The sequence below is a fragment of the Phalacrocorax aristotelis genome, chromosome 3 (assembly GCF_949628215.1).
Source record: "Phalacrocorax aristotelis chromosome 3, bGulAri2.1, whole genome shotgun sequence".
Lineage (NCBI taxonomy): Eukaryota > Metazoa > Chordata > Aves > Suliformes > Phalacrocoracidae > Phalacrocorax > Phalacrocorax aristotelis.
Window position 1 is genome coordinate 110495451 of NC_134278.1, and position 71357 is coordinate 110566807.

At 46.6% G+C, this 71357-nt stretch overlaps 1 protein-coding gene and 2 long non-coding RNA genes across 5 annotated transcripts; 1 reads left to right on the top strand and 2 right to left on the bottom strand.

Annotated features, from left to right (window-relative positions):
- Positions 1-15947: 15947 nt before the first annotated feature.
- LOC142055818 (uncharacterized) lies at positions 15948-30224 on the bottom strand. Its single transcript, XR_012660070.1, has 3 exons — positions 30065-30224; positions 20610-20713; positions 15948-18395 (listed from the first exon to the last, which is right to left on the bottom strand). It is a non-coding gene; the product is annotated as an uncharacterized LOC142055818 (long non-coding RNA).
- A 3249-nt stretch (positions 30225-33473) lies between these two features.
- Positions 33474-38231, bottom strand: SIX2 (SIX homeobox 2). Of its 3 annotated transcripts, XR_012659888.1 has the most exons (3): positions 37291-38231; positions 34876-34981; positions 34704-34721 (listed from the first exon to the last, which is right to left on the bottom strand). XR_012659888.1 is itself a non-coding variant. In XM_075089078.1 (2 exons), exons 1-2 carry the CDS (start codon positions 37848-37850, stop codon positions 34418-34420), a joined length of 729 nt encoding a protein of 242 aa, XP_074945179.1. In that variant the 5' UTR covers positions 37851-38229; the 3' UTR covers positions 33474-34417. The 3 variants fall into 3 exon arrangements, 2 of the variants coding, with proteins under 2 accessions (XP_074945179.1, XP_074945178.1); XM_075089078.1 differs by lacking the exon at positions 34876-34981 and having other exon boundaries at positions 33474-34721; positions 37426-38229; XM_075089077.1 differs by lacking the exon at positions 34876-34981 and having other exon boundaries at positions 33474-34721; positions 37291-38226.
- On the top strand, positions 37731-42694 carry LOC142055297 (uncharacterized). Its single transcript, XR_012659889.1, has 3 exons — positions 37731-37851; positions 40691-40797; positions 42581-42694. It is a non-coding gene; the product is annotated as an uncharacterized LOC142055297 (long non-coding RNA).
- The last annotated feature ends 28663 nt before the right edge of the window (positions 42695-71357 follow it).

The window sequence follows — 71357 nt, forward strand, 5'->3', positions numbered from 1 at the left end:
CAGTGTGTGCTGTTCTGCATAGATTATTTCTTTTCCATGTTAAAGAGTTTTTTGCTCTTGAGGTCTTATTAATGTGTTGCTTCCTGACACACATGCACACACATATACTCATACACACACAAAACCCCAACAAAGAATGCAAACCAAATTCCTCCTATGACAAAGCCCAAAATGAATATGAAAGTAACTTTACTTTTATTGGAAAATGTAGAGGGATGTAATATAACAGATCAGGTGACAGCATGTGAGACAAATGGCCTAATTAATAGCTCATCATTCCAGGGATTGTGTCAGCAGACAGTTATTTTTTGTGGCATTTATTAAGGAATTTGCTGGTGGCATCCATCTTGAACAATGAACATTTTACTTTTTGACTGAATTCTTACACAGAACTTAAAGGCAGATACCAAAGGGAGACACCTAGACTTAGGCAGAATTGAGTTTCAGAGGAGAGCAAATGCAACCCTGAAAGTCAGGCCATTTCCTTATGGACCATAGTTATGAAATAGGGCCCTTAATGTGCGTGAACTCTGGAGGAGAGAGTTGCCCTCTCTGTCTTTCCCCACCCAAGGAGCTGTGGTCATGCCCAAGCATTCTTCAGCATAGGAGGATTTTAAGGGTGTATTCTCTCCATCTGGTTCTTGTTAACATCATTGTTTCTCTTCCTGCCTCTCTCCATGGAGAGAAGACTGTGGCTGAGCACTGTCCAGCCAGGGTGAAAGAATAGTCATTTGGGAATGTACAGGGTTCTTAATGAAGGGGGGCCTAATATAGAGTTAACAGGCTATTACTAGGGTATCCAGTAAGGGTCATACCCAGCTCCCATTATATTTTAAGGATAAATGTGTACAGAATTCCATTTAGCCTCCTTTATAACACAGTCAAAACCAACGAGGTCTGAGTATATCCCACCACAAATAATTTGTATTCCTACTCCTTATAAGGGCAGAGGATGCACAGGAATGAGGAAGGATAGAGTTTCTTCAGTTTTCTGGAGCTTAAAGATGTAGATTCAGTTTCTCATGTGAAATGAAAGACAACTAGGTGCACCAGTGTTTTTGAAAATCTTTCTGCAGCCCCAATTCTCAAAACCACACGTATATCTAATTTCACGGGAGTTGAGCATCAGTCTGAAGATCTAAACTTTAGGAGGATTTTCAAAAGTGTTTGAGGTACCAATTTCCTGTTAAAAATGAATACACCTAGTCTGACTTCCACAGAACAGAACACAGTGTTTGCCATCTACTGCCACGAAACACAGTCATTGATTCATTTGACCCAGGCTGAATACATCTACTAAACCCCCATTCTCAAGCTGTGTCTTCCACTTGTTATCAGTGTGCCTAATTCAGCACTTACAAATTCTCCCCCTGAAGTTACCAAGTGTGTTTATATCTGAGTGTGAAAGTGCTCATGGAAACAGGAGGGACCTATCACAAGTTTTTCCAGGTGTTACCATTCCAGCTTCAAAAAGCTGGTAGCAATGTCAGTCACAAGGTGACCCAGGTTCTTTTTTTTTAAGCACTGGGACCCTAAAGGACTATAGTCAGCACTGAACTCAGGAAACTTACTTCTGACATGAATACTAGCACAAAGAGATGAAAAACTAGTTCAACATCAGCCTTAAATAAAGGAACATGACTAAACAGGAATACATTCTTATTAGCAACCAGTTGTCTGTCCTACAGAAGGCAGAACATGCTAATATATGTAACTATAAAGACAGACTCCAAAATATTTAAGTTTGTGAGCAGAGGTGTTGACAGTTAAATTGAACTTCTGGCAGGCATTTCCAGCTTGTGAGGGAGCGAACACCAACTCTTCAGCTTTCAAAACATTTACCAAAAAAAATAATTACAAAGCCACATAGTTTCAGAATGACTTTCATTTGTCAGGACAGTTAACAGCAGTAGGGAGAAAAGCCAAATGCTAGCAGGAAAATACTGACAAATCACTTGATGTAAAGCTGAGCCTTGTATTACAGGAGAGCACAGGACCTGTCATCTAGCCCCAGCAGGCCCATACTGAATCTGCTACAGTTGTCTGACCTGGGGAGGAACTGGGCTGCGTTGGGGTTGTACCACGGAGTGTGGAGCCCTGGGGCACAATTTCTAGTCTGGCAGTGTCTCTTTCCTCCTTCATCCCTTTCCAAGTCTGAGTGGATATGGGTGGGACTGCATCATTGCCCCAGCCAACAGACTCAGAACATGTGCTTCATGATGCCAGGGAAAAGGGGAGAGAGGAAGGAAGGATCTAGGAGTCGACAACAGGGATAACCACCCCTGTGCGAAAGGAAGTGTCTGGGATATTATCCCCTTCTGCTTGATGGGAGCGGGAAGTGTACTGGCCAGTGGGTTTGTTCCATCTCTTGCTTTGGCACCCAGCTCCAGCCTCCTTCTCCTGCCACCTTCGCTCCTGCCCTCTCCGGCCATCCCTCTGGCCTTATTTCTTCTATTCTGCAGCAAAAGTGAGTGTTGGCAACCAGCTATCCAGAGCCAGCACACCTCTTAACTGGCCTTTTATCTGGTTCCCACTGGAGCTTGCTGAATTCAGCACAGGCTCAACAAGCCACCTCGCTCTGCGGGTGTGTTTGCAAAAGCTGAACTTATACTACCAGCTCTGGGCTGTCCAAATTTGGGATGCTGGTTGAGTCGTAAATGTTTTGCAAAGAGCTATCACTTATTGCCTCTATTAATTCCTGTGCAAAATAAACATTGTAGCTAAATGGGGAAGGAAGTGAATGAACTGATTGGGGTTAAATAACCCTAGCAAACCAAACTAGTTCCAGATAAAATTTAGGCTGCTTGTTGAGTTTTGTTTTTCAGATCTTTGCTTTTTACCTCAGCTAACCCAGAGCAGTGTTGGTGCTCTTCTGCTTTCTGTCTTGGAACAGATCCAGAAATAACAAAATACATTGCAGAAGAAGCTGTTTACAGAGGAGGTCTGGGAGTACAGAAGCAGGAGAAAGAGAAATTTTATGAGTGAGTCTTTTCATATTAATTGTCTGTCCTGATTATGCAGATTAAGGATGTATTGGGTTTGGTTGGAATAGAGTTAATTTTCTTCACAGTACCTAACATGGGCTGTGTTTTGGATTTGTGCTCAAAACGGTGTTGATAACACAGGGATGTTTTAGTTATTGCTGAGCAGCGCTTACACAGAGTCAAGGCCTTCTCTGCCTCTCACCCCACCCCACCAGTGAGCAGGCTGACAGGGCACAAGAAGCTGGGAGGGGACACGGCTGGGACATCTGATCCCAACTGACCAAAGGGATATCCCACACCATATGACATCATGCTCAGCATATAAAGCTGGGGGAAGAAGAAGGAACTGGGGGACCTTTGGAGTGATGGTGTTCGTCTTCCCAAGTTAACCGTGACGAGTGATGGAGCCCTGCTTTCCTGGACATGGCAGAACACCTGCCTGCTGATGGGAAGCAGTGAATGAATTCCTTGTTTTGCTTTGCTTGCACACATGGATTTTCCTTTACCTTTTAAACTGTCTTTATCTCAACCCACGAGTTTTCTCAATTCTACTCTTCCAATTCTCTCCCCCATCCCACTGTGGCAGGGGAGTGAGTGAGTGGCTGTGTGGTGCTCAGTTGCTGGCTGGGGTTAAACCACAACAGAATGTTTCAATAAGCCTGTATTATTTGCAGTGCAGAAAGAAGACGGCCAGCATGCAGGCCCCCTTGAGCTCTGTCTATCCACATATAAACAACACAGACTATCCACAGTTGTTACTCTTGGAAGTAACTCAAAGCTGTAGCAGCTGCCACCAACTACAGTAGCTGCTCAGCTGGGGAGACTTCCATAATGTTGACCTTTATAACAGCAAAGGATATACCTTTGTTGCTTAACACGCAGCTCAGAAAACAGAATGTAAAAATCTTCTGGTATTGCAGTCAAGCCACAGACTATTTCCAATCCATCTTAGCAGACCCAGTGTGAGGACAAAACTCCCAACAGATATTTTCATCCGATGCTCCTCATGTGGATGAGCTGCAAACAGAGATTTCCAAGTACTGGCAGAGTGTAGCAGCTTGTGTAACATACTACAGCCTGGCCATGATTTGGCAATATCAGCAGAAGGATGTTGAGGTGTTACCACAGTACTTCCCTTTTCACACTTCAGTAAGTTAAAAGGAATATTAAACTGTCCAATCTCCATGCTGTTATTCCTTTCTAATACTTCTGGAAGTGACTACTACAGACAGATGATACCAGTGTTGTGCTGGAGTGAGGTAGAAACTCTTCTGGTTACTGCCTGTCCTTAGAAAAAAAGGTTGCAGCTTGCAGAGAATACCTGGCTTCACAGCAAGTAAATATAAAGTTGGAAACTTGTTTCATTGAACAGATGTTAAGAAATGTCAGGCAATTACAGCTCCTTTCACTCAGCCTTTTTGTGGTGAAAGCATTGTGGCATCTGTAGAATTATTTTTTGTGGACTTCTGTGGGTGCAACGCAGTATATGCTGCTGCTGGTGCTTCTCCTGTGAAATGCCATCATAAGTACATGTAGGCAGACAGATGAACACATCAGATATGATCAGAACAGCTCTTCTAGGGTAGTTCCTAAATCTGAGACATTTTCTAAGACCTTGCCATTCAGGAGTCCTGTGTTTCTGAAGGGTTTCATAGATCTTATTTTATCCACAGGAGGCCAGAGTTATGAACAGTCAAACCTGTAGTGCCTTCAGGAAAGAAGAAGAAAGAGACTAAACCCCATTTCTCCCCCAGTCATGTATTCCTGGATGTGCACCAAGGCCCTTGATGGTTCTGGGACTAGTCAAAGGTGGTGCTACCAATGTTGACCACTTTCTGGAAAAACAAACTTTCATTTGTGATGGGGACTTGAGGAGATTATCTGTTCTATCAGATAGATGTGTCCTTTCAGACTCATTATATTGTTTGAGGCAGGTAATAGCCATCAACATCGTTGGTCCATGTCAGCAAAATGAGTATTTTTCTGTAGCCTATCATCGACCAGATGAGTTTGGACCAAAGTCCGAAGAGATTGACTGAAAGCCGGAGCACTTTTTGGAGTTTACTATGTTTAACCATTACTTTAGTTTTACTTTGTGTAGACCTTTTGCAAATTGAGGTGAGCATATCTGGACAAAAAGAAGGGGATGCAAGCTCTGCACACCAAAAAACCTGTGCTTGGCACAGCATGGAAAGATGCATTTTAGATACTGTACTCAGTCACATCTTCCACATATTCATATTGCTTCTATCGGTTCCCACAGTGACGGCTCCCCCTCCTTAACTAGCCTCACCAAGGTCTTACCTTTGGGGCTAATCCTGCTCTCTTCACTCACCCAGATAGTAATAACCCAGCACTGCATGATCAGCCATCTCCCAGCCTCACTCACAGAGAACCTGTGGCTTTCTCTCCTGCAGTAGGAGATAATGGGGTTTAGGGCATACAAGTGACCATCCAGGCAACTTCCATACAGGCGGTGCTCAGGGAGCCAGGTCCCCCTCTGTACATGGGTTGGGAGGACCAGTGCCAGATGTGCTCAATAGGGCACATTCGAGCTGCATCTGAGCTTCCTTTCACGGTTTTGCTGTCTGCGTGGCTGATGTGCTTTGGAGCTGCCCTTAGCACACAGTGGGGATCCACCCTCTGGGCTTGGAGATCCTTCTCTTCTAATTATTTCTACAGAATTATTCAGATGAAGTGTACAGACGTGATTAGTCTTACCATGGATTTAAAGGGTACTTATGTGTTATATGGTTCAGAGTAAACTTCAGCTGTGGGAAACTACATTCTGCTCAAAATATGTGCAGGAGGAATGGATCCTTTCTTTATAGGGATCTAAAAACACCCCCTATTGCTATAACCTAGTTGTGTAAACCCTCTGCATGTGGGATGAGAGGACTGTACATATGGAAGGCTAAGGACTAGGATTGCCAAGGTCTTACAGTGGCCATAATATATGACCTATGAATTATATTTGTTGTCCCACATGACAGTAACAATGCATTAAAAGTATTTTGCCCCTTCCTCTCTTTCCCTTTCTCCCTTAATTCTCACATCATCCTGGTGTCTCCATACATGAAGGCTGGAATGGTTTTTCTTTTTAACTTCATATCAGGATGACATTGGGATTGGGACTCTACAGGCTCACACTGGAATAATTGATGCCATTTGCATTTCACATTCAAACAGCTTCATAACAAGATCTCTGTAGAATTGCACTGAAATTGTTTTCCCACTGAAGTCTTACAACACAGCAGCAATATAATGACATTTTAATGGGATCCCTATAGACTTGCCATGAAATTGTCAAGAGAAAATAGTGGTGATGTTAATTGAATTGGGAGCTAACATTGTTAAAATCAAATGTGAAAAGTAATTGCTCTGTGAGAAGAAACGCACGAATTTAGGTGCTGATCTTGTGAAGATATATGCGAGTAATTTTGCTCATAGAAGCAATCCCCTTGAAATCTACTTCTCTGGGGAACAAAGTTAGGACCTAGAAGAAACCAATTCATTTTATCTTCTACACTCATATACAAAATGGTTAGCCCAAATGCAACAATCAAAGGCTGTGCCTCAACTGTGACATTTCCTATGCATGTCTTTGCAGATGCTAAGCAGAAATTACCTGGAAAAGCTTGGCACTTGACACCATGAATCCTCTAACTATACAAAAATAGAGCAACAGTTGCTTAGCTGGTAAAGCCCTAGGGTAAAACCATATTAATAAAGAAGTTGCTGGGAACAGTGTCACTGACTATAGCAGAGGTAGCTTGCCATTCCCAGTATTGTCTTCCTGAGGATCCCAAAAGCTCACACACACACCTGTTTTGGAGGCTAAACCTAGAGAGAGAAGGGCTGTTCTTTTTAATCCTTGTGTTTTCTGAGACACAAGAATGTGTTTGAGTGAAGATTTTCACTTTTATTTCTAGTGTAATGAGAGAGAGAAAGTTGCTTTAAAAATAAACCTTGCAATTCTTGTGTCATCATGTGAGTGCCAGATTTTGGAGTTCAGTTGTTTCAAAAGAGACTGCTGGAGTGGCCAATGTCACCTGACTGTGGAAAACAGGGCAAATGCTCTGACCTTACTCCCTTGCCTAAAGCATTGTATGTAAGAATTACACTAACATATACTGATAGTTTTTCAGTTAGTCATAAAACTGTCATAGCACTGCCAAAAATAATCCCACCTGATCAGAAGGACCTAAAACTGTTACGTCCAACATACTGAGTTCTGTCCAGAAATAAAGTGGTCATAAACTCTGCTCATAACCAGAGCTGCATGTCAGAGGGAGGTAAGAAGATCGATACAGAAAACAAACCATTAGCAATGATAATTATTCTCTTTCTTGCAAGAGAAGCCTAGAGTAATTGATCTGCCATGGCACCCGTGCAGACCTACTCCTCAGATGAACAAAAAGCTGAACAATAGAGTCCTGATAGGTGGCCTGATAACTCAGGAAATTAGTGCAGGGCTGCTGGGTGAGCTCTGGGCCAGGGCTTCAACCTGCCTTCATGGAAACCAAATCAGAACTTTCACCATCAACTTCAGCAGAAACAGGAGGCATTCTTATGTCAAGTAAAACCAAAACTAGGAACTGAGTTATTAGGGAAAGAATACAGAGACAACCAAGCAACAAGTATAATTATGTCTGAGTTTGAATTCACAATTCATCTGCATCTCAAATATTGCACGCATTTCTTCGTACCAAAAAAGGGTGTTATCAAAAAAAAAGATAGAGGGTTAAAAGGCTGATGAGAAGTAGGAAATGGCTTTTGTTTAAGGAGAAATTGAAAAGGCCCTTAGTTTGCAGAACTATATAAGGGTGGAGAGCATAAAGCAGGTGAAAAGTGTATGTGTAGTCATTATTTCTAACTTCACAGGGATATGGAGACACCCAATGAAAATAATTGCCAGATATAAAACCAAATGAAGGAAGCCCTTTCTTTCATACACCACATAGCTACACTGTGGAACTAATTGTTGCAGTATATGGTAGATGGTAAAGCCCCAAAGGAAGTCTGAAAAAGATGATATGCCCTCATGGAGGGTAGGTCGACTGACAGGTTTTAAAAATGATGATCTGGATGCAACACTGAGCTCACAAATTCCCTTAATCAGAGGTGGGTAGATGTACAAGGGAGAAGAGCAACATGTACCTGCTCCAACTCCTATGCCCTTAAACATTGATTGGAGTTCACTGTCACGGGTCTTAACTAGATGCGCTTGGCTGTGGTGGGACTGAGTGCAGCTGATCTCAAGTCTTACGGAATGTTGTGTAAAATAAGTCAGCGTTCTCTCAGCACTGGACAAGTTGTCTCCTTGTCAAACCACCGCTCCAACCAGTACCTCTGCACCTGTCAATTCTACCTGAATAGTGAGGACTGCAGAAAGCAGGAAGCCTCGACTGACATCATGCTCCTACATAAGGACTCTTCAGATGTGGCAGAGAGATGCCCCCTATGACATTTGTTCTGTGACCAAAGAAAGAGTTTCAAGCAGAAGGTTTATCAGTTCATTACTCTTTCCCAGTCACTATGTTCCTCACAGACTAGATATTCAAGTGCACAGTGCCAGCGCTTACCTAATGGATTCTGAATTGTCATTTTAATTTTTAGAAATCTAAATAGTATTTAGGAAGCTATTTGCCTTTTGGCTTTGCTTTACAGCTAGGAACAAAACCAGACAACGAAGCCAGCCATGACTCCCCTCAAACTGCTCCTGAAATGCTTAAAAATGAGCACATCCAACTAGCTCAGCTGTGTTGGAACTCATGGCCAAAGAGACCTGTTTATTATAGGATGTGATTGTCAGGTTATTTATTTTTGTGGCTCCACTGCTGCAGTGCAGAAATCCTGGGTGGTCCTCAAGGCCATCACGAGTGCTCTGTACCCAGGGCTGCAGAAAGTATTAAGAAGTAAAGTGTACACATGGCTGGCTTGGTGGACTGTGACTGGTTGGTCGAAAGTTGTGGGAACCACTGAGCAAGCTATAATCCTTGAGAGGCCAGGGTCCATTCTCATGTATTCAGAGAGAGACCCATAATTATTCCAGCTGAAACCAGATCAGGCACCAGAGCTGGACATGGGACAAAACATTAAGTTGTTTCATTTCATTCTGACCTCTTTTTATGGCAATAACTGCTAAAAGGAAAACAAATGTTCTTAGGGATCTGCTTTGTTCTGCTTTTACATGTGGAGCACACAAGGGGCCTTTTCATGCAGAAAAATGCATAAATCACTCCCCTAGTTTTACTTACGGGAATGCAGAATTTTCATGTTAGAGAAATACAGCCTGTAACGAGATGCACAGACATCTGACAAAGAGTAGGAATTTCAGGGAAAAAAAAAGGTGGAGATGATTTAGGTATTAGCCAAAATGAAGGATGAACCTCATGAGAAAATGTGCTTACAGGAATTATGCAGAGAAGGTATTTAATGTATATATACAGGGCCAGATTCTCAGCAGCTCTAAGTAGATGTAGCTTTTACTCACTCACTTTCAGAGAGAATACTACAAAAAGCCAGTTCTGTGATCATCTTGGGATCATTTAATTACTGGCTGCTTCTTTGCCTCTCTTCCTCCTTTTTGTGCTAGTTTTACTGGTTATGAAAATATACTCAACAGAAAAATAATTTTTAAATTGTTTTTTACAGGGTCTGTTTCATTTTGATCAGTGAACCATCAGACAGGCTGGGTGAAGCAAAAACAGTAATGCTGATGCAGGGAGGTAGGTGGAACACCTGGAAAGGGTGAGAGAGAAGGTGGAAGCAGCCCACAATTGACTCAGGTCAATAATATAAGGGCCTTTCAGTATTCACCAGCTCGAGACACAGTGCTATGAATACAGCAGTTTGTGCAAGAAAACAGACACAGTAAGAGATCAAGCCAAATGATCTTAAGGTACAACCAAAGTAGCATGATAACGCCACATTTCTGTATCATCCCAATGAAGAGAACTAGATGTTTGTTTCTGATCAGACATCAGCTATGTCAGCCATTGTAGGACTGCAGTGAATGACAGCAGAGCAAATCTTTATGTATATGATTTTTATTCTGAATACTGTGAAAGCAGTTTTATCACACTTATAGTTGATCAAAACATAAAACTTATTTTAACAGAAGTAAGATATGCTTATTTTAAAGTGGGATTAGATATTTTTTTCAGAATCAGTTAGTGAAATACCTGCCTGTTAGAAAGAACAAAGTTTGTAATAAGTTTCAAAAGCAGTCTTGTTAAAATAAAAAAGATTATATAGTGAGAAAGTATATATAATGTGAAGCTGTAGAAAAAATGGCTTTTAAACCAGCTCGTGTTTCACTGAACAGTTGCTAGAAATGCTAGACTTGCTAGAAACAGTTCCAGCTTCACTAGTCAATGAGGAGGCTTAAAAAATGCTAATTTCTGGTAGATTGCACCCACTATGGTTGTTTCACAGCACTTCCTTGTCTACAGTCTGTAACCTCTGACTATTTCTTGTAAACCTTTTGGGAAGGAAATATAGCTTTGTTTTACATTTGTAGCTCATCTGAACAGCACAGTCCAGATCTATGATAAGGATTCTTTAAAGCTACTGTGCTATTAATGGCAACAGAACTGCAACCATGATACCTTAAGAGAGGAGTTATAAATGAGTCACAAAATAATCTTACATATTTTGTTCACAGGATGATGTTTTCCCTCACTAAGGCTCATGCAGCACATAGGGCAGAAAATGAGAGAAGCATTCTCAGAAAAAAGATGGCAGATTCATCATATGTGGTAAAATGCTTGTAAGAACCAAATTTTGATATGGACATCTTCATCACAGAAAATGACTGGGAAAACTTTTCAGGGGCATTTGTGCATGCCCTTGCTCCAAAGGGCTAAGCATCTAGGTCCTACCTGTTCTACACCTTCTTCCTAGTTGATGGTAAGTCTGAGTTGCAATATGTTATGTGCTCATAAACTACACAGTTAAGACTCATGAAATAAGTACACCAGACAGTCACAGTTTGCCTCTTCCAAAGACCTGAAGTGGTACTTTGATGACTTCCCTTAGGCAGGCTGTAACACTTATTTCCTCAAGTGGAAGAATCTACTCACTATGTCCTTCTGTAGACATTTTGACTGGCCCTTCAGTGCTCTAGCTCTCCTAGATGCAGTTAAACATCCAAGATGAAATTTTTTTTATAAATTGTGTGTACAGATATCCTCTGGGAGAGAGTACAAAGGGAGCTCTCCAGATTTCCCCAGAAGGCTCTGATACCAATGTGGCAAGGGAGCAGAGCAGCGTAGACTCACCTTCTGGTAGTTTACTTTGTTGTGCTGTGAAAAAGATCAGTGCATGAAAACATAGATGACATCCTTGCCCATGCCACTGAACCTTTAAATGAACCGTGTAGCTACAGGGGATATGTATGCTCTATGCGCAGTAGAGCTACTGTGCAGTCCCACAAACATCTTGAAGACCGTATGGCTCCCAAGACCTAACTTCATATCCATATAGTTTCTCTACAGACACAGGTGCCTTTACATTCTTTCTGCCCCCTAGATAGGTACCAGAGGGGTCTCTTTGGGGAATGCTAACTTTCTTTGTCTGTCCATGTCTACCACTTAACATTTCCAAAAGGCCTAGGAGGTGGCCAGACCAATCTCTCTTGAGTTTGCAGGGCCAACCCATGCTGCAAATTAGGCCATGTTTAACTATTCCTTAGGGGAGAACGGGCTATTACTTTCAAGAGAAAGGATTTAAGTTTCACATAAGTTGCTCATAAACCCTACCTGCTCCTGAGAACAAACCGTGTAGATGGGCTGCTTATCTGATCAGAAGCCCTGCCTGAACACCACTTGGAAGGCAGTGTAAACATACTCAAGGTGGTTGTTGTGTGAGGAAGGCTATGGTCTGGCCCTAATTTTGTTGGAAATGGGACATATGTGACTGCAATTAATTGACTAGGAAATCTTGTGGTCTGAGTGGGCCCTAAAAATAAACCAAACATATTGCACATGCACAGAGGAGGAGAGGAAAGCATTGCCACCTCATAATGGCAGTCCTGAAGATTTAGAATAAGTTTACCATCAAATAATACACCAAAGCTTTAATGCAAACCTGTATTTGATTCAAATTACTCATGCTGTGGTAGTTTAAACATACATCCTTCTTTATATAGCCTTGATCAAAACTGGCAGGCAAAATACAAAGAGCAGTGTCAATTAAACTCTATGGGTGGAGAGGAATGTATGCAACATAAACGAGAAGTAGCAGTATGACAGGGATTCTTGCCGTCTTTTGTTTAGCAGCAGTTGATGCGTAGTTCAGACGGACACTTCATCCATGAAGTGATGCTATAATCAGATTCACACAGGAAATGCATCATTTTCAGGCATCATGTGTCAGCTCTCCCTCAGGATAAAGCACGCTGGGAAAGCATGGTTTAAATAATGATGGATGTCACCCACTGAAGATAAATCTCACTATTTGCAGCCTTCTCCGTTCCTAGGAAATGAAAATCACTGCAGGTGTCACAGGCAGATACCTCAGTGTGGAAAATGCTGTGATTTTAATGCAATCTACAGGAATGTTTACTCACCATATCTGAGCTCATTTTGGCTAGAAGCTGTAACTCAGTTTTTTCTTGCAGTTACCTGTGGGGTGGAAGAAAGGTGTCATCTGGAAAGCCATTCACATGTGTCTTCAAATCGTCTTTGAACATGTGAGTAGGGAGATCCCTACCCATTCAGTTTGGAGCCAAGTACCCAGTGCCACTGTTGTAGTAGAGGTAAATCACTGTTCTCCAACAGATGTCGGGGGCTCTGACTCTCTAGGGAGACTCGTTCAGGCTTCCTGTGCAATAAAAAATAGCACCCATGCATTTTCCTGAATAAGGGATTAAGTGCTGCAGACTTCAATACATGAAAAATGTTTGTGCACAAATATATATATTTGAATGTTTATATATATATGCATACACATATGTTTTCCTACTAGTAAAACAACCGACTGCTTTAATAAACTGCTTTCATTCTGAGATCATAATCACTCTTGCATGCATATGTGCACACACACAAAGGGATGGAGACAACTGGATCTCTAAATAGAAACGTACACATTCTGGCTTGTTTTGACTTTGCTTTTCTCTCCAAGCCTCCCAGGCAAATGGCAGAAAGGCTCTGAATCTTTCCAAGCGAGCCTCCTGAGGCTTGTTTGCCTGAGTTCAGGCCTCTCACAGGGAGCACACTGAGCTGAGCTACCTAAAAATCTGCCCTGCATCCATTCTGGCATCCGTGTTGGGTATGTGAACAAGATTATATTACCTTCTTGAGGTAGGCTTAAGAGTTATGTCATGTATTTAAGAGATATCAATAGTGCATGTGAAGTGTGCGCACTCCTGAAAGCAAAAGGATTGCATTGTGACATGCAAAGTGATAGGAACAACCAGCCTCAGGTTTCCTCAGCCCCAGTGAGCAGTTTAATAAGGCTTCATGATGCATGTCACCTCTCCTGCCATGCCCATAGGAAACGCTGCATGTCTTTATTCCTTGTGCATGCTATACCGCTTCGTCTGTAATTATAAATATATGTTTACTGTCACTTCAAAGCTTCCCCTTGACAGGGGTGTTCCCTTTTCAGGGATTTTGGATCTCTGACATTCCTTCTTCAGAAACTCCGGAGGAGGGTGTGATAGCTTCCTGCTGACAGTTACCTTTGTTCAAAGGGACTGCCAGAGAAAACCCATTGCAATGTAAAGGGAGAATTTACTTTTGTGTCACCCATTGGACATGCATTGGCTTTTAAAACAGGAGGCCATTTTCTATGCTCAGCTGAAGTTTTTTTACCTGGACGATATTTAATGATGGGTACAGAGAGCAGATTTGTAAGACATAGAAAGGTTAGCAGTAGTTTAGACTTTCTATCAGGTAGGTCTGTTGAAAAAAAAAACCTACTCCTTGCATTTATTTTATACAGTCCAGCCATGGGACCTGGAACTTGTCTAACAGAGTTATTCCTTTTGTGGCATTTTCCTGTGAACTGGCCATTTTTTTAGAAGTATCCATCTGTCAGTTTATCATATTATTATATTACAGTACCATCTAGAGGTCCCAAATGGGATCAGGGCTCTACATAGCAGGTGTAAAATCCAGTTGTCTTCTAGGCAATAAAGTGTACAACCTGAGTAGATGACAGAAAAGAAAGATCATTGTGCCTATTTTATACATTTCAGAACTGTCTCTATTTTATAAATTATGCATACCATCAGACAAGGAATACAGACTAGGTCTGTAATTTTGGATAGGACTATAGTGCTTTTAAAGATAGCCCACTGCCTTACATAGATTCCACGAGGAATCTGCTGGATTTCTGGCTATCTGGCAGCTATCAAGAGCTCCCAGACAAAAAGGCTGTTGTGTGGATCAGCACATCTCAGACACATCCAGTAACTTCCTTTGGACTAGCTGAGAGGTATAGAAATAAGAGACAGCTCTGGGATGGGAACAATGACTGCTGAGTGTTGATCACAAGGCTCTCCTGCCACCTTACTGTTCATTGGTCATAGTCACCCAAAAATGAGTAAAACATTGTCTGGCAAAGTTTCATCTTCTTTGTAAGGGGCTCATATTTCTGAAAGTCTTTACATCATGCAGGATTTATGAATATATTTCTGAGAGGGTGAGTTTCCAGACCTCTACCCCTTGACCTAAAGAAAGTGTTTTCATAGACTTCCTATGAAAAGCCCACAGTGTAATGTCATTGAAGACGGCAGTACTACAAACTTGAATCCATGGCAACTTTGGGCCATGATTTAGAACTACTAAAGTGACCTAGAACCCATAAGCAGTTTGAAATATCTTTACTTAGATAGGTTGAGCATTATCCTCCAATAAGGCGGCAAGGCAGTAGTTGATCCCAATGGAGGTAAACTAATACAATAAGTTTGTACAAATGACCAGATCCAAATTGCCTAATTTAGGTAGAGCAGCACTTAACTACAAGTCACTTTAGCCCCAGGAAGATGACCCGTTGCATCTAAATGAGTCAGATAGACCAAATGTACAGTTAATAGAGGGAGGTAGGAGTCTCTGAATGACAATCCAGAAAGCTGGTGAGTTGGGTGGGAACTGTGAAAAACTAAATTACAAAATATGCTACATGCACAGGGGGGAAATATCTGAAAACTTTACCTGCTTCAGGACCTCAGATGCTTTCATTAACCTGGGGACGAGAATGCTTTTCTGAGATTATTGGTGAAGAGGGATATCAGCACCAAAAAAAGAGGGTAGAGAAAATGTTAGATCTTAATGTTAGGGCATTTGTATAGAAAGCAAAACATCCCCAGGACATTACCAAGTTGAAGAGGTGTTACTCTACATCCCAGAATCTACCTCCAGTCTATTAGGCATTCATATCAACATCATATTCTTCCCTCCTGCTCAAGCTGGCTTGCTGCATGGCTGGGAATGCAAAATCACAAGGCCAGGAAGGATGGCAAGAGCAACGGCAGCCCCGCACTACAGGCAGAATGCTCAGCTGGGAGGGCAGAGCCCTAGCCTGCCGTTCGCTCCCACCTGTCCCTTTCTTTCTTGCCCTTTTTCTGCTCCGTTAGCATATACAGAGCCTGACAGGGTGCTTTGAAGCGCAGCACAGAGGTGCCCTGAGGGTCTAGTGGTGCTGAAAAGCAGGCAGCCTGGGCTTTCTTCTGGAACTTAAATACATTCCTGAGCCAGGTTATCAGGATCTAGTTCAAAGAATCTAGACTGGCAATTTTTTTAAGTAGTCAGTGTAACAAAGTATTTATACTGCTGTAGGGTTTAGCTGTCCTGTGCCTTAGGTCTTCTGAACTCCCTCTCAGCTCCACGTGACTGTCCATAGTGTTGTCACCTGATACCTTCATCTTGGACTTAGACTGGCATTGAGTTACAAAGCTCACACCATCTCATAGTCAAATGCTTCACTAATTAATGCGTCATGTTATACAGGCCTCAGGTCTAAAAAGGCTCATCCTCCCAGCTTTATTGAAGATACAAAACTGTTGGCCACATGATAGAAGGAAAAACACTGAGTACTGAAAGGGAGACAGCAAATATTTACTTCAGTCTGTACCTCTGTTTGGGCTTTGACAGTGTGCAGGATAAAGTGTGTCTTGGATGCATTAATTCTACCAGGAAACCTGGTCTTTCTTTTGGTCTTGTGGCAAGAGAGGTCCAAGATTTTGCAGTCCAGCATCCTATGTTGACATCAGTTGAGACTGCAACATTTCTGAAGTTTCACATTATGACACTTTGTCTTACCTGCTCTTATCTGAACCTAGCAAGAACTGTGAATGTTCAGCTCTTCTGCTACCGCACGCTTACATAGCCAACCCCCCTGAACTGTGTCTTTACCAATGGACTGTATTGTCTGCATTTTTTTGTAAATGTGGAGGGGGTTTTGTGACCTGGGATCTACTATAGTTTCTTTGGTTACATTTAATCTCATTTCTGTACACCTACTAATCGGGTGTTCAAGACCTCTTACGTGTTTTTGATAAGCCCTTATTAATCTGTTAAGGGTACAAAGTCAAACTTCAAGCATGAAGAGGAAATCTGTTCCTTCTGTCATTGCATGTCAGGGTATTTGGGGCCATCTGCTAACACTGACTATGTTGGCATATATTTAAGGAATGTCACATAGCTACATGAACACTCTTCCCTGCGGACTGGGGTGGGATCAAAGTGCGTGGGGTGAGGAGTGCGGCGGATGCCAGCATGAGAGATGAGAAAGGACACCAGATCCTCCGTGCTGGACCCAACTCTGGTCTCATAAGAACTACGCAAAGCTTAGGTGGGCTTTGTTGTGAGAAACTTGTTTTTCTAAAAAGAGGGCAGCGGAACTCATACCCGGAGGTGAAATCTCATATAGGACCCTGGCAATTTAGGCTGTAGAAAAGGAACTATGAACCAAGAAAATTAGATGTTACAATTAATTTTTAATAGGAAACAGGACTGATCTTGAAGAAAGTTCCTATGGACCAACACGACAGATACTGTATTTTGTGGTATCTGGCATTAAAGAAAGATGGCTTGTGCTAGACACTAGACACCCTTGTAACTGTGGACCTAAGGGCCTAAGACTTCTGGATAGTTGGGCTACAGGTCACTCAGCTCTATACAAATTGCCTGTAAAAGCACACTCTGGTGGCTGGCTTCGTGCCATTGTACCTGTCCCAGTGGAGGCTAAATGCTGTGTTGTATGACTGACCTACATATCACTACATAAGAAGAGAAATGTTCCCTGCTACAGTTTCTGCCAAGTGCTATAGAGCTCTGATTGGACAGATGACTGATGGCAAATGTACTCCTAATAAAGCCAATGCCATTAAGTTAGAAAATGAGGCTGCTGTCATGTATGAGTGGTGGCAGAAGCATTTCTAGCTTAACAAGGTCTGACAAGACCTCCTCAACATGCTCAAATGAAATCATTGTCAACACCTAATCAGTTAAGAAGGTAATGGATTATTTAAAAGAATTTAAACCATAGCTGCATTAGCTTATTTGGAAAGAAGGAACATGTGACTCTTACAGACAATGTAAAATATTTTAACAGTTGTCACATTTGCCAGGTTTGAGGAGAAGCTGCTTTAACCTGAACAGCTGAGATGTGTACTGCAGCATGGCGGCATAATGTAGGGCATGTCATGAATCTATGGACAAAGGAATTTGCAAGCTTTATCAGTCACTGCCTGGGTGTGCATAACAGGTTGGCTCGATGAAATATACATGAACAGCATCTGTTTCTGCTTTTAAGACCACAGTGTGCAATGTGAACCATCACCCACTGGATAGGAACTGGGTGATAGGGTGAGAATCCAGCACTTTAGTGAGCAACAGGGAAAGTATTTGCTGTCATTGCTGGGAAGATAGTGAAACAGGCTGAAAGGACTGTGGACAAATGGCCTGAACTCAAGTTTTCTTAGTCTCTCATGGGTAAACTAGAGAAGCTAGAACCGTATCTAACAATCTCAGATAGGGAGTGGATAGCGCTATAGCTCTTCTGTACATACACAGTCACTCTAATGGATTAGAATAAATCCCTTGCCTTGGGGCGTAGTCACTGCCTAACTCGTGAAAATGAGGCAGATATTTGCAGGGTGCTGACACAAGAGGGTTCTTGCGCCTCTCACTGCAGCATCTGCAATGAGTCAGTGCGGACCAGGCAGATGCTGTGTCTGACACCGTGTGCCTATTCACAGAATCACAGGATGGTAGGGGTTGGAAGGGACCTCTGGAGATCATCTTGTCCAACCCCCCTGCTTGAGCAGGCACACCTAAAGCAGGGGGCACAGGAACACATCCAGGCGGGTTTTGAATGTCTCCAGGGAAGGAGACTCCACAGCCTCCCTGGGCAGCCTGTTCCACTGCTGTTACCCTCACAGAGGGTATTCCTGTGTTCCTGCAAAAAAAAAAGCACTTTAGAAAACAACTCTGGGTGCCACCACCTAGCTAGGTTGGAGGTGCTGACCCTTCTCACCTGAGAAAACAGGCAGCGTACTGCACTGAACTGCACTGGCTTCCCAACTGCTCCTTCCATCCCCATCCCAAGGCCACCCCTGTGTCTTCCCACTCCAGCCCCCAGTGTCGGCAACAAGTCCTTTTCCCCAGCACTCCCTGCCCCCTCTGTTATAACAGGCTCACGCCTCGCCACTGGAGCAGAAGACCTGCGAGGCCAGCTTTGCCTTCACAATGGTTTACATGAGGAGTGACTCCACTGAAGTTGTTTCAGTCAACAACCACAGAACTGGAGGAGGCCAAATAAGAACCGGGGCCCTCTAATCTTTTTTTTTGCTTCTCACTTCTGCTACTGAGAACCACCTGAAACATGTCGGGTGTGCGCAGCGTGCAAGCCTGAGGCCTTCACGTCTGAGACCCCCTGCAGTTATTAACGTACTGCATCTAAGTAACACAGGGCCCGAGTGTTTTGAATGTAACACCTTCACTACATTTTAATGGGTCTTCAAGTGTCATAAAGTATCATTCTGTCATAAAAGATGGCAATTTCTAACAGACAAGGAGAATGGGAATCACGAAGTTTTTCTTCTTTAAAATACTGCTAATAATTAGTTCCCAGCCACGGCTCTCTAAAAGTGAGAAGCTCTAATTAGCTTATTAGTGCGTCTAATAGAGCTTGGAAATAGAAAGGCTTGTCTCTCTCCCGTAGGCTCCAAAGCAGTGTCAAACGTTCAGCGACGTCTCCAGTCCCCTGCTACGGCTCCTCTCGCCGAGATGTTCGGAGGGCCGCGGGACCGCACGGGAGCGCCCCCGCCCCCCGCCGCCGCCGCGCCGCCGCCGCCGCGCCAGCAGGTGGCGCCCCGCCCTCAGCCTGGGCCGCCGGCGGCGCGCCCGACCGGGGCCGCCCGCAGGTGCCCGCCCGGGGCGGGGCGATGGCGGCGGGGCCGCTGAGCTGCCCGGCCGGAGGGGCTCGCCGCTCCCCGCCCCGGAGAGCGCCCACCGCCCGCGGTCCCCGGGCCGTCCCGCCCGGGCGGGGGCTGCTGCGGGACCGGCCGCGGGAGGCGGGCGGCGGGCGGCGGCAGGAGGGGAGGGCGGCGGGTGCGATTGCCGAGCTAGCTGGGAGCCAGGGAGGTGTGACGGCGTGGGTTGCACCATGAAGTCTGGGGAACGGGTGGATTACGAGAGGGGGGCTTCACGGGAGCGGGTGGGTGACGCGAGAAACAGTTGCATTATTTATTTTCTAAGAATACTCTTCACGCCCACGTGCGTTACTTCAAGTTAAATCACGCATCAATCACCTTTCATGTGAAAGCGGTTGTTAAAAGGAACTGAAGAGGAAGCAGAACATCATAACATGGACACATCTCCTGGAGAAGACAGCGCTAAATCTCCTGTGCTGTCAATGTGCTGCAGCCAGCACAAGGACGCTGGAACTTGTTCACTCTTCCCAAACCTACAACTACTGGAAACTGTGGTGTAACACCAGACTCGAGGCACCCCAGCCTCCAGCAGGCTGAGCGTGCCTCACCTGGGGCAGACAGGGACCTTCCTGCAAGTAAATGGTATGGGGAGCAGCTCCACAGCTACAGGTTTCAAGACTAAAATGGATTTCAAGACTGATCCATTTGGTCTTTGTTAGCATGCTTGGAGAAGTGGAGAATGGGGCCAAAATCCAGTGTTAGGTAGCACAGGTCCCCTCACAGCGAGGTGTGGAAGTCAGGACAGCTACACAAGAGACGAACAGAAAAGCCACTTAAGAGAGGATATTGATCAGTCTGGCCTGTGACTGTGGCAAGTGGACTGCCGTTTTTTGTGGAAGCTGAAAAAATGAAATTATGTTTGGGTAGGTGATAGAGAGTCAAGGGGGGGTTAATTGATGCTAGAGGAGAAGAGACTATTTCTTGGTACAAGTGAAGACCACTTTGTTGCAGTATGTTGATCAGAGTTGATGTCTCCTCTGTAACATGTCAGTTGGGCCCAATAAAAGATCTGGTCTATTTTGCACTTGGCGCCTAGACTTCAAAACCCTGAGCTCCATCCAAATCCTCTGCGGGCACCCTGCCTACCATCAACACTTCTCCCTTCTTTCTAACCTGGGGTTTCTGGTTACTCCAGATGGAGTAGGTCTTCGAAGTGAGGGGAGGGGTACTCATCATACCTCACCCATTACTTTGTGAGCTGTCCAAATTGCCATGCTGACAGTTTCACGCCGACGACCTCATCCTTCTCAGATGGTGCTGCCTGTACTTCTAAAGCCAGTGCCTGCAGGCAGGAGAGAAAGAGATGAGTCCTGCTCTGTCCACTGACTTTGCCCTCTTTACGCCATGTGTATAAATGGGGAACGCTCCATCCATGTTACCAGTCCAGAACCTTCTGTGCTATTCTAGGGTTTTCTGAGCTCCCTTCTTTCTCAAGAAGGTTCCCCGTTTCCTTTCTGTGGGGTGACAACTGGAGGGCTTCTCCCAGTCTGCTCTAAAGTGGATGTTCAAGAGCCACTTCATTTTGAGATTGATACATTAAGAGATAAACCACAGATGTTGTGAGGAACAGGGTGAGATCCTCACCACAACAAAAGAAAAATATTTAATACAGATCTCATCAATAACTTGTTTCCCTTCTTTCCCCACAAAGCTGACCTTTCTTGATTAGATGATTCTGCATTTTCAGATAGAATATTAATGTTATTGTGAATTCCTCTTAGTTTCGATCACAGCAGGAGTTTTCCACTTCTAGGTTGCCTTGCTGGCTGTATACAACCTGCCATGAGCCCATTGAGCCCAAACCTTGTCTTAGAAGCTCCAAGGGTCTTCTCCCTAATATTACGTCCGTTGTGTGAGAGGGAATGCTGAGGTCCTCTGGGAAAAAGAATGACCAGGAGTGGTCTGTGGCAAACCAATTCATTCAGCCAACAGGCTGCTCCTTGCTTGGGTTCCAATTGCTCCAGGGGAAAGAAAAACCCAAGCAAACAAACAAAAAAAAGTCCAACCAAGTGGCTGGAAGTGCACTAAATTAATTATCCCACGTGAGAACATTCTCTCACTACCATCAAGCTTCCTGGCCTCTCCTCACACCTGGGGCTAAAAATTGGTTCTTTTTTTATACCGCATGTGCAATAAACTCATCACTTCAGGGCAGTATTTTACATGTGCAAACTGCAGGGATGTTGGGAAAGAATCCTGACAACAAAAATTAATCATTCATTTTCCTATGTTATCACAAAACTGGATGATGAAAGAGGTACAGTAACTATATGTGTATTTTATTAGATTGTTTCATAGTGAAATATTAACTGGAAATTAACTTTAAATTCCTAAGAGTATGCATGAAGTTGGAAAGGTGCCTGAATAGCTCTGAATAAAACCATCACGTTTAATGGTAGTGTATCAATTTAAGAAAGGAGTATTTAGTGAGAGCAGTGTTTGACATCATCTTTGACATCTTCATTAACCATCAGAGAGAATACAATATGTATCACTGACACTTTAAAATGACACTGGGTTAGGAAATGTTGCTGAACTGAGAATGAGGCTGGGCTATTTTACAGCCCTATCTGGCTTCTGGCTTCTCTGCTTCCCCTCCAGCCCTCCTCAGCCAGTACTGCTGCACCAGCTGGAGACTGCAGTGCTGGTGGTTTACACCTGAGCGAGGAGCACTGGGACCAGCAACAACAGGTTTCCAAGTCTGTATTTGGGAAGTACGCGAAATGTTGCACAAACTCTTCTGACCTACCCAGGAGTCGGCATTATTCACTCCTTGGAAAGTAGGGTTTTGCAAGAAATGAGGAAATGCTAATTACACAAATATCTCTTCTCAACACACATGAACACAAGCAGATTTCGCAGATGAGATGTCAGTGAGCACTGGTAGCCATGGGTCCGTGGGCTAGCGTGGGATGGATAAGACCCAGCACCTGTTTGCCCCTCCCTTCTCAGCTTCATACCAGGGGCTGCCCACCGCCGTGCTGGGTTCTGCCTGCATGCTCAGTCTGCTCTGCCGATTGCTGGGTCGCTAACCGTGCTGCAGCTCTGGCTTGCTGACACCATTTCATTTCTGCATGACATAACAGAACAGGCCTTGGAGATTCCTTTATAATGCCACAGATAGACATAAACAGATGCTCCAAACAGATGTAATCAAACACAGATGTGATCTGAAGATTCCCAGGCGGGTTCTGGGGTCTAGCCAAACTACACATAGAGCAGACTGATGGGCAAGCTAGAAATGTGGTAAGGGGCTCACCTTTCCACCCTGTTGATGCTGGCTAAGCAGAGGGGCTAGGTATGGCAGATACGAACATGTACCAGGTGCTGGGGGGTACCTGGGGGTGGCCAGGCTGCAGGATGGGCCCCGTCACCCTCTGTGTAGTGCCTGCTCCTGCCCCTGCCCCACGCTGGCTGCAGGGCTGCAGGCACTGTTGTCCTTGGAGGATCTTTCTTGTAGCAGGCAATCTGTCAGGGCCAGATATTTTTTGTCCCAGAATCTACCCAAACAGCCTGCTTTTCCACTGTGACCCTTTCCTTCTAGTGGGCAGTGAGTGACAACAGGTGGGTGAGTTTTCTGCAACTAGCAGAGAAGGCAGTAAACATGTTCCTGCTCATATAAAATCACTTATCTTGGAGCACGCTCATTGAAGGGAGGTAGAGGAGGTTGTGGAGTAAGGAAAGTGGGGGAGTTAATGCCAGAAATAGAGTGTGGGGAGAATGGGTCTTTCTTTCCATGTCATCCCTGTGTCTGGTGCTGCCGTTGGGTTTCCACTGATTCCCCAGGTCTCCTTTTCCAGAAGCCCCTGGTTCTCTGTCTCACGAAAGAGGACACATTTGCTGGAGGATTGTGGGGAAGACAGGTCAGAAGGTGAACAGGGATAAAAAGAATAGTTTTACAGGAAGAATAGTGCCACCTAGAGCAAGCCCCAAATTGGAGGTGTGTGTCTGGTGGGGGCAGGGAGAGTTGGACTCATTTCAAGGAAATTTTGTCTCAAGGATTTCCTCATTTAAGATCCTAGAATATGAGGGTGGAAAAAAATCCTCAAGATGTAGTTATCTAAGCAAACGTGATGGGCCTTTCTATGAGAGAGAAGTAATCACTTCTTAAATTGACTCATGCTATGGGCTTGATCCAAAGTCAATGGAAAAACTCTGACTGACTTCACGGATCCTTGGGGTGTAGGTGGGAACTTTGCCATTGTCTTCAAAAGGAACAGGGCCAGGCCTTTGCTCCTGGCTGAAAAACAAATGCCAGGAAAGGACACAAATCCTTTTCAAGTGCTCTAGAAATAATTTATTATTTGAATTTCTATAGCTTTACCGTTGTTAATAACATTAAACACCCACGAATCTATGTTTTAAAGCATATTGTACCTAAATAGAAAATCTACGCATATCTGCTTACATGCTTGTTGTTAAAAAATCACTTAATAGAAAAAGTAATCGTATAACCCTTGTATAGATCAAAGGCAACATGTTAAAGAGCACCATGAGTCCATTACGATTAACATCAACCGTTTTCTGATTCGTGCACATGAACACATTGCTTTTCACAACACCTATTTTATTTAGCTTTTCTTAATAGAAGTGAGCTGGGTGATAGTAGCTATGATTTCAACAGGCAGGGCAGATGGGGATTATGCTAATTAATTTGAAGACAATATGAAAAATATTAATAGCAAACATAAAACACGCGTTTGTCAAAGTCCATATTCCCTGCAGAAAAAGAAGGGAGAATTTTAACAGCCTCTCTGTGTAAAAACGTCGTAAGACATTGAAATTGTTGAAAAGTTTTGGAGAGGTCTTTTGAAATGGAGGAGTCGGTTTAAATTTATAGTTGTATCTAAATGTATGTTAATATACAGTATATATACTGTAATATTGTTAGAAAGAGGCTGAGATTGAAAAACACAATGGTGTGAACAAAGACAAAAAAACATTCGATTGAGATTCAGAACACTTTCTGAGTTTTTTCGACGTCCCGTTTCTTTAATTTTATTTAGATTTTCCAACTCTATAAATAGGAAACACCAAACTAAACTGATTTTGACCTGAGCTGCCCTTGTCACCAAAGCTGTTGCTGGGAAGTAACTGACTTTCATCGACTCCAGATTCATCTAGGGATGATTTGAGCGTGTGGTTTGCGTTCAAGAATGCCCTGTAAATATAAACAACTCTTACGACTCGAGTACATTTAATGACAAAAATGTGCTAATGCCGTGCTGACGACATTCGCCCTTGCATTACATTCCTTATAAGGGTGATGCTGCTCGACACGGCCAGCCGGGCTGCGGGGAGGCCCAGGCCAGCGGCCAGCCCTCACGCCCTCTCCTCGTCTTTGCTCCGAGTCAAATAACATAAAGCAAAAGTGTGTTTTTCCCCCTAGAGGAGCGCGGGGCTCAGGGTCTCTGCAGAGACCGTCTCCCACGCTGCCTCACCTTTGGGAACACGAAACGTCCGGGAAACGGGGGAGTAAACCCGCCTCTCCCCCTAAAACTCTTGCTGCTCCGCGCTGCGAAGAGGCTGACTGGCGAGGGGAGAGACCCTTAGCCCCACGCCGCCGCGGGACGGAGAAGGGCGGCTCCGCCGGGGCCCCTGCACCTGGGGCGGCGAGGGGAGACGGGGACGCGCGGGGGCAGCGCCCGCGGGGGTGCGCGGGGAGCGGCCGGGCACGTGCTGCCGGCCCGGCCGCGCCGCCGGCGCTGCGGGGAAGGTTCGTTCCTTCCCTGGTCCCGCTCGCAGGGCCGAGCGAGGCGCGGGGGTGGGCTCCGCGGGGGCCGGGCGGGGGTTTGGGGGTCAGCGGCCGGGAAGGGCCCAGCCCCCGGGGCCGCTGCAAGGACAGCACCTGCCCCGCCGAAGAAGTGCTTTTCATTAAGGGCGGTAAGGACCTCCCGCTCGGCCCGGAGGAAGCCGAGTCAAGTGCTTTTGCACTCGCGGCCGGGATCGTTCCTTCAATGACGGCTTTGCCCGAGCTGCTAGACCCCGGTTAAAGTTAAGGCAATAGGAGGGCTAAGAAAGCCCCCGGAGCCCCGGCTGCCGGAGGGGCGCCCGCCACGCCAGCGACCCCCGCGGGCCCCACAGGCAGTGGGCTGCCCCCTGCTCCCCCCGTCTGCCCCCATTGCCCCGGTACCGCTTCTCTTTCCAACACGTCCCAAAAGGACAGAGAGGGGCAAAGGGTTTGGTCTCCTATTTTCACATTTCAGGGGAAAATGCTACTTTTCCCGACGTAACATTTCCTTCCCCCGCCTCTTTGCCTTCCCTGCTGGAAAAAGAAGGAACCCAGCGAGGCCCCTGGGCCGGCCCAAGGGACAGGGGTGACTTTCGGCAAGGCCGCCGCCGTGGCTCTGGGCCGCCGGTGCCCCCTCGGGGGAGCCCCCCGGTGCCGGTGCCCCGCGCCACAGGCGCGCCTTTGACCCGGGCACGCCGGCGCTCGCCCGGCTGCGGAGCGCCGCAGGGAGAGCTTGTGTCCCTGCGCCCAGCACCGCCGGGAAGGCGTTTGAGAAGGTGCGCAAGGCATGGGGAGAGAGGGGGGAGCCTGCCCCAAGGCGGGGTAAGGGCGGGCGGGGGGAGCACCGCAGGCTGCCGGGACCTGCCCTCACCAACATTAAACCCACACGCGAGGCTTTGTCGGCTCGATTGGTCCCTCTGAGGCGGCATCTTTCGAAGACTGCAAAGAAAATACTGTATTGCAGTCACTGTAATCCACGGTTTTCATTTACTATTATTCAATCAGGATTTATCTCTGTTTTTTTTAGGAGGCTACTTTTCCAGGACTGTTACTCGATACTGATCCATTAAATCATTCCAGCTGAGAGATTAAATGTATGATTTGCAACCAGCTGGATTTCTTAAATGGTGTCTTCGCCTCCCTTCAGATTATGAGCAGATTCGACGAGAAAACACTTTGCTTTGGCATGGAACATGGCACATTTGCCCGAAGATTACCACACGGAGTTCATTCAATGCCAACAGTATTCTCTTCCTTTCTTTACACCGGATTAGATTTCCCCCAGCCATAAAATGCCTCCAAAAGCGAGATACCATCAAAATGGCAACGCATGCCAACCGAGCGGGTAGGCAGCAGCCTTAAGCCTTCTCCCGCAGTGACACCCCAGCCCCTCCCCGCCTTTCGCAGGGCTGCCCCGGCTCCCAAGAACCCGTCCAAACGGTGCGGCCCCCGGGGAGGTGGAGCCGGGGCGCCGCCTGGCACCTGTCGGGGGCTGGGGTCTCCCCGCACCGCAGGCCGGCCGCGGGGTCATTTTGTGGCCTTGGCGGGCGGAGGGGGTGAAAGGCAGGCAGAGGGGAGCCTGCGCCCCCCTGGCCGCTGCTCTCCGTCGTGCCTTCCCAGCCGCCGGGTGTGCGGGGAACGGTTTCGGGCAGCCCCTCGGCCCACCCCCCCTGGGCACCCAGGCTCTCCGTGGGGCACAAGCCGCCTCGCCGCCCGTGCGGGGCCCCCGGCGAGGGCCGGGCGACGGGAGGTGGGGACGGGCAGTGTAATGGCCCGGTCCTTCCCTCCCCCGCCGGGCTCGGGGGGTTTGTGTCAAATTAATGGTGACGGCAGCAGCGCCCGGGTGACTATCGTCGTCAAGGCGGCTTTATTTCCCATCGCCCGGCAGTAGTCGAGGTAATAAATATACCCGATTTAGAGTAATTATGGGAGAGCGACTGGCCGCCCTCCACCTCCGGAGATCCCCCGCGGGGACGGCATCTGGGGACTGGCAGAAATAACCATCCGACCTCAAAGTAATAGCCTGTAGGTGGGAAACACCGGCGCTTTCGCTGTGCCGGCCTCGCCCGAAAAATAAAAGAAACAAGAAGCGCCCCTTCTAAACTCGAAGGGATCTGGGGCTTTTCTCCGGCCGAAACCACCCCACAGAGCCGCGGCACCGCGGGGATCTGCCGCACCTATGGAGGAGAAAGCCCTGGCAATTTCTGGGCGCACTCGGGGAGACGGAGCCCGGCTCCGCACCCACGCGCAGCAGCGGAGCCCGGGGTCGGCATCGCCTCTTGCCTCCCACCGCCTCGGTTTCTGCTAAAATCGCGAGTGAGGTGGGATCGTCCACCTCCGACCCTTTTAATTTGGGAAGGCAGCGAGGTGAGCCACGCAGAGACAGAGCCTACGCCCGCGCCATTCTCTCCACGGCCACCCGTGGGTCCCCCGCCGCCCGGCTCCGCGCCCCGCGCAGCGCTGCCAGCACCTCCCTGCCCCACGTCTGCTTTCGTTTGATTCCGGGAGGTTTCCAAACCGTCCTGACTTTCCAGTTGTTGATGTTTCTGTTGGGTGTGCGCTCGAGACGCTCTTAAGAGCGATGTCCCAAGCTGTTTCTTAAGTTTTAAACGTCCTCTCCCTTCCCCAGCGCCGGCGGCGGCCTGGCTCGCTGCGCGGTGCGTGACACTGCGGGGTGCGGATCCTTGCCCCCAGCATCTGCCGGGCTCGTGTGTCACCGAATAGCTCAGGGTATGGAGAGAAACCCACTTGTGCCTGGCCCTGCAGCTGCGTGGAAGCCCCGTCCCCCTGCTCCGGCAGCCCCTCTGCGCCCGCCGCCCGGGGGAGGCCGTGCCCATGCCCGTCTCCTCCGGCATGGGCACCAGTGAGCGGAGCGGGCTGGAAGGCGCCAGCTACAGGGAGCTGATCCCCCACCTGCCGCGTGTGCCGGGTTGGTGGGAAGGAGCCCGCTCCCTGCGACGGGGCGGCTCCGGCTGCCGCGGCACCGAGCCGGCGGCAAGAACAGGCGGCCGCTTGCTTTCACGGCGCCGGGGTAAAGAGACGAGGGGTCCCGGCTCGGCCCTGCTCGGGGGCGCCATTAGCTCAGGCTTTGGTGGTGCTTTCCCGCCTCACGCAGCTCTCCGGAGACAACAGGACGTCAGTATTTAGCCTCTTTCCATTAAACGCGTCCCGCCGAACCAGAGGGGTTCCGAGTCACCTGCTGCCCCCCGGCAGCACCCCGAGGTGTGCAGGGGGAGATGACTCCCCGACGGGTGACCGGCCATGCACCCTCGCCGCCTCCTTGTGAAGGAGTGGTGTGGGTGCCGCCCGCAGCTCGCTGCCGAGGCGGCCCCGTCCCCCGGGGCACCTGCCGCCGGGGTTTGCAAAGCACCGGGCGAAAGCCGGGCCCCGCTGAGGGGACAAGGGGTGGCAGGAGGGAAGCGCGGAACTGCCCCCTCCCTGCGGAGGCCGGGGGCGCCCGGGGAAAGCGTGGAAGGAGAGCCAATGTCCGCTCGGAGACTGCCCACGCTGGCTGGTCACTCTGTCCGGCTCCGTGGGCAGCGCGGTCGGAGGGGGGGAGTGGGAGAGGGGGAACGATGATGCCTTTACTGCTAAAGTGCTCTCGGATCAAGCCTCTGCTGTCTCCCCTGACCCCCAGCACAACTGCACGTAAAACGGCGCCTTGGAAAGGAGGGACTGGGGGTATTTCTGCCCAGACCCCAGCTCCTGCGCGGCTAGAAATCGTTCTTCCAATGTGATTCACTGGACTTTGCCCAAATTTACAACATACTGTAGGCTTTATAAAGTCCCGCTAACCCTTCACACACACACACACACACACACACACACTTAGTTGGTTTTTTTCTTCCTTGCTGTTGCCAGCCAGTCTTGCCTGTGTTGACACACAGACGAGCCCCTGACAGTCACTTCTCAGACTCAGATGTCCGTCTCACACGCGGTAGTTTTAACTACTGCTTCGGTTTTCACGCTGCAGCCTATTTTTTGAGAGAAGGGCAGCGCAAATGAATATTCCTGATGAAGGTAGCTTTCATCGGGTTCGTTACAAAATCTATTCCCCCTTCCTCCCTCCCACCCCCTAGATACACACGCCCCATACCGAGGTTTGCATTTTTCATGGCGGGACAGGCAAGTCTATAAAAGGCATGTTTGTTTTTCCTGGCTGTTTCAAATATGTATTTCCTGGAGGACTTCGCATCTAATGGGGTCATCAGAAGCACATGTGCGGTTTTCGTCTTTCCAAGTGATTTCTCCTCTCCCCCCTCGCCTTCGCCTTCGCAGCACTGTTTGCTGATGTAACATTTTACCTGTTTGTTCACCTCAGTTCCCACTAAATATCTCCTCTGAGTCCCAGACTCTTAGTGAAGTCCCAGTTTGTTTCTGTGTGTCTGTCTGTTTTTTCAAAGGAGTCTTTCTCTCTCTCTTTTTTTTTTTCCCCTCCTTTTTTTTCCTGTAGGACCCGGGTTGGGCTGGAGGCAGGAGTAGCTCATTGCTCTGCCGCCACCCCGGCCATCCCGGCCGCCGCCCGGCAGCCGCCTCCTCCCGGTGCCCCGGGGAGCAGAGCTGGACCGGCTCTGCGGAGCACCGTGTCTCGGGTGAGGGCCAATTTAATATTTAGGGCTGGAGGTTGAGAGTTCTCTCTCAGCAGAAAAACAAAACAAAACAAAACAAACAACATCCCCCCCCACTCCCCACCCATCCACCAGCCACACAACCCCTCTCCCGTTTATATAAGTGGGAAGGAGACCTTCCCCAGCAAGGAGCCGCCTTCTCGGTGCAGGGAGGGCTGGGAGCCCCGCTCCTCGCAGCAAAATGGGAAGAAGCTGATGGCTCAGCCCAGCTCCTTAGTTTAAGTATGTATTTTTCCAAACCCCAGAGCTACTCTCCTTCAGACAAAACCCTCACCTTTTGCTTGTGTGCTGAAGCACTGAAAGTTCCCTTCAGTGTATTTTTCTTGGCTGTCTGAGCCGCCGCGTTTTGATTCACTAAGCAGAGGAAGTTAAGGAGCTCTGCAGTAAGGGCCAGTGGCCGGTGTTTTCATCGCCACCCCCCTACATTATTTGTCATGCTCAAGTGAGGGTTTATTCAGGGCAAGAGCCTGCTCATACCGGGCTGCATTTGTTTCTCCTAAAGAAGGCAATAGATTTTGTTTCCGGGTCTGGTAACAGGAGCCCGAGCGCCTTACACAAACATCTCTGGGCAGGCAGGAGCGCTTCCAAGGCGTTTCATTCCGGGGCTGGAGCAGCCCCCCTCAAAGGCACATCGAGGCTTCAGTTAGGCCCAAACTGCTGAGTGGGGCCCAACTAACTGGTGGGGAGAAGAGGCAACGTATCTTTCTCCAGGGTAGCCCACAAGAAATATGCCAAGCAGGCAACTTCTCTCGTGTAGGTCACGTTGAATGGCTGAAAAATGGCTTATATTATTATCCAAAGGAAAACGAAGTCACCCAGCCTTGTAGATGAGATGCGACTGTGTTTCCCAGAGGGTCCTGCTTACCCCTAAGCTCCTGCAAGGAATTGCAGAGGGAAGGCGTTTAACCAGCAAGCTCCGGCATACGCTCCCTACGCATAGGAAAATCTCTTACTCCAATAGAAATGCTTCATGTTCCCACTAGAGCCTCATGCTCCCCTTCCGGGACCGTGCCACCTCTTCGGTAGCCTGGAGGGATGCTCTCCCTTTGCGTCCAACAGCATCTCCCCAGCAGGGCGACGAGCTGCACCCTGGCAGGAGATCCAAACACTGTTTTCTCTCTCAAATGTGCAGTTTCTCTCACAACCCTCTTCAGGGCAGCACCAGGACACTTAAAACTCATTTAATAAAGCACAGAGCTTCCCAGCAGAACGAATCTGCTCTAGTAAACCGTGAATATTCTGTGCCCTGCTATCTAAAGGAATTACTCCAGTTACAGTTCTGGGGTCCATAAATGCTGTATTCATTATGGTAAGGTTTTAGTTTGAGGGCAAATGTCACTTTTATATATATATATATATGCGTGTGTGCATATATATATGTATGTCTGCGTGCGTACGCAAGAGCGGCAGCGAGCGAGGTTTCCCCCCTTGCTGTCCAAACTATAGGGGCTCAACTGTGCGGTTTGCTGGCCGCATCCCGGCCTCACTCCGCGGATAGTTCCACGGGTAGAGCCTGCCGGGTCCGGACAGTCTTTTTATTTAAGCCCCGAAAGCTGCGCAGGGTCCCCACAAACAACCGACCCTGAGATGAGATAAGCCCCATGTAACGTAATGCTAGTGAATCATAACTAATCTGTTTAAAACCAAGGATTAGTCACGTCAGTTTCGGCATATTCCTCTATCAGGAACTTTTTTTAAGCGTGGAGAATCGGGGGGATTTGGGCTAATTTACCAAACATCGTTACTAAGGCAAGTACGGTCCGATAAAATGAGCCTTAACATTTACGGGTTTTCAGGTTGCATTACACACATCCCGTCATCTGGGCTTTAAGCTGTATGCGCCCTTACTGCTAGGCTGACCTGCAGATTTATTTTTTTCTTACTGCGTGATTTCTGTCTCTAGCTGCCTTTAATGGACCTCAGCGACTCGCCCTCTCTTCCTCTCTCCTTATAAAAGTGATCCTCGCTGCAATTTTACAGGAGTTTTAATCGCCCCTCGCTTTCAAAGGGCCTTTCTCACCCTGTCAGCCCTTCATTTACGTTCCCCGATCGAATTCTGCCTCCTCTGTGCAATATGACCTTTTATTAACCACGCAAGGCCCATCCTGTTTTCATACTGCCTCTTTAAATGTTCCCCATCTTGGCTTTACTCTTTCTCTAATCTTTTTTTTTTTCTTCTTCCCTCCAGCGGGCAAAGACATAAGGCTTTATTTCGGTTTCGAGGCCATGTTTTATTAACCCAGTCGTTCTGTTCTCCTTCCCAAACTTCCTTCTATCTCTAAAAATACAAAATAATGAACTAGCCAATTAATTCATTCTTTGCAACGTTGCACCGCTACATGTGTTATTTTACAGGGAGCCAGGATATTCTGCAGCCCTAAGAAGCAGCGGTTCATTTACTTGCAAAATGTTTATTTTCAAAGGATTAAAATTCATATCTAAAATTATGAGATGCCCCACAACGGAAATAACAGGATCTGCTGTTTAGACCCTGATGCGCGCAGGACCACACTGGTACGCTCCCACGGCAGAGCCAACAGCCACATCACATCCGCTGCTGAAAAATCACCCCAAAGAGCAGAAACGGGGGGAAACATAAACCTGAACGTACCACATTGTCTCCTCCCCGCTGCACCCCACAGCATAACCAGAACACTGGATTTATAACGACGAGTGAGAGAGAGGTTTTTTCTGAGCCCCATCCTCCCCGTTACCGGCATCCATACCCTTCCCTTCTAAAGGCTTTACCGGGGCCTCAGAGAAATGTGCTTTTAGCGGACACGCGCAAACGCACTGAGGCGCTAATCCAGCCCCAGATTATATCAAATTAGGACATTGCCCGCACAAAACTCCCGCTGATTGAAATTTCAGCCAGCGTCTGAAACCTGGACACGATCTTTGCTGATCTACACATTTTTCTGTCCCGCTTGAAGCCATATCGTTTTCTCGGTTTATTTTTCACAAGAAAATCATTTTAGGAAAAAGAAAGTACAAAACCCCTTGCAAGCTCTGAGGAACATTTTAAACAGATGATATATCATATTCGGCTTCTAGCAGAGTTGGTAGCGAGGGTGCAAGCTGTAATGAAATTACCCTGAGCTCTTATCTTTTAGTGAAGCAAATGTGCAAGCAGCTTGCCTGTCCCTTTTACTATCCTGTGCTTACAGAAAGGAAAAAAAAAGAAAGAAAGACGAGAGGAATAGAGAAGTCCCGTTCCCGGCACCGCTCCCACAGGCGCTGGGAAGGCGTTTGCCGTCCAGCCGAGCCGGACCCCCGGAGCAGGGTCTGGCCGGGCTCAGCTCACCCCCGGGGCGAGGAGGGCGGCGGGGGCGGCTCTCTGCCGGGCCGGCGGGCACCGGGGCGCAAAAGCCGGCAACCCGCCCGGCCGTGCCCTCGGGGGAGCAGGTGGGCCACCTCCTCGCTCCCCTTAGGGCCCGCACCGCCCGTCGTGCCCCCTCCCCTTTCCTCCCCCTCTCCCGCAGGGCGCCACCAGCTCCCCCGGGCCGGGCCGGGGCGGCCCCCGACGTGCCCGGGCGGGGCTCCCCGGGACACCCCAAACGGGGCAGGGGTGCCTTCTGACCGCCCGGGGGAGCCTTGGGGCCCCCATGACCGGCTGCCCTGCTGCGGCTCAGGGCTGAGCCTGAAAACACCACGCAGGCAAGTGAAGCAACCGCACGCCAAGCTAGATTTCTAAATTTTATTATAAAATAAAAGCAGAAATATTTTCCAAAGAATGTATTCACATAATATAAACAATAAACAAAACTAAGGTGAGTGACTTGCCGTTTATACTGTCTTTTAGGTCTAAACTCGAGCAGCAATTAGTCTTTTCTCTTTTTTTTTTTTTTCTTTTTTCTTTTTAAAGCCTGCTCCAGCCCTCGTTGCACACCGAGGGGAGAATCTGCCCCTGCCTTCGTCTGGGGCCAGAGCCAGGCCATCGCTTCCTCTCCCACTCGGCAAATGGCGAAAGCACCACATGGACAAGGCCAAAGAAGCCCTCTCTCTGCATAGCATCGGCTACAAGAAGGTTACAGAATCTGCCTAGAGCGCGTGTTGCTGCTATAACTTGACTACAACTTTTGTATTCCTAGTTGAAATTGTACATCGTACACCTGCCACGGATACATAACTACAATAGAATAACGGAAGCAATGTGTATCTTCCAAAGAGGCATGGGAACAGCGGCCTTGCGCTCCCCTTTCCTCCCCAACCCCCGAAAAATAAAAGATTACAGTGTGCCTCTTCCCACACAGACCCACACAGACCCGGCCTGATCGAGTGACACCACCAAGAGATTCGTGAAAGTTAAGGATGGAAAGAGCTGCTACACCGAGCCGCCTTACAGCCTGCCGTGAAAATCACAGCTCCTGCCCAGCAGTCCTTACACGCCTGAGACCACCTTTAAGCAATCCTTAAGGCTTTTCACAACATTATGGCCCACAGCCGGGTCCAATACCTTCCAAAACTGCAGCCAGCCTGCTGCCAAAGGGCACAACACATCCACTAAGGAGTTTGTCATCTCTTTCAAAATCTCTGGTAAGATTAAGGAAAAAAGAAAAAAAAAAAAAAAAAAAGGAAAAATAGAGTAAAGGCGGGCTGGTGCGAAGGAAGGAGCATGTACACTGTTTTAAGAGCCCAGATCGACCAGGTTAGATGACATGGGGTTGAGGATGGAGTCCTGCAAGCTGTGGTGGTGCATGGGGTCGGCGCTGGGCACGGGGATGGCGCTGGGGCCCTGGGGGTGGCCCAGGCCGTGCAGGGGCTGCAGCCCGGGGTTGGAGCTGAGCAGCAACGCGGGGCTGGAGGAGGTGTGATCCGGGGTCCCTGACGGCGTCTTCTCGTCCTCTGAGCTCCCCAAAACTGTCTTATTCCCGTTCATTGACGCCGAGAGCGGGTTGTGGCTGTTGGAGTTGGAATTCTCGTTGTTTTCCCTATAGGAAACACAAAAGAGGGAGGGAAATCACCGTGTGGCAGCCGCTCCAGGGCGCGCACCGCGGGAGCGGGGGCGGCGGGCGGCGGGGAGCTGGCTCCCGGGGGCGGCCAGCGGGGGAATGCACAAACGGTAGGTTTACAAACTCTGCAAACCTCCAAGGCCTCTTCATCTGGCACAAAGGTCTAAGGTCCGCCGAGCTTGTAAACAGAGTCTCCCACTAGCCCAGCGGAAAGTGTCACTTTGCCAAAACGTCATTTTCTGCGTCCAAAGCGTTTGCACAGTGTGGGGAGGGAGGGGGGAGGAAGGGAAGGAAGACATTAAAAAGAAAAAAAAAAAGGACGTTTTAAACTTTGAAACTGCTGCCGGAGCTAAAAAGAAGCTCGGCCCCGATTTATCCTGGGAAGGCCCAAAGCCCGGCGAGCTGCAGGCCGGACCACTCGGTGCGCCCTCCGCCCAGCCCCGGCGGCTTGCACCGGGCGGGAAAGGCTTTTGCTTAAATAACTGGACGGGTTCCCCGCCCCCCCTCGCTCGGAGCGTAAAGCTCAAAACATAGCCCAATATGGAAGATAAGGCAAGCAAACAGAGTTAACTCGCTTATTTCCCCGTCCCTCTCTCGGGAAATGCTCCGCACGCCCGCTGCTACCCCTCCGGCCCTCCTCGGGCGGCGGGGGGAGCCGGCACCGCCCGCCCGCCTACCGAGAGCAGCACCGGCTCGGAAAGGCAGGACGTAATTTCAAAATTAATCACCGGGTAAATACCGAGAAATCGCTGGAGGCTGGCTAAGCCCTTGCAGATAGATATATATGTATGTGTGTATATATATATATATATAATTTTTTTCCCCGAAATGAGAGGGGCAAGATGGGGTGGGGGCGGCCGCCCCGTCAAAGCTAATGCGACTTTTAGGCACAGTCCTCGGAGAAATACATTAGACACAGCCCTGCCCGAAATACTGAAGGCATTGCGAGTCTATTTAACAGCTTCTGGGGAAGCTTTGAAGCACACTATCTGGCAGAGGGGCCCTATCCTGCAGGGTTTGGTCGAGAGCAGCGAAGCCATTGCGCTGACGGGTTTTCCTCAATAAGGGCCGCAGGATGTGGCTGGAGACACTTTGTGCCAAAAAAATAAAAATAGACAAGAAAGCTCTGTTTGAACAAGTCTGCTTGAGTGAATGGCAATCCCATGAACGGTCTGTTTTCCAACGCCTGGAGTGTAATATTAGGTTGAGTGTATTTTTCAATGTCAAAAATCTTATTTGTCTCTGGAGACCTTTAAAATTTGATTCCTCGGGAAAAGAAAAAAAAAAAAACAACAAACCAAAACCAACCCCGAACGAATGGAATAAATGTAACCTTCATTTCCTTTGGATATTTAAAGGTGAGTCCCTGCTATCAGCAATAAAAAGGATCTCTAACATCTCGTAAAACCAACACTTGCGGGGATTTGAAGGAAAATTAAAGCTCTAGCACCGTTTCGGGAAATGTATGGAGCAAATCTGCGCGGAGCCCGAACCTGCCGGGCTGCACAGCTGTGCGGCCGCGGCGCTGGCCATTTCCAAAACACGTTAGGCAGACACGAAAAAAAGGAGTCTCCTCGGAGGGACGGATCTACGGGGAGATTTCCAATCCGTTAATTAACCACGCGGGCCCTACGATCAGATCCGTATGGACCGGGCAATTCAGCGAGCTAGTGCGGAGCCACTGTGCAGTTAGAGGACTCTCTTTGCTTCTTCAAGCCGTCTAAGGCACAGGGACGGCTGACGGAAAAGTCATCCCTAGTACCCAAGGTTGTAGGTATTAACCTCTGCCCGGCAATTAGCGGTCCCTTCACTCCATTTAACGACAAAAACCACGGTTTCGGAATCACGCTCGGCTTAAGAATATGCGTCTGTTAGCATGCATTCATGAGCACCTTGCTGGGTAGTGCGTACGAACTGCAGTTTAACGAGCGAGGTAGGAGATTGCTCCGGTCAGTCCCAGTCTCGGTCTCCCGCCTCATGCCACGAGCCGACTTTAGAGACAATTTTTGCTAACAGCGTTCAGACCCACTCCTTCCCGGCCCCCCTCATCCCCGGCTTTCCCTCTCTACACCGGGGACCGTAATCCTCATGGACACGCTCCGAGCCGTGCGGGGCGCGGAGCCCTTGCCCTCAGCCCCGCCGCCGGCCTCTCCCGCCGGGCCGCGGTCCCGCACCGGCACCCCGGCCCCGCCGCTCGGCTGGCCTCCACGCTGGGTTGCGGCGGGGAGGAGGCGGCCCCGCTGCCCAGTCGAGGTTGGCCGCCGGCCGCGGAAAGCGCCCCCGGCAGAAGGGCCTGGCCCGCGGGGAGCGGGGTCTCGGCGGGGAAGGAGTCCCGGCCGCGCCTCTCCCAGGGCTACTTTTGGCGGACAGACGGCCTCGCCGAGCGCCCACCTCCCTCGCCTCTGCTTCTCTAGGCGTCCCCCGCCCCGGAGAGCCCGACCCCTCCCGGGCGCGCCGTCCCGCGGGTCTCCCCGAGGCCGGGCCCTGGGTGGAGGGAGAGCGGCGGGTCTGGGCGCCGGGGGCGCCGGGGGAGCCGGGGGTGCCGTACCTTTCCTTGGCCTCGGCCGCGCGGTCCCGCTGCCGGCGGTTCTTGAACCAGTTGCTGACCTGGGTGGTGGTGAGGCCGGTGGCCTCGGCCAGCTCCCGCTTCTCGCGGGGGGACGGGTAGGGGTTGTGGGCGTACCACTCGCGGAGGACGCTGCGGCTCTTCTCCTTGAAGCAATAGCTGGTCTCCTCGCCGTCCCAGATGGAGCGGGGCAGCGGGAACTTGCGGCGCACCCGGTACTTGCCCACCGCCCCTAGGGGTCGCCCCCGCAGCTTCTCCGCCTCGATGTAGTGCGCCTTCAGCCAGAGCTGCTGCAGCTTGGGGTGGTTGTGCGCCGAGAACTGGTGGCTCTCCAGGATCTTGTAGAGCTCGCGGAAGTTGCCCCGGTGGAAGGCCACCACCGCCTTGGCCTTCAGGACGCTCTCGTTCTTGTGGAGGTGCTCGCAGGCAGGGAGGGACCAGAGGAACCGCCCCAGCCGCTCGATGTTGCCGCCTTGCTGGAGCACCTCGCAGACGCAGGCCACTTGCTCTTGGGTGAAGCCAAAAGTCGGGAGCATCGACATGGTGAGCCCTGCCCCGCCGCACACCCTACGGCCTCATAGAGGGGAGCGGCGCGGGGCGGCGGGCAGCGCCCGGCATGCGGGGCCGGCCCCGGGGCGGCGGCGCCCGGCGGGGCCCGCTCGGGCGTCACGGCCGGGCGCGGGGGGCTGCGGCCATCGGCGGCGCCCGGCCCCGGAGCGGCCGCGGGAGCCGGCGAAAAAAAGAAGAGCGGAGGAAGGGGAAAAAAAATTAAGCCTCGGGAGCCCGAGCGCGGGCGGCTTTTCCCCCCCGGTCGCCTCCTTTTTGTAAGTCCGACTTGCGAGAGTAACTTTCTGCCTCTTTTGTCTCCTATCTGCAGCGCTCGCAGCGGCCGCGGCTCTCCCACCCCCACCCCCCTCGGCCGCCGGTTTGGGATCTCCCTGCTTCCCCCCCACCCCCCGCCGCCGCCAGATCCCACATAATATAGTGGTAAAGCCCTGCTCCCTCGCTCCTCTCCCTCTCGGAGTTCCCCCCCCCCCCCTTCTTTCTCTCTCTCTCCCCCTTTTTTTTTCTAATAATAATATTATAAGCTGGCATGAAAAGTGATTATCCGCGCTGTGATTGGTCCGGTTATCCGACCCGGGGACTGCCAGGAGAAGACAATAGTTTTAGTCAAATTATTTGCCATGGTGACGCTGTCAATCAGGGGTAACCCGATCTGTTTTGAGGTGGCTCCCCGGCTGGGTTGACAGATTGCTCAGATCCACTCAGAGGCGGCCCTGCGAGCTGAGATATTAGCTAGCGAGGGAGAAATTTCCGCCGTGATTGACGCTGCAGGCGCCCGTCGGGGGAGAGGAGGAGCGCCGGAGCGCGGAGCCCGGGCCCCTGCCTCTCGCCGCAGGGCGCTGCGGCGCGGCGGGACGGAGCCGCAGTCCCGTCCGTGCCCCGCTGCCCCGTCCGGGCCCCGGTGCCCCGTCTGGGTCCCGCAGTCCCCGTCCGGGTCCCGCCGCCCCATCCCGGCCCCGCCGCTCCGCAGCTCGGGCCTGGCACCCACAGCTGCCGTGGGGAGAAAAACCTGTCTCCGGCCCTTGCAGAAAGTTTCTTCTAAACGCGTTAAGCTTAAGCCCCCTCCTCAGCGCCCAGTAACAACTGTCGAAGAGTTTTATAGGGAAGGGGCCTCTCATGTACAATAGGGACCCTGTTCGTGACCTGGGATCCCATTACACGCTGGCCGTACCTGCCCGGGAGCTAGGAGGAGGCACGGTGATGCAGGACCGGGGAAGGATTGCCGCTCCATTAATCGCTGGCCGTGCCCCACCGCGCTCCCGTGAGCAGGGCGCTGGCGGTTTTGATCACTGGACGCCGGGCAATTATTTCTACTTGATTTCCAGGAGCGTGTCGGGGTATTTCATCCAGAAGAGGGACACGTGTAAAAGTCAGAGACACTGCGTGATTAAGTGGGCCCTTATCGCCCACGCGTGCCCGTTACACACCGCGTTTTCAGTTTACTGACTGTCCGGGCAGGCACCCGTATCCTTTCCTGTCCTCTTCGGTCTACACGAAGTGAAAGGCGAGGGAGGGAGACCGTGCAAGCTGGAAGGTCGGGGGAGGATGAGCGAGCGAAGGGCGATGCGGCGCCTCTGCGGGAGCAGCGCGCAGGCTGCGCGCACGGACGGACGGGGCAGCGGCCGGCGCCGGTGCTCGCCCAGGTGAAAGAATTCGGGAGGAGCCTCCCGACCCCAAACCCAGGACAATTTCCACGGCCTTTAATGCTCCCCTTCTGGTGACAAACAACAGTTAAGTCCACAGGCTCTTTCTACGCCATTTTCAGCACTGACAGGAAAGGTCTCTGCGATCGTGGGCTCCTGCCACAGCACCTTTCTAGCCGCCCCGGCGCGTCAGGGATTTAGCGAAGCCGCAGGAGACCAGGCTGCGGCTCCCCGTCTCGCAGCCCGACCCTCGGCGGCCGACGGACGGAGCCTCCACGCCCGTCCCTGGGGGAAGGCGAGGCCCGGGCGGCGCGGGCGACTCCCGGCGAGGAGCCGCGCCAGGGCTGCGGCCGGCCGAAATGCAGCGGGGGGAGGGAAGGAGGCAGGAGGAGGAGGAGAAAGGTGGGGGCAGCGGATCAGCCCGCGTCCAGCTCCCAGCATGTCCGGACGCCTGTGCGTATCCGCCGCGTAGGGCTGTTCTCTCGAGTGCGCGCCGCTTTGGAAGCTGCGCGTCCTCCTACCTGTCCGGGATTTTCCCGAGCGTTGCCATGAAGAAGCAGTGGCAGGCGGGCGGCTCCCGCCCTGGATCGCCCGGGGAAGCAAAACAGAGGCTGCCTTTGCAGGGCACGAGAGAGACAGCTGAAATTCGTTTGAAACAAATTCGGGGATGTTGGTGACGGGTCCGTCAAGCCCCCTTACACGATTCTCCCTCCCTCCCTTTACAAAATGAGCCCTCGGCCACTTAGTGCTTGACGCCGGCCGACTTCTGCAGGAGTCAAACTGTGCTTGTTTGTAAACGAAAGCATCCCGACCTCGGCGCTTCCCAGCCGACATAAACGGCAGGAGAGTTCGCAGCTGCAGCTGTAGCCGACGGTCTCGGGGCGGGAAAACCGATCCACCGAAACGTTACTCTGAGCAGAAACGGCAAGGGAAGTACAAACCTCCTCTCCCACCCCGGACCTCTGCGCACACACTGTGTGCCTTTCGCGAAAGGGAGTATAGCCCCGCTCCGCTCCCTCCCGCAGTGGGGACCGTGGCACTAGAGAAAAGCGCTAACGAGGTCTGAGCTGCTCCCCCCCCACCCCCCCCGCCTCCCCGCTGCCGCGCTCGGTCGCCCCACGTTTATTAGAGATGTACCTGACTCCACTTTCTCTCTTTCTATCTCACAACCACAGCGGTTGAATCTGAATGGGAGCTGCTGTTCGCCCTAGTCAGAACGGAGATGTCAAAACCTGTTGCATGAACTTAGATCTGAGAAAGTCTCTTCTTAGCACCCTAAAATGTGAGTACAGAATCTACGCGCCAGCCCCTCCGTAGGCGCTTTCACTTTAGGCTGCCTTAGCCAGGCTGCAGCTCGCGTGTAACGCTGGTTCACTTCCCAGAGCGCTAGGCAGAGCAGGGCTGGCCCCTTCCCGAGCACCCTATATCAGCTTGCGTCCCAGAGCAATTGCAAATTAGGTACATCTGGATCCCAATTCTGTATAACTGCTTTTAACTTTCGGGAAAGAAAAAATCTCCCTACACATGCTGGAAGAGAGAGCAGATACTGGCTGCAAAGCCACGGCACAGGGAGAGTCCTGTTGCAGTGACTCGCGAGAGAATTAGACGATCGGGCAAGGAGGTCCTTTTTGTTTTTCTTTTTTTTCCTTTTTTCCCCGGCATTTGCGAAAGAGCTCGTTCATTGCAATTATATTTCAGAGGAGGAGGCGCGAATCACCTTCTAACGTTTGCCCCCGGTCCGACGGGAACATTTTGCCTGGTCCCTGCCGGGGCTCTCCGCTCTGCCGCGGTGAAAGTCTTTATCTGGGCTGACTGAAACTTGTGCCCGGCCCCGCGGCCGCCCTGCGGAGAAGCCCGGGGTCTCGTTCCGACCCTGGCCCCGGGTGACTTTGCCGAGGGCCCACGCGGGAAGCGCCTCACCCCTCCGCGCAGTCATTGCGGCGCACGAAGCAGGGTACGAGACGGTCAGTGGCAACACAATCATTGTGAAATATGAGTGAAATAAAGCCTTTTTTGTCGTAATGCTCCTTCGATTAACCGGGGCACAGGCTGGGGCGGGTGGGGGCGGCGGCGGCCGTTTCCCTTCGCAGAAGCCTTTCGTTGCGCGGAACTAATTCGCGTCCACAAGTGAGAGCCAAGACAGCGCTGCAGTTATCTGCAAATCTCCCTCTCGACTGTGCCTCGACCGTCTCCTTGCAGACGGCAGCCTGTGCGGGAGGCTGCAGGCCCGCACCGTTCCCGTTCAAGGCAGGAACAGATTCACCCAAACCCCTGCCCTGCGCCTCCCCGCCAGCCCCTACGGCCGCTGCCCCTGCGGACCCCTTTTTGGAGAGGCGCAAATGCCACCCGCCGGGCCCAGGACGAGCCCCGCGCCGTGGGGGCGAGAGGCAGAGGGGTCGCTGCCCACCTCCCTTCACCCACTCGCACAAGGCTGAAGACACGGGCGCTCCTGCCAGCCGGCCTCGGCGCCCCGCGTGGGAAGGGCAGGAGACGGAGGTTCTCCGAGGGGCTCTTTTACCGGCAGCAGTAGCCGAGCGAATGCAAACCCCCGCGAGTTTCACTTGCCAGAAAGAAACTCATCTTCCTCGCAGATGTCCACTACCGTAGCAAGGACTGTAGAGAGAGCGAACAAACGACAAACCACTCCAAGTTTTCGTTTCTTTATTTCCTTTTTACATTTTATTTTCTTTCCTTTTGGCGGGAGGGCAATATCCTTTCTCCTTAAAACCAGCGGGCTTTAAAGTGGGAGAAAACCTGCCGCAATTGACCTGCTACTCCTGCTAGCTTATTTTAATGAATTATAGCGACCTTTGCCAGGATTCCGGGCCTACCCGCCCCCACAGCCCCCAAACCGGGGGGGGGCTCAGCAGGTTTCCGGGGGAACCCCGGGCGCACACGTTTCTCCCTGGCGGGACCCGGCCCCTTCGGGCGGTCAAAGCTCGCCCGGGATTCACGGAGGCAGTGTGCAACCCGGAGCCGCGGGTTGTTCCCCGCCCTCCGCTATTCATTCACGTTTATATTTATTTTTTGCGTTTTGTTTAAAACCCGGTTCTATCCCATCACAGATCGGACAAAGATCCTGCCCCGACGGAAGAAGAAAACACGACGGAAGATCACTGCGCGTAACTAAATTAAGGCAAACAACAATAGCTTGTTGTTCCGTGATTTGGGGCCAAAGGAGTAATTCAAAGCTTTTGCTGCGCGCAATGCGCTGTTCCTCAAGGGGACCGGCCAAGGATTTCAGATATGTAGCGGGTAACTCGATTATGCTAACAAACTCCGCTTGAAAGAAAACGCTGTTGGGCTGCGGGGCGGGGGAGCGGGGCGCTGCGGGGCGGGGGGGGGGCAAGCCGGGGCGCCGGGGGAACCCCAGCCCCGGCCCCAGGGAGCGGTCCTACTCCCGCCCTTGCAGATCCGCCGGGCCCCTCCAGCTCGAGGCCGTTGCTGGACCTGAGATGCTCGAACAATATTTCGAAAGTGATGTATTAATTAGGAGACCGGGGCCTGATGCAACGTGACTGTCACAGCTGGCCTCTGTGAAACCCCCCCCACCCCACCTCCCGGCCGCTCCCCGGTGAAATGGGACTCCGGGGACGGCACTGTGTCCCAAGCTCAAGGCGCTGTAACCTCCCGCGCTCCCCGGGAAACCCGATAGGCCCCGACCGGCTAATGCGGCCGGTCCGGGTTACCTCTGTGTTATCCCTTATTAGTCTCGGGCGCGGGGTTCAGAGTTTTCACTCCCTTCCACTTCCAGCGCCCGTTACACCCCGCATCAATATTCGTTTGGGGTGCCCCGCCCTGCACGGCCAGGCTCTGGGCCAGCCGGCCGGGGGGGGCCGGGGGGGGCCCGGGCCGGTGCCCATGCAGCCCCCGCGCCGGTGCCCACGCAGCCTCCGCGCCGCTCCCGGCTGCGGGGACCGGCTCAGATGCTCCGCGGCACAAAAGGGGACTCTGTCAGCAGACAGCGTACAGCTCACAGACAAGACAACAACGACAACAAAAGGCACATATGGTTAAAATAAGGAAAGGGAGAGCTTTCTGCCTTAGGGGATTGGCAATAACTAGCCAGAAATGCGGGGCATTGAATCTAAACTTCTGGTGGCCTTCTGCAGGATTGACAACCTAAATCACTCAACAAGCATCAATTTGACAATATTTGTAAACTGCTTGTTTCCAGGGATCTTCTTGATCAGCGATAGACCAGGTTGGTATGAGCTTGAGCCACGAAGGTCTTTTTTTCCTTCCTCCTCCTTTCCCCTCTTCCGAGTTGATGAATAGCGATCAGGTTTCTTTTAATGGCTGCCCCCTATTCTCACAGCCTCCCACAACTAACCCAAGAGCCTGTTTCCTCGACCTCAGTTAATTCCGCTGATTATTCCAAGATGATGAGGAAAGCACGAAGATTGTTCACTGTTCCTACCGATTCAAGGCATTTTTGTTACCATCTCCACCCCTGGCTCACGGGGATTTGACCGGGGAGTATTTTTAGGAACAGTCTGCTCTCGCTTCCCTCCCGCCCTCCCTCCCCAGGCAGCCGGCAGCTTCGGGGGCCCGGCCACAGTCTTGCCGCTCCGTGGGTACGCGATCCCCGCCTCGGGGGTGGGGCGGCCCAGCACAGGCACCCCTCTCACAGCGCCCAGGGGTGTCTCGGGGGGATGGGGGGCACCGCCGGCGGTTCGGCGGCCGCTCAGGTGGCGGTGGCGCAGGTGAGACCTGCGCGGCCCGCGGCGCTGAGACCCCACGCTCCCGCGGGGGCCGTGGGGCGCGGTGCCTAACGCGGGGGCGAACCTCCGGCGGTAACTTCGGCTCCCTCCCCCCCCACCCCCCCGGAACGAAATCGACTCCCTCGGCGACGGGCTGGGCTGAGGCCGGCCCCACGGGGCCGGAGGGCGAGATGCACTCCGAGAAATCTCGCTAGAGGGCTCTGATACTCAGCTCCGACCGCTGCTGAGAGAAAACAAGGCTTCGTCCTTCATGTCCTTTTAGTCTTCCCAGTAGATTCAGCCTGATAAAAAGTCCCCCCTCCCCGTACTGTCAAAGATGGTTCACGTAGGCCGTCACCGTGACAAGAGACCTTCTATCTTCTTAATGCTCACTACCTCCTATCAGCCCTACCTGAAGGTGAGCAGAGCCCCCTTCCTGGTAGTAATGGTGCAAGAGGGTTTTTTGGGGGGTCTCACCCTTTTCTGTGTCCATCCCGTGGCAAGAGACGGAAGCGCAGCCCTAAACCAGCCAAAGCTCCCATTTTACAGTGGGTCCCAGACACAGGTATCCTTGTCAAGAATCAGGGAGCAGGCGCTATTTATGGGTATGTAGAAATGTGGGGGTGGTTTTTTTTTTTTACTTCAGTCTAGAAAAGAGCTTGCATAAGTTCTTCCAGGGCCTATGGAGTTTAGTGTGCCCATAAACACATCTATCATTTAAATTTTGCAGGACTGAGGCAAGCTGAAATGCAACGCACTGTTAGCAAATAATGCACACAGAGATATTGGTGTCAAGCACCACTAACTGACTTAACTGGAATCTGTTTTGGTCCGGGATATTTTTTCCTTTATTTAAAAGAAAATTATTAAAAGATATTATTTAATTTCTATAATTAGTTGTTGTGAATAAATAAAACCAAACAAGACTGTGTCAATTAAGACCAAAATAATTATTAGTTGTAAGGGAAACTTCATAAAATTTCAGAATACATCCAATTTGTTCTCACTCCTAATAATTTTTGTAATAAATAAGTACATTGCCTTATTTGCAGAAATTAGGATGTGCAATTTAGTTTGTCATGTCTTGCAATTCTTTCAGAAGCTTTGTGTACAGATGAAAACTACAGGAAAAGTTTTGTGGAAATCTAGATAGTTTAGATAATTTAACATCAGTTTAAAGCTGATTGATTTTCGAGTGGAAAATTTACTACTTCTGAACCTGAGACAATGTTCTGTATTTTCCCCTGTGGAGTGTTTCAACCTCCTTTTTCCTAGTTTAGGTAAAGGTCTTCTCCCCTTTATTTCATAGGTTCTTGAATCAGCTAAAAAAACCCATATAATTTAAACAGACCTGGTACCCCATTTCATTCCATGTTTTTTTTTTGTCATCAGTTTTATCTTCCTTATAAACAAGGACTCTATGACTAGACTAAGATTGAGTTTGCAGCTTATTTAAGATGTGAAAGAGGACGATCCTGTGAACATTGATTTGGTTTCAGTCAGTTAAGCTGCTTCAGCAGGTAAGACTAAGGGTCTATACCTCATTGGTTAAGAAACAACATGCTATTGGGGTACCATACTCACATCATATTTCCTCCAACAGCCCACTCGTGTATGGTAAGGTGTGTAAGGGCACATCTTCTCCACTGGAAGCAGGTGCCAATGGCAGCAAACACCGCTGCTGCATAGTACAAGGAGGGGGCATGAGGTCAAGCACCCCGTTTAGCTGGTACCATCACAGCTGTGATGGTACACATTTAGCTTCAGCTGTGATCTAAGACAGTGCTTGGGAGTGCCACGCACACCAGGGATCACTCCCAAGGTGCAGTTGGCACTAGATGGCACCTCGTTTGGCGTTCTCCATCCTGCCCTATACCAGTCCTCCAACACTATCCCAGAAGTTTTTGCAGTCCTAGGTACCCTTGTATGTCCTCAGTCCACAGCCTCTCTCTGCTTCATGCTGTGAAAATATCACTTGAACAATTTACAGTGCATCCCTTATATTATCTCTGATACTCAGAACTAAAACCCCACAGGAAATAATTATTATTTTGAACCACAGATGCCATGCACACCTTGGCATCCAAAGACCTAGTGACAAATGCTGCCTAGCCTCAGGGCCAGAGAATGGTTCCTAGCCCTGGTTTACCTAGCAATAGGGACAAAGTTCAAACCTCTTTGCAGGATTGGACTTAACTTCCCACCTTCTTGAGACTCACTACTTCTTCCTTCTTCTAACAGAATTTAATCAGTGCTTAAGAAATTTTTAGTTGATTCATTCTTCCCATAAGTTGCAGAGGAAGCCCAGATACTAGACATAGAGCCAAAGATTCCGCTGAGTGACAGTGAGCTGCAAAGCATGGGATTCTTGTGTAACTACCTCTTAATTTTTGTATATGTGCTACCTACTGCAGCTGGAGAACAATCACTAAATTACTTGTTAAAGTGTGTGTACACACACATGCGCGCGCACACACACACACTCTCATATATATGCATATAGTTACGTGTATTTATGTTATTCAATATCTTTATAAGTGATCCGGATAACAGCATCAAGTGTAGCCTGATGAAGTTTGCTGACAATACCAAATTGAGTGGGGAAGCAGACACTCCAGAAGGGAGAGCTGCTCTGCAGGGAGATCTGGATAGGCTGGAAGAGTGGGCCAGCAAGAACCTTATGAAGTTCAACAAGGAGAAGTGTAAGGTCATGCACCTGGGAAAACATAATCCGGGAGTGCAGCACAGACTGGGATCCGCCTGGCTGGAGAGCAGCTCTGTGGAAAGGGACCTGGGGGTCCTGGTGGACAGGAAGCTCAACATGAGCGAGCAGTGTGCTGCTGCAGCCAAGAAGGCCAACAGGATGCTGGGTTGCGTCAAAAAGGGCATCACCAGCAGAGGTAAAGAAGTCATCATGCCACTCTACTCGGTGCTTGTCAGGCCACACCTGGAGTACTGTGTACAGTTCTGGTCCCTGCTATACAAAAAGGATGTGGCCAGGCTGGAAGGGGTCCAGAGAAGGGCCACCAAGATGATCAAAGGACTGGGAAGCTGCCATATGAGGCTAGGCTGGGAGAACTGGGTTTGTTCAGCCTTGAGAAAAGGAGGGTCAGAGGGAATCTCATTACCATGTACCAGTACTTAAGGGGTAGCTACAAAGAAGATGGAGACTCCCTTTTTACACGGAGTCACATGGAGAGGACAAGGGGGAATGGACACAAGTTGCTCTTGGGGAGATTCTGATTGGACACCAGAGGGAAATTTTTCACAGTGAGGACAGTCAACCACTGGAATAATCTCCCCAGGGAAGTGGTTGACTCGGCCACATTGGACACTTTCAAGAATCAGCTGGACAGGGTGCTGGGCCATCTTGTCTAGACTGTGCTTTCCCAGGAAGGTTGGACTAGATGATCCCTGAGGTCCCTTCCAACCTGTGATTCTGTGATTCTGTGATATATGTCTAGCTATTTTAAATAACTTTAAAAAAAAATTTTACTTCAGGAAAAAAGTGAGATTATAATTTCTTCAAATCTAAACCCTTTCTTAAACAGTAGAATAACCACATCAGAGTAATATAACCTGATAAAAATTTCCTTAATTATGAGGTCTTCTTCACTTCAGTTGCATAAGAGTGGTGCTGGGAGAAAGGAAAAGAGCATGACATAAACTGGACAAAGCCCAGGAAGAGTTTTACAGAATAAAAGATCTTTTCTCTTTTTTTCCGATCAACATTCTGAAACAAATACAGTTGTGGGTAAGGGTGATATGTTCATTTTATTTTCAAGTAAAAGGAGGTTGGCAGCAGCATTTGGCATGCATTGAAGAAGTCTGGGAACTGGACCTTACAGTCATCATAAAGAAGTGAACTTCAGCTTCCAAGAAGAGAAGAAAGTAAAGAGGTATAATTGGGTGAGTTACATGAGTTATGATGTGGAAGCTATAGTGTAATGAGCATGTTTAATGCACATAAGGGAAGGAAAAGTACTCAGTGCCAGATTGGATGCTGGACTTGTGGCTGGCAGAGGTGAGCAAGCGGTATGGATTTAGGAAGGAGAGGACCGTGCCTAAAGATGGTTCTTTTAATCCATCAAGCTGTTGTTTGAGACATTTGAATACAGAGGACAGAGATGTGGCCTTCAGTTTAAAGGATCAGGACAAAAAGAATGAACAAGCACTACAAAATGAAAGAACAAAACATGGTCCCAGCAATATCCCAGAGGTGACTGTAGATATCACAAATGATCCTGGGATTGCTGGAGGGTAGCCCAGAGTGACTGCAGTGGTTTCTGGTCTTAAATAGGATGAAGTCTTCAGCTAGGTGAGAGACTTATGGAGGGATGGGGGAAGAAGTATTTGGTAGATAAGACATCTCTCTTCTCCACAGCTGCAGAATGTATGAGAAGGCTATATCATGGTGGAAGGCTTCATCTAGGGAGAGTTCAAGGAGAAAGAGAGTGCCTATGTCCACCTCAAAATCCTCAGCGGCCTGGGGCCACATACCAGGAGGAAGGAGGCAGAAGCTCTTTTTATTTTCACACTCTCATTTTCAAGGGCAATATCTGCCTTTTTTTCCTCCGGTTGAAGAAAGTTCAGAAAATCCCTATTGGATCAAAAAGCCATGGCCAACTCCAAGGTAGAAGTGTGCAATATAAATGTAAATCACATTGACTACTTTCAGGTAATTAGAGGGCTTGCAGTATGCCTCACATTGGTGAAGAATTTGGCTGGGTGTTTCAACCTCACATGACAAAAGCCTTTACGGTGAATGAGTGATGCACCTGTGACAGAATTTTGAGAACATTTAAGGCCCCTGTTCCCATCCTGTTAAAGATGCTTTGTATTTACCTCATTAATCATGCCATCTTCTTAGCCTTGTAACACAAGTCCAGCAAGCAGGAAAGACCTTTTCTAGTCCCATACCCTAGCTGTGTAGCAGAGGAAATACCCTGAGCACACAGAAGTTAGTGGAGAGAATCTCAACAGGCCTGTGAGATCTGGACTGGGGTTCTGAAAAGTTGAAAGAGCAGGGGTAAAAAGTGATTTGGCATGAAAAAGAAGTAGAAGGAGGCTTATGAAAGCAAAAGTTTGAAATCTTTCAATGGTGTTGATGAACTTCCTTCAGCCATCTTCCTGTTAAACATTGGGCCAACAGAGTGGCAGACGATCTAGGATGGCACAGATCTTGGCAGTATTATGGGGCTAATATTTTCACAAAGAGGAAGTGTTACTGAACAATACAAAAACCTTTTTTCTTCAATGTCAGGCAGGAATTTTAGGAAGACAAGTCACATTATTATTAATTATGATTCTTTTTTAATTATTCTATTCCTTGGGGACAAGAAGATGAACATTTATCTCTCTAGTTATGTCTCTCAGGGTACTCTAAAAGCACCAAAGTAGTGCAAGATCTTGTCCATGGTGTGTATTTCCTTTGGGCTAGTCTTTCAAGACTCCAAAGGTGTTGAGATATGGTCGATATTATGTAACCTTCAACACTAAAGCAGATGTACATCATTCTTCTTCTTTTTAAAAGTCTTATTTAGTCTCTGGAGACCCATAATGTGATCCTCGCTCAATAGTTCTGAGCATAAAGGGAACTTTTCCAAGAATGTTATAGAAGCAGCAATGTTTAGATGATCATTATATGTAGAGTTCGATGAAGCAGGCACTTTTCCTGCCATATGTTAAATAAACAGCTAGTTACTGTGTACTGCATGGTGATGCAGGCTGATAATCTGTTGCTGAATAATATGATGTCAAGACTGGAACTATTTCCCCATATAATCCTCAAGAAATAGTTTGGTTGTTTGTGTGTTCTCTTTATTTTTCCCCCCACATGTGAAAATTCACAGGCAAATATGCAACCAATCAAACCTTGCACAGATGCTAACACCCAGATGTGTGTGTTTCTGTGTGGAAGTAATCTACAGCTAGCAGAACTCTTGGATAGAGAAATCCTGTAAAAAAAAACAGATTAGGCACATATAAGTTAAATATGTCTAACTAGCGTGCCAAGAATTTATAGTTTTACAAAATCTGTATTATGTACAGAACTCTCAATATATCCTTCTAAAAACTTTTCATTAGTGTACAAAAGGGACAATGTACATTTCTCTAATAATCAGCAGAACCTTCCTATTGCATGTACAACAAACCAAAAGAACCACATAACCTTACTTCCAAGGCCAACCCTTGTCTTCCAAACTCCCATTAGAAGTTAGCACTTGAGTAATCCTACCTTTTAATGATAAACTTTACAATAAACCCATGGACATTAGCAATAATAATAAATAGTAGGTTTGCATGTTGGGTGGAACTTGTTGAGTAAGTCTGTCCAATATTTTCTATGCTAAAAATCCAGCAGTACTGGATTTGACCATTTAGATTGTCAACTTAGATTCATAACTGAGATGGGAAGAAGTGCAAATACAGATTTCAGTTTTCTTTTTTTAAATGAGAAAATATCTATATCTGTGTAGGCTTTTGTCTTGTTCAGCTTGGTACACCTTGTATCCTCAGTAAATTAGGAGGGATTGTTTTAAAATCAGGGAGCCACAGGAGGTCAAAATCAGATAAAAACTCAGAGCTGAAACCTAGGGTAAATACTTGCAGGTGTTCAAGCCTTCATTCCTTAAAAAACTTCCATTTAAGTAAATAACTTAGGGAAAAAAAGGAAAGATTTCTCTCTGTGTGCCTGTGTGTGTTGTACATGTACATATATTACCTATAAGTACACAGGTACACATGCAGACATAAACACACCTGTATATATGGACTTCATGTTTTTATAAATATGCCTGAACTTTTTTTGCATCTTCTCATTAAATCAATAGGAATTTTGCTGAAACCAAGAGTTCTGAATATTGCTGCATCAGATCTATTTCTCTGACAAATGATGAAACATGCTGTAGAGTTGGCAAGCACGCCCTGTTGTGGTGGAGCTACTGAATATTTGGAGCCAGCAAACAGAACATGCTCTTTATTGACGTGTAAATTAAATACTTTCATTGACACCTGATTTGTTGAAAAATTCCGTAGAAAGGTAAGTACTGCTTAGATTTTCTGTAATACCTCACTGATGACTCAGATGATTTTACTCAACTGGTGTAAAACTAGCTTGAGTGAAGGCCAGTGAAGATGAAGGCAAGTCAGCAAGGAATAATACATGTTGCAATATCCATTTCCACAGAAGTGGATATATAATAGGAGTTTTTTTTTGCACTTCTCTTAATGCTCCTCACTGCCATGCATTGCATTAATCTAGTGTCTGCTTAGTAGAGATAAGCGAGTAGCTTCTCGTTAGTTAAAATCTATGGCAGCATATAGAGGGGAAAGAAGCAATCTTTTCTTAAATGCAAAGTACTAAGCATTCATATTCAGCTACAACAGGAACGAGAGTCCCTTTCTTCCTGTAGAAATAATATACCCCAACAACTGAGAGAACCACCACCAAATCCCGTGAGAGTTGGTGGGAACCAGTTTTCACCATTCCTTTATGTCTGTATTTGAGATCCTTGCAGAAACGGGCCCAACTTAGGTATTAATTTCATATTAAGAAAAGTCACCTTTTTGGCCATGTCAAAGGATAGATTAGTCTGAACTGAGACACTAGGGTCAAAAACAAGCAAAGCTGTGGGAGGTCAAATCTGCTTCTGAAGTCTGGAGTTCATGGGCGGATTAATTTCATTCTAACGATGTAGCTCTTCAGCAGGCTGTTGGTGCTCCCCTTATCTGTCTCCAATTCAGATATCCAACATGGTTACCTGAACTGGTTGGTGTCTTATTTGAGAAAGGCTGAACAACCCTGCCCATGAAACCCCCCTTTCCTTACCTCACTCCAACACTGTGTATTTTTCATGGACAGATGGTCATTGACGGATCACATTACTTTCTGGGTATCTTCTGACGGCTGTTCAACCTCAGAAACAAAAAGGAGCAAGGGAAAGCTGCCAAGTCCATTTGCTTTATGTGACTCCCCGCTTCAGTCACACAAGAAAAGGTCTTGCCTCTTTAACCTGGGCAGTTGATGCCTGGATTTTCTCTTCATATGTATCCTCTAAAACTGAACCATGGACTTGAGAGGAAACAAGCTTAATATGCCATGTGCTTCCTATTTGTTGAAGGTATCAATGCTGGAACTCTGTTGGCATGCTAAAATGTGAACATTTTTACAGTGTAGCAGGTTATGGAAGCTGCTCTTGATAAATTCCAGTAACAGCATTTTACACTCCACGTGCTCCTTTCTGTGAATGACAGATTGCTGTATTAGGTCTCTAAAGAAGCTCCTGACAAGGGTGATTCAGCACATGAAGAAAAGTGGAACATGTGTCTAATTCAGTGTTTCTACATTCCCTAGCACATTTATACGGGGCTGTGATCTTGTTCTCTCTGATGTACCAGAGCAAGAAAAAACTCTGTTCGGTGTAAGTTAGACAATACTTAACATCAGAGCCCCTGCTGATGTAAACCTAAAAACAAATGTATGGTTGTGTTTACCTCTCCTCCACTCTCAACTGATTCTAAAGGTATATGAAGAAGAAGTTTACCAACATCTTTTCCTGTTAGCTGGGCAGTAGGAAAAGGGGCCGTGGCAGACAGACTAGAGGTAGATGATGTGGCTTGTTGGGTAGTAAGGATGAGAGATTAGGCAACCTGCCTCAGTAACTACTAGAAGTCTTTGTGCTGAAAACAGAGTAACCAGGTAAAAATACCAGCACATATTCTGTATTCTGAAGGTGTTTTTGCAAGAAGACAGTTCATAACCTTGCCCAGTAGGAATCTTCCAGGCATAGAAATCACTGCTGGCTTTATCCATTCCGTGGAAACAATGGGAACAAATTTCAAACATATAAATAAATAATTATTTGTGATTGACTAAATACCTAAAATATGTATCATTAATCATTATGTGCTCTCTAAAAACAGCACATAGATCTGGTTGTAAATACTAGAAACACTGTGCCTGATTTAGAAACAATAAGAATAACCCAAACATTTCTCAAATGCACAGTTTTAACTTTGCTCAGATCTCTGTATTGTGGTTTATTCTTCAGCATTCAAGGTGGATGTGTGAGATTCCGTTTCAACTTTTAACCTAATGGCTTCCCTTAAGAAACAGGAGAAAAGGAATCATTACATATGATTTGGCATGGCACTTTCAGGAATTCCATAAGGAAGACAAAACCCCCCCCAAACCCTACACAGTTGACAGAGTTAGTAGCAACAATGAAGAGTGCAGTTACCTTCTAAAAGTACACACTTTTCTGTCAGTCTTGGCTGGTGAAATGTAGAAGCTTAATGTAGATTACACTTTTTAAATCTTTCAACATCAAATAACCAGAAGAGATGTAGTGTGTTTTTATTTTAGAGTACTTTGCATGCAGTCTCAAGATAAATGGGAGAGACTGATTGTGTTTGTACCTGTGCCAGACATTGTCGTTAGATATTGCTGTTTTGTTTCATCAGCCAGATGAACTTACCCAGGGACATTGATCAGATACCTACATTTAAAAGAACACACTGTCAAATTAGTGGATAGAAAGAGCACATTATGAGAGAGGAATTATCTGGTGAAAGATTTAAAGACTGACTCACTTGTGTTTTGTTTCATTAAACGTGGGGTAGTCCCTTTCATTTTCCATTTAGCATGAACATTCATGGACTCCATTACAGTATCAGCCTTATAACAAACTAACTGGGTCAGGATACACATGAGCTTCCTTAGGAAAAATACAGCTCCCCTTCTCACAGATTCTAGATTACCTTAAAATATGGGGCCTGAGCTAGGCAACCACACTGGCCTTTGTGGAGAGACTCCTGTGTACTCCAGTAGGTCTCATGGCTGCAAAGTCACACTGCTGGAGCCTTCCCAGGTGGCCAGACTGGTGGCTGCTTCTCCAAAGGGGAGGGCTTGGAATGGGTAGGAGGTGCATCTACCCCTCCAAAGGACACAGAATATATTTTAAAGGGAAAACCACAAAAAGCCCTAGGAAAACTATCCAGACATTGCCTTTCCCCTCCTCCCTCTTAGATACCTTTGGAAGATAATCTTGATTCGTGCACTTAGGGTCAAGGGAGCAGCTCATGGCAGTAATAAAGGGGCAAGGATCAGGCTGCAGAGTGAACACACATGAGTTAGGGGATATCCAGATGAGCATAAAAAAGAAGAAAATGGATTAGAAGAAGCTTCAGAAGTTACAACTGACAGTATTTAATCTTTATTTTATTTTGATAACACTGCATAATGATGTTATCGAGGTTGGCTAAAAGCCCTTACTCTTCAAAAGAGTTTGTCAAAGATTCATTTTATAAAAAATATAAACAAAATACACTTTAAACACCTCATGTTTTGTGTCTTTTAAGTCTTTGTCTTAGTGGTAACTTCCTGCTGTCTTATTATACAGTAAGCATTTCTAGACAGCAAATACTTCTGCTTTCTATATGATACCTATAGGTTATCCAACTATTTTTTGCTACGCATGTATTTATATATATGTATAGAACCCAGTGGACCCTGGAACCCACCTCTATCCTGCACAGCAATTGCAAGCGTTTGCAGGCCCAGGCAAGAACTACACAACTCAGCCACCTCTGTATGTTTTCACCTCAGTGGCAAATGCCTGATGTTGTGAGGAAGCCCCAAGGCAGGGTGTCTTGGGAGAGCCATCTGGCTGTAACTGAGGCTTTCCCCAAATGTGCTTGCCTGCTTTCTGCCCTTTAAGTAGCAAAACATTACTATTTTTGTGCAATTTAATGATCAAAGGACACAACAGGTCATTAAGTGCTTCAGTTGCATGCTGAGGCCATGCTTACTTTCAAGCCCCAGCTTACTTTCAAGCCCCACACCTTAGGTCTCTTGAAGCTAAGCAAGGAGGCATGGAAAGGGTTCATGGCAGGCTTTCACCCAGTAGAAACCCAGTGTTGCTAGTCTTACACTTAGCCTTATTAGCTAATTGGTCAATGACCAATTGGTCATTCGTGTATTGGAGCACTAGTGTGTGCTCCTTGTTTTGAGGGGTCCTGGCAAATGGGCCACTCATCATGCTGTGTAGGAGCATCCCAAATCTTGGTAGTACCCAGACAGTTGTCATTCCAAAGCCAGACTTCATGGCTTAAACTCATGCTTTGTAGAGAAAGTGCTCGGTATAAATTGTCAGCTTTGAAACCAAACACTTCCACACCTAGCCTACACCGTAAATCAAGCTTTGGTGGTACTTTTCAGTCAGCTCCATTACACAAGTAGTCCAATTTAGTTTTATGGCAGAGATGTATTTTAGCTAAAATGGTATTTTTATGTGGAGTGTGGGATAAACATGACTCTCTTATTAATGAAGTGAAAGGCTACGAGATGGTAAGAGACAGGCATAGGGAGTGCAGGTGCAGTACCAAATCCCTACCTGGCTGCCTCAGTACCAGGGCATGGTGCCTGGATTCCCTCATGTTCAGATCTGTGGCAGCACCACAACATATCAAAACCACCCATGAAAGCTTTCACTCCTCATATCCAAAAAGACATTTCCATTAATGCATGTGAAATTTTGCCCTAGGTCTGTTGAAAGTGAAAAGAGCCAGCCAGCAAAACTACTGTACCATCCTTGGTCCCCAGAAATGTTAATTCATCATTAAAATTATTAAACAGTAAATGACTGAGATGTATTATTACAAACTTGAAGTATTTCCTCTGATTGTTTAAAAATCTCTGTTTTAATTTGAGTCATGTACTTTTTTCCTTTTACAGTTTTGAATGGTGTATCTTACCATATGTGAAACGTTTCTTAAAGGTGTCAAAGTGACTTGTCATGGGTTTGGAATGAGAACTAAATTAAATGTCCATACTGTAACATACTTATATAAATAATGAGATATTCCAGTATAAACCATTCATTTGGCAGTCATTTCTACATAGGCAAGTACTAAGTGCTCCAGAATTCCTGCCTAACTTTGACACATGCAGAGAAAATCAGGAAGGAAAATGTGTGTGTTTAGAATTTTATAGAAAAAGACAGCCCCTTGTAGTCTGTTGCCATGAAAGTATTTCTAGCTTTCTTGGAAATAGCGCAAGAGGTTTAGAGAAATACTCTGGATTCACAGCAGAATGCTGGAGCATTCAGCTGCCTCCCACTGCACCCCAAATCTTGTTTCCATAATTTAGAAACAGGGAGGGTGGCAATGGATAACAGAGTCATTAACGAGCACCAAGAATGATTTATTATGGGTGATATAGTGCTGTTGCTTTTAAGAAAAAAATATATTAAATAAAAACTCTTCATAAAATAAAAGAAATCTTTCCTATTGAACATTGCACAGAATTTGCTTTATTAATGTATTATATCACCACATTGCCAGGTCTGGCATTTCTCATCCAAATAATGTTTCAAAGTGCTAGCAAGCTTGTGGGCTGAAGTGCAAACCATGTTAGGAATACTTCTTGTACAGAAACACAACAGTAGCAATGCTTTTTTTTGCTGGGGTTCTGGAAATAGTTAGCACTGGAGGACCCTTTTATCTTGCATCAGCTTCACAAACATGGATCGCACCACGCTAACAATAATCAAAATTTGATAATAGATATTTAGTTCCAAACTGTTGTTCCAACTGTCTAGCTGCTTTAAGCCGGTTTTTAGGTTACAAGTCTTTTTCACTCAAAGATTCATGCACGCATACTTTGAGAGCATGAGTGGTAAATAAACCGTGTCTTCTAGGTGAATTTTATCTTCAGAAAAGAGGCATCAGGTATCTGTTAAAATGGCATCCTGATTTGTTGGCAGCAGGCTTAAGGACTGATCCTGCACCTACTGAAGAGCATGTCCTGGGCCCTCAGGCTGCCAGAGGCGTGCAGTCTGGCCCAAAGTGCCACACGCCTTTCTTAGCAGTAAAGACACCCTTCAGGTTTAAGTCTGGGACATGTAGGTTGGGACATGAGAGGGAGCTTTTGCTGGCACCAGGCACGGAGTAGCTGTCTGTCTAGCTGTCTTTATATTTGCACATGATTAATCTCCAAAAATTTTAACCAATGCCTTAAATGGTCTCTGAAATCTTTCTAGACTAAGAAATAAACTCCTCATTCCAATATTTGCCTATGCCTCAGTGACTTAAAAGATTAAAATACTTTGGCATATGTTGGAGTCAAAGTTCATAAATGTAGCTAACAGCTTGTAGCTTTCCAGAGATTGCTTCATGTAAATGCAGAAGTGTTTCTAAGTAATTTACAGGTGTATTGCAGTTAGCTTCAAAACCATGGTTAGTTACATGAAATCATAAGCTTTCAGCACATGATTTGATGTAGCATCAATCTTCATTTAATCATGCAAAATAAGATAATTTTATGATTTTATTGCAACTGATAGCTGAAGTTTATGGGCAGGAAGCACAAGCCTTCTACTGCACTCTTCTCAACTGTGTCCTCAGCCTGTCTTGAAGAGAAAAAAAAATCTCTGTGGTGGAATTTGGGGAACAGCAGAGCCCCAGCAAGAATAGTGGTGTGCCTACGCTACCCACCTGTGGTCTGGGTTGCACCTATAGCATATAGGAATGCAAGATGGCACCAGTCACCGCAGATGACTCAAGAGTGCAATAAAGCAGAATTTCACCAGTTAAGTTGGACTCAAGATGTGTATAGGGATAGGAAATATTAGCTTCTTACATTCTCTTCAGTGTCCTTAACATACCCTTGCAGTAACACAGCAGGATCTTTTCCCCTCCGTCTGCTAGGGATAATTTACTGAGAGTTCATTGCTCACTTGGCTATGGGTTGTATAGATTTCATTAATTAAACACCTATTTCTTTAAAGATTATAGACGTGTATGAAGCAACAAAGTTACTATAAGCTTTTTGCTTAAAATCCTCTCTGACAGGCAATCTCACTAAGTGTTCCCTGATCTGAACTCTGTTCCTAAGGCTTAAAAATATGTATCAATAACTCAAGGGTACAGATGCATCAAGGGGTTGCAGTTACTCTCAAAACAAACATTGCAAAAAAAGACAGAAGCTGAACCATAGAAAAACATGGTTAAGGCACTCCAATTTACCTTGTCCAATAGTGACTCCATTGCATTTATGAGGAGTGCGTAGCAGAGTTTGAAGCGTATTTTTTTAAAAGTGCTTAGGTTTTTTTTTTCTTCCCCCCTCCCAGGGTCATGACTCAGGGTGGAATTAAAACACAACTAGAGCCATATTGCACAATCAGGTTTTAAGCAGATTTGTCACAGAGCATGGTACATCCTACAGCCTCGTGGAAAAAATCCTCTGAGCTCCTGCTTCCCACTCCGCACTAAACTGCATGAACACACCAAGCGGGACAGTTGTGGAAAGGGATTTCAGCGGGTACTGAACCACTTAGGACCTCTGCTCCACTGTCACTTTCTCTGAATGTTGGCCAGGAGGTACCTGTTTCAGAGACTGTGTAAGCTGATTATGTATTAGCTACAGATTCCAGCACTGCAGAGAGGTAAAAGTCAAGTAAAATTAGTTATTTTATTACAGTATCATAGTCTTTTTAATATATTACGCTCTGAAGACTTTTGCAAGTTCCAGAGCAATACTTTAATGTTAATTTAAAAAAAAATGCATTGTAAGAGAGTTCATGGAGATCTAATATTTCCTAGTGTTAGCATTTCTATTTTTATGTTACCTTGCTTTCCCACAACATTTTATTTCTCCATTAATTTTAATCAGCCTCTCACTGGATTTCAAGTAGTTAAAGTACAGAAATGGGAAAGGTTTCTTGCCCAGACTGACCAAGATGTCACAGAGATACGTAGTCCTACATCCTCCCAACATTCATGTCTAAAGGTTTATATTTTCAATCCAACACACACACGCACACACAGACAAACTAAAACACTCAGGAAATCTGCTGACAAGTTCTTGTATTAATAAGATAGCTATTTATGAAACAGCAACACAGACACCCAAGTTTCCCTTGGCTCTTAATACATTGCATCATGCTATTTAAAAAATATCAGTGGTGTCAGATTCTCAGTGCCAGGAGAACAACACAAAGGGGCACTGAATTGGTGTCATTAGCCCCTGGCAACAGCTGGCAGAGGGATCAGTGCCCTCCAAGCCGACGAACACAACCTTGCAAGCCAAAGTAACTTCCTGGAGCCGTAAGCATCCTGGTGGGTCAGAAAGCTCTGAGGTGGCTCCTCTAGCATTGTGGTCAGACTGGGTTCCAGCTGGTCACAGTGCTTAGGAAGAGTGAAGGTGGTATTGTATTACCTGTGCTCCATGGACCTATCACTGGACTAAGCAGGGTCATGTTGGTCAGCATGGATGAGTCCTTCATGCATTTGGTGTTCTCACCATAGCTAGACAAACTATTGGCCATGTCCAAATGGAAAATGTAAGGGAGATACTCTTTCTATCAGAGATGTGGAATATGGATGGATCCTTAGTATTATATATTTGTTCTAATTAGTAAGAATACATCCTTGAGCAGAATCCAGATGATGCGGGATCATGAGAAAGAGAAACGGAGCCATGGTTACAGTCAGAGTGTGCTCCAAGATCACTTCTACTCACACAAATGTTTACTTCCAAGAGACACAGAGGTATACATTCTGCAAGACATCGCATTACTTTCCAGTATTTGTAATCACCTGATCAGTGTTTGGTTGATCTGATAGCTGCCTGAAGAATAGGTTACAATGAGTTATCACACTTTTCTGGCAGCACTGAGTGGAAGGAAAAAGCTGTAAGAGAAATGATCTATAGTCCTCAATTGCATGAACTTGGAATGGCAGATAAGAAGCAGATCCATTATTTCCATCTGCAGAAGGCAGCAATCTTATATCTCTATGATCTTTACTGCAGATAAAGGTGAAGTAAACCTCTTGCCTTACAGAAAGCCCTCTGTCCCCTTGGTTCTGAGCATAAGGTCCCCTGGAAGTGTAACAGGCATACTAGTGAAAAAGCAGGTTTTTATTAATGCCTCCCAAAGAGAATATGCATTTAATCCTATGCTTCATTTTAAGCTTGTGCTTGAACTTCGATCACTTTTTAATTTTGGATGTTAATAAAAATGCTTTGTGGGATCAAGCCAGTAATTCATAAGCATATTTATAGCTATTATTTCCCAATTCACTCAATTTCCAACCAATTCTTATTGGCAAAGAGAGGCACAGGGTTTTCTGTCACTGCTAGCTTTCTACAACAACAAAGGTCTCCCTTCAGTCTCTTTCCAACAAGATTGGACTGATTAACTACGCTACTGTTTATTTTGCTGTACCTGCCAAGTATATGGCAATGAGAAATAGGAAAAATTAGCCTAATGTGAATATGTGGACAACAGAGAATGCCAGAACAAATATAAACCCTAAACATGCAACAACTCCCATTTTATTTCATTCAGGACATCAGTGTTTAAGATTCACCTCCCAGACGAACAAAAAATGTCAGTTTCTAATTAAAGTTGGCCATTTCATAGCAAAATATGTGGAGAACACTTATCAGAAAATAGTTTTGCTTGAAAAGTAGATTGCACCTTTTTTATTTTTCCTTAGCAGGGCCAGATTTACTGAACAGGAACCCTGATGGGAAAAGGAAAGGTGTATATTCAGACAGGTAAGTGAGGGAAGCTGGAGACACAGTATACTTTTGGAACCTTAGGATCTCATCTTAGGATTAGGATCCTGAAAAAAACACTCAAACTTATACTTGTGTGAAGAATGTAACAGGGTTAGGGAAGACAGGCAACTGCAAGACAAGGCAAATAAACGTTTCTTTCTGCTCCTCTTTTCAACTTGCTGTTGTGTATGGAGAAATACTGAAGAGTGCTGATGGTGGGGGGGAAAGAAGGTGACTTTCCATGCTGGAAAGCCAACTCTCTTCTCACTTTTCCCTTTCTCCCTTCCCTTGCTGTAATTTTACATATGCATCACTAATGCTGTAGATATGTGTCTGGACACTTTGGCCATGAACCTATCATCATATATGGATATCCTTCAATTTCAGTGAAGCTTTTCTATGGAAGCACACAAGAAATTGAGGCAAGCAATGACAGGAAATAGAAATTTCTGTAGCTATTTCCTTCCAGGTTGAACAGTGATCTTTTAAATAACAATTAAATCTGTTTTTCTGCTGATTGTAATATCAGTAACATCCTCAGAAAGTGGGGCTGAGATCAGAGCTGAGATTCAAGTTGCGTACTGGATAGGGAACACAATTACCTATTTGCTATATAATCCAACCTCTTGCAAAAAAAAAAATCTGAATATGGTTATTACTGACAAAATTGTAGGCAAGAGTTCAAATCAAATCCTAAGAGCAGCAACTGGACTTTGAATGGTTTGGAGCAGAGCTTGGAGCAGTATTTCATACTCAGTTCTTTTAGCCACAGTGGATCAAATCAAAAGCCTGTTTCATATTTTCTTTGAATTATGAGAGTTCAAAATCCAGATCATAACTTTGCTGTTCAGTGGATATATATTGATTGGCATTAGTGTTTCTGAATGGATTAAAGTAGCCGTTGTGGAATACAGATTCTGCAGTTTACTTCAAGATAAGCATGAGCGATGTCAGAGCAAACATTCTGGAATTTTTCCAACAGAAAAGGCTCACTCATGGAAACTAAGTGTTCTGTAGAAAAGCTGTGAATTTGATGAGTCTATTGAAAGACATCCAGCAGGCATCTGACCAAAACCTGACTACTTTTCAGTCAGTTCACATACCTTCTTTTTCCCTCCCAGGCTCTACCAGCCTCCATGGGCTCACACAGCTCCACAGAAGGACTGGGAAAAAGCAAAGGTAGTTTTGGGTTTCTGGGGAGCATGTTTTGGACTATAGCTCCAGAAACTTCCACACTGACAATACTTGACTGTCCCTCAGAAGAAGTCCTGTAGAATTTTGGATGCATTTTCAACAACAAACATGATAATTTCCTCTCAAAATGTCTCTATTCTCCCATGAGAGGAAATTAATTCTTGACGGGTAACTTTGCATCATCGTGCTAATCCACCAGAGCTCTGCCTCAGTGGTCACTCAGTGATGCAAACGTGCGGTTTCCAGGTCACTGATGTCTGTGACTGTACCACCAGGATCAGACTCATGGGGGAAAATGAGCTCAGTGTGGGGTCCAGCTTCCCACGACACACTGCTGGGGATGGGGCTGTTCAGGTCCTTGGGCTGGGACCGGCTCCTCTCCTGATTTATCCTAAGACCAAAGAGGCTTCAAGGGCAGTGTCATGGAGGTTTTTCTTTGTACCAGAGAGAACTGCTCTGCAGAGGCTACTGACTGTGTCACAGACCTCCAAACAGCCATTAGATGTAAATAAACATTGGCAGTTTCTGAGACATACTAGATATGACCTCATGACCTAGAAATGGAAAGTTTTCTATATAAACCGTTTACTCAGGCAAAATTATGCCACAAGAAGGGATAGGCTTACTTTTCACCATCTCTATTTATTATGACCATTGCTAACTTGTTCCTTGATAACTTGATTTATGAAGTTTGTGACAAATTGCTTGCTTAATTGAAATATGTCAGGTTTCTAAATACTGAAGTTAATTATTCCTCCTTTTCTAGTGGAGACTGACCTTTAATTGTACAATATTAATCCACATATTGTATGAATTATGCGAAATACCCATTTTCCACATAGCGAGAGACAGGCAAGTGTTATTGTAGTGGAGTACAGTGACATAATTGTTTTTAATTTAGGATATCAGTTTAATTAAATACTTGCAGAAACCAAGTTTTTCAGGAAATTTGCAATTACTATCAATTTGAATGTACAGCTACATTAATATGGTGACAAGCCCAATAATAAAAACTAAGTAATTATGGGCAGGTGCTGAACAGATGTGTAAACAGGAGGTCTCTGCATGGAACATTGTTATATATCATTTTGAAAAGCAAAAGAAACCTGTTATCCATAGCCATTCATATATGCACTTATAATCCGTCACAAAAATGTTAGTTCTTTGAATTTAGATAAATCATTTAAAAATGCGTATGGCACTTATCCTTTCATTTTCTGTTTCTGGAAAGAAAGTCTAGTTGATTGAAGACTGCTGCTCTACTGTACTCAAAGAGTCTGCCACACTATTGAAATATATTCTTCTTTCAACACATTTATGATGAGTGGGTTTTGAGTTTGGAATAGTTTAACAGTCAAAACAATTCACATTCCATATTACAAGTTGAGCTTTATTTAAAGAAGGGGGAAGCTAAGACTAGTTTAGAGTTGTTTGCTCAAGTTATCAGATTGCCAAAAGCCCAATTTAACCTCCAAATAGTTGGAAAACAACGAATTTGCAGTACTGTTGTGAATTGTTTTTAGAGAGATTCAGTGTGGTGGGTTTTTTGTTTTCCCTAAACCAGTATATTAAAATATACTTTTTCAAGTCTTCTATTTTATTGTGAGGTCTCTTCTTGTGCAGTGTGTTAGAAACAATAATATCTGAGATGTAAGCAATTAAGTTAAACTGAAATAGTTGCTATAACAGTCATATAGAAATCCCAAGGAGTAAATGGCATCTAAGGAAAGATGCACATGAGTCAGCCCCCTGGATGGAAAGGGATCCCCTAAGCTGTCTATGGGATTTTGTCTCCACATTGTCTACCACAATGTCTAAAGTAGCCACATCTAAATGAGGCGCATGTGTAAACTAGACACTTTCAGGAACTTGGATGCTTTATTCCAGGCTGCAGAGATCTGCCTTCCTCTCCTCATGGTTCACAGCTCCAAAATGGATACCAGTGGCCAAGCCAGGTTCTTCTCAAGGAATACTGGAAGAAAATAAAAGTGCTTTTTCTTATTGTCGGGAATAGTCACACCAGCTGTTGGCACTACAGAAAGCTGTAAGAGGCAGCTGGAGTTGTGCAACCTTCACTTCCTTATCCCACCATATGCAGGGCCACCATCTTATCTGGAAAGAGAGCAATAACTGACATACCTGGAGAGAGATTAATAATAAAGCAGTACTTGTGCTGTTGCAATAAAAACTGTCTGGACAGATTCCATTCATTTATTTCATTTTTAAAAGGTCAAACTTTAAAAGCACAAACTTGTATACCAAATGTGCTACAAAATATTTCAGATGGGGAGGGAGAAGTGGGGAATGCCACCTTGCACCCTGCAGACCCCTGCAGCTGGGTAGTTCCTGTGGATCACTTAAACGGCAGTAACTTCTATACTGTATGCTGGTATAGCACTCTTCTATACTACCACAAGGCAATAGTCAGCCTGCAGCCAGTATTAGAGCAGAACGATGTCACCATTAGGTATAATGACCTTTGTATTTCCCTCAGCTCTGAACTCCAAGATACTCCAAGCATTCTCTGTAGAAAATGAAAAATGGAGCAGTAATTGTTTCCTAGGAAGAATGAACAAATCCAAATCAGCAGGGAGGGCAAAGCTCTCTCAGTTTTACAGTGGAAATCCTCAGGAAACTTACTGCCGCCGTGTGCCATCCTTACCACAGGACTAAAAGGATGGGCAGGCTCTTTATGCTCAACATGTTTCAGCTACTGGATGGGAGAGTTTGTTTTAATGAAAGACTTTGTGTTTCCAATGAGAAGGACTGGAACACAAAGATTTTGTCTTTGACAGGGTTAGTCAGACTTTAAATGGGAGTTGTGAGAAAGTGATGAGTGCAGGATTTGGCCCTGTATGAAGTCTGGATTTTCTTTCGTTATTACGTGGAGCACAATAAGGCAGCATATAAAACAAACTTCAAACATTCTGCTATGGCTTGTCCTTTAAAAAAAAAGTGGCCTAGTTTTCCTGCATCTCCATAGCCAGCCATGCATGCCTCCTCCTAGGCCTGCTTGCATTGCTTTTCCAGCTGCTCCCATGATCTCTCAGTTCATCCATGTTTGGTGTCTGAAGAGGCAAAAAGGGACATTTCAGAAGAATTTAGGGAAGATCCACACCACAGGTGCAGAGAAACACAAGCTAGCTCAATGCCAATGGCAGTGCAGAGATGACCCACATTGGTTAGCACCAGGACTAGAAGCAGGATTGTTGCTTCAGCGTCATGCTGAGCCGACCTGGCAATATCCCTCTCCGACTGCATCAGCAACTGTGCATGACTCCACAGTACACTGGGTTAGTGTTAGGGCAGGAGTCTTTGCAACACAGCCCTTGCCACACAAACAGGCATACCTCTAGCAGTAGGTGTTTAGGTTTCTTTGGCCCCTCAGAAAATCTTTGTGATCAGCATACTTGTGTCCTCCGTCCCCTCAGCATACAACCCAGTGCCTTCAGATGTGTTTTAGTTGTGTGGGAATTGTTCAAGCTCACTACTGTTGCCACAGCTGCTAAAGGAAAACATTTAGTTAAAGATGAGGGTAAGCACACATTATAGATGTAAGCATATGGCTGTCAAGCTGCTGCCCAACAGCTTCCATAGTTATGTGGCACCTTATGTTATACAAGGCACTTGGAATTTTTTAGATAACAAAAGCTAACGAAGACAGCTATTATAGGTTTATGCTGCACTTGCTTCCTGATAAAGTTGCCAATCCAGTGCTTTGAATTCTGTGCCAACAGCTTTGACAAAAGTGAAAGAGCAAGCTGTGCTTTTAACAGATGCAAATGCTTTGGTTGCAGAGATGGCTGGTTTTTCAAAATCATTATCACATATGTGGGATTTCAGATGCATACTTTTTCTGAAGCAACAACATTCAGGCAACGCGAGCAACTTTTCCATAGCACTGGGAGGCTTTTAAGGAGCAAAAGCAACTGGCATTATCTAGCAACTATTTTACTGTCCTGCAAGTGGTTATACTGAACTGCCGCACATATGGCTGGCACTGTTGGAAATGTCCCTCATTACTGTTACACCAGCAACAAGCCATATTGTTGAATTTTGGGAAATTTGCAGTCCTTTCACTGATGACTGAGGAACAAAGACAAAAACCCCAGCATTATATATTAAATTACTGACTAGGTATTCTAGATTTGAGAATAGTTCTTCATCTAGTGTTAGCCTCTCTCTATCTCTCCATGTCTCAGTCTAGTGTATGGCTTCTGAAATACTGTGAAATTTCTTTCTTTGCTTGAATAAGGTTATCACAATACTTCAAGAATTTGAGACCATCTATTTGGTCCTTTTAATGACAATTTTAGCAGCAGAGGTGCATGGAAAATGCATTACGTCTGTGAAAGTGATGAACATAACCTAGGTATGTTGTAATGCAATACTCTTTTCCACCAGAGGTTCACATCAGCTTTTCTTTTGTCATTACACAAGTATAAACTTAATTCTAAACCTTTGTTTTGCACAGACAGGATCTGGCAAATCTTGGCACCGTATGCTATTCATCAAAGAAAGAAATAGTCCAGACTGTGTAAAGTCTTGGCTCTACAAGTGTGTGTGTTGGGCTTTAAATGGTATGTGGTGTGTAGTCCAATGCAAGTGAAAGTTGTTCTGAGGAACCAGTGAGGCTCTGTTTTGAGTCACCTACTGAATGGGGGCAGGTCCGAGCATAATTCCTTACTTACACAAACCCATGCTTAAAGCAAAGCATGGTCTGCTTGAGAAAAGCTATGCCAAAAATTGTGGTTTTTTAGTTGACTGGGAATGGGAAAAATAATCTTCCTGTCATCTTTTTGAAGCTTTGTTAAAAATGAAAAAAACTCTATTTTGCAAAATGAAACCTTATTTTAAGGTAAAAAAAAAACAAAAATATTTTATTTTCAATTAACTATTCCTCAGTCCTCCTCCTTCCCACAACCTTTGTCATCCTTTCTACAGTAAAAACTATGTAATGAAGTCAGTACAGATTCTGCAGAACATACTTTTTGGTAGGAAAAGAAAAAGAGGGTCCAGGAAAGTTTTACTCTACTGATGAAGAAAAGCCATATCATAGGGTACAAAGACTGAATCTTCAGGTAGAGACACTTCAGTCTCTGCTCTTTGCAGAATAACTTGCCGAGTTGTGTTCTCATCAACTCCTGCTCCCCTTCTCTTTCTTCCTCCCTCCCTCCTCCTTTTTCTCTCCCTTTTAATGTATTTCTTCTCATTCAAGCCATCACTTCCAAATGTGTGACTTGCAGATTAATGCATAAAGAAATAAGAATGTTCCCCATAATCAAATTCTCTCTGTCACTGTCAGTTTCTTAACGACTGTTCTGGTCTAAGTCTTAAACAAAGCACAGAAATAATTCCATGTCCTTGCTTTTTGGTTCAAAAAGATTTACAAAAGTTAGTCTTCATGTAGGAGGTGCAAAGTAACTCTGACAGAGGTGGAGGGTTTGTCCTAAGAGAAAGAAAAAAGACATTATTTCTGAGCATAAATTCTCCTCAAACCTTGTGCTTTTATGCTGTCTATTTGATAGAAGCAGATGGCTGCCTTTCCAAGGTTCTCTTATTCAACCAAATCACCAGGTAATTTAACGGCTTTTCTGTCATTTTCTTACTGCAAAGACCGGTGACTAATCTGCTATTAAAATCTATAACAGTATCATGTGGGCAACTGCTATAATGCACTCTGACATTGTGGACCAGAGCTTCATCCCTTCCTAGCTGCACCTTATGTCACTCCTTTATCAGGTGGGACATCTCAGAGGAGGTGACAGAATGCTGAGTGTAGGTGGCAGGCAGGACGTTGGCTCAGGAGCCACTGTGCTCATTCTCTGCCAGCGGGGGTTATCTATAGGTGCATACCAGCCAGGACAGCCTCACATATTAAGCCACAAAGAGCCCAAAGTGAACTTGTAATCAGGCCACTCACATTTAACTTAAAGGGAATCTGTCCTATCTCATCTCAGCCGATGAAAAAAAAAAACCTTTATCTTACAGTCCCTATTTTCAGTGGGCTGGGCATGGTATCTTTTATCTGACAAATGCAAGAAGATGCAGGAAGAGTCTGATTACAGTTTTACTTACACTAGGTTTCCACACATACATCCATCTGTCCTGATTTCAGAGACACTCCTCACTTTTTCATGCCCATATATGGTACCATCTACCCACACAGGCTACTTTAGACTTTAATATAAGATAAGATTCAGAGTGCCTAATATACCTGGACAGCTAAGGTACTCAGAATATCCCTCCTATGATATCCCCTATTAGGTGTTCCTCTGCCAGGGCTCCAGAAGGTCTTGCTCCCAAATTTTCTCCTAGGGTATTTAGCTATAAGCCAAGAAAACTCATTAAACCAAATCGTGAACCTCGAAAATGTTCAATCTGTATTGCAATATGGAGGTATCTGGCTGACAAAAACCATTAGGCAGGGCTTTCAAGCTCCAGAGGATACACAAAGTCCATAATCAGATTATTTCTATCGTTAGACCAACATCTGGCTCTCAGCTTCTCTCATAATAGTGCTGTGGTTGGGGTGCTACCTCAGCTTGCATTTTCATAAGCTACACTGTTCAGTGATTTATATCAGTCTGCTTTTAATCACATTGTGCCAAAATTAACCGACTGTAATTGCCACCCAGGGCAGGCCATCTTCTGGAAAGGACATAAACGAGATTAGTTATCAGGGCAGGATGCAGCTGCATGGCTATGAAGTGGAAGAGTGATCTGTGCACTAGCTTGGCCTCTCCCCCATTATGTAAGTGAAAGAGCATGGCACTAATGGGGAGAAAGGGAAACTGAAGTATCCTTGACTTCATCCTTTCCTCCTCCCCTCAATTTTCATTCCGTATATTTTTCAGCTGCAGAGAAATGAAAATGTCTTTAATTTTGTTTAATTTCTCAAACACTCTATTTACATGATCAATTAAAAAATATAACTTCAAATCTCAAACAAAGTACTTCCCCTCTCTTCCTCCCATAATTTCAGTTTGTCAGCAAAAATACACCCATAAACCCATCATGTTTGCATATGTGTGTACAGCATCCAAACCACACTGTGCTCTGCAACATGGTGAGAGCTTTTGCATAGCTGGAGGGAGCAGACGAATGGGATCTGAAAGGTGGGAAACCTTCCGAGCATACCATTTCTCTTTTTGTGCTTCAGATCCAACACTGACTGAAGTCAGAGACCGAGTTTCTAGCAGCTTCAGTAGGCTTTGGAATAGGCTCTAAGGATGGAGCTAGCAGAAGATATTTAGTTACAACATCAGCTTCGTAATAGTTGCCAATATTTTTTTTAACTAGGAAATATTAGCAAATGCGATAACACAGTGAAATGTGGTGACAATAGGAATACTGTTCATATCTTGTTCATTCAAGTTATGACACAAAGTAGAAAATACTATTAAAACCATGTGGTGATCTTTAAAGAATCTGGCTTTGTTTAAAGCTACCCTTGTTTTGCAAGATCAAAGGTAAAACAAAGTCTTTACAAATCATTTTGTTAATCAGACAATGGTGATACAAAGATCACTGTAAGCATGAAGGGGAGAGGGAGCCTGGCTTTTGTTCTGCTGCTGCAGAAGTGAAGGAAAAGGGGATTGGGACAGGGAAAAGGGCAGAAGAAGAGGCTTCCTCCCCACTTCAGCACTCTCTCTGCATAAACCAGTCATAGGAGTGGACTCTTGGAGGTCTTCCCTGGAGGAAAAGAATGAGGTTATCACACAGTTAGTTGGCTTCAGAGCTAAAAAGAAAACTGCCACGTGAGCCCAGCCTTGAAATACAACCAACGTAGCCAGTAATCAGTAACAGCTTTCTCCTTCAGTGGAAGATACAAGAAACCCACAGCACGTTCTCAGTAATAGTTTTGATGCATGCCTAGTTATCAAGCTGTTCAAAGAGAAACTTAGGGCCCAAAACTGTTACAGCTATACTCTATACACTACAGAGCTAGATCCTATAATCCCATTGATGTATCTTCCTTTTTCTTACGGTCAAAGGTTTGCCAGATAAAGACTGATTTATTGTTTATACTTCTATAATTACCTCATGGAATTTAAGCCCTTAGATCTAGCAAACACCTCCTCTTGTAACATCACACCTATTCTTTCCTCTTTCTCTTTTTCTCTCTGCTCACATCTTCACTTCTTATATCTCCATCCTTTGATGTACAAACCGCTGTCATAATTAACACATGCCAACCGGTCCCCATCCCCATCCCTGCTTCACTCTTCCACCCTCATGTGCAGGAAGGCAGAGAAGCGTCACCCCTTCACTGTGCTTCCCCCACTTCTGCCTCTTCCCTTCTGTGTGCAGAAGAGGAGCGAGTGGCAACCAGCCCAGGGTTCTGCTTGTACATGTCCATTGATGAATGGGAATAATCAACAGTGGCCGAATGGAATAAAGAGCCTCAGACAAAGCCAGTGCGGCCTGACAGAGCGCCTACTAATGTCAGACAAAAACAAGCAGCAGAAATAATATCAAATCAGACCAAAAGCCACCAGCAGAAAAGGAAGATTGTCTACAATCTTCTCTGAGGCATTAATGGCTCTTCAGGATACAACACAGCAAAAGAGTTTGCTGAGGTTGGTGCTAATAATAAGCATGTTGTCTCGGAAGTATCCTTCATGCTCATTATCTAAGGCAGATTTAGATGTTATTTTACTAGGACCAACAAATGAAACTTTGAAGGAGTTTCCTCTTTTAGGTGGGAGGATAGACTCAATGCAGTGACATTTGGCAGATAAATGTGTAAGCCGAAGCTCTGCCCAAGCAGAGGTGAAAACTAATCTCCAGAACAAAGAGCAAATTTCATTTAGGCCTAAAAAAACTATGAGCAATCTGCAGATAGTATGACCTAATACTTGCCAAAAATGTGATTACTAATTTTGTATGCATCACATTGGGCCTGGTTTAGAAAAGTATTCTGTAAGATAGGACATCATACACATATGTGGGAAAAGGTCCATCACCCATCTCAGCACAGTCACGCACTTTTGCTAGCGGGCATAGACAGTGAATTTTCAGGGTCACTCAGCACTAGCTTAGTTCTGGTTCCTTGGTGCAATTTCCACTGACTGGCTTATTCTAGAGTAGAAATAGGCCAATGACAATCAATTCTTAGAAGACTGCACACACACTCAAAGAGTAGTTCTGGCTTTACCCAGTGAAAACTGCCAATGGGTCAAATCCTGCAACATGGAAGCTGAGATGTTCTGGAAAGCACAGCAATTCCAGGCAAGAGCGTGCTGCCACATATAAATTAAGAGGTGGATTTTTAAGGCTGAAGCAGTTGGAGTGTCCTCATAACTAGACAGCCTCTGTAGAGTTTGGCTCTGGAGATACCCATCCACAGGGCTCAACCATATGGGTGAGTTGTTT

Bases quoted from the DNA above. Each gene is read 5' to 3' on its own strand.
- SIX2 (XM_075089077.1), bottom strand. From the start codon at position 37,850: ATGTCGATGCTCCCGACTTTTGGCTTCACCCAAGAGCAAGTGGCCTGC. The intron at 34,722-37,290 runs GTACGGCACCCC...TGTTTCCTATAG, and splicing joins GCGGCCGAGGCCAAGGAAAG to GGAAAACAACGAGAATTCCA.